The 72,089-nt window shown below is 35.2% G+C and overlaps 5 protein-coding genes across 7 annotated transcripts; 3 read left to right on the top strand and 2 right to left on the bottom strand.

The window, feature by feature from the left end:
• Positions 1–16,544: 16,544 nt before the first annotated feature.
• On the top strand, positions 16,545–17,948 carry LOC141659818 (uncharacterized). The gene has a single exon (XM_074466745.1). The coding sequence runs from the start codon at positions 16,545–16,547 to the stop codon at positions 17,946–17,948; it is 1,404 nt and encodes a 467-aa protein (XP_074322846.1).
• A 16,011-nt stretch (positions 17,949–33,959) lies between these two features.
• On the top strand, positions 33,960–35,424 carry LOC141661454 (EPIDERMAL PATTERNING FACTOR-like protein 2). Its single transcript, XM_074468466.1, has 3 exons — positions 33,960–34,570; positions 34,673–34,707; positions 34,800–35,424. The coding sequence occupies exons 1-3, from the start codon at positions 34,456–34,458 to the stop codon at positions 35,034–35,036; spliced, it is 387 nt and encodes a 128-aa protein (XP_074324567.1). The 5' UTR covers positions 33,960–34,455; the 3' UTR covers positions 35,037–35,424.
• A 6,863-nt stretch (positions 35,425–42,287) lies between these two features.
• Positions 42,288–45,992, top strand: LOC141723414 (uncharacterized). The gene is made up of 2 exons (XM_074525207.1): positions 42,288–42,510; positions 43,506–45,992. Exon 2 carries the CDS (start codon positions 43,588–43,590, stop codon positions 45,889–45,891), a length of 2,304 nt encoding a protein of 767 aa, XP_074381308.1. The 5' UTR covers positions 42,288–42,510; positions 43,506–43,587; the 3' UTR covers positions 45,892–45,992.
• Positions 45,993–50,505: 4,513 nt separating this feature from the next.
• On the bottom strand, positions 50,506–53,222 carry LOC141723412 (cytochrome c oxidase subunit 6a, mitochondrial). 2 transcript variants are annotated; one of them, XM_074525204.1, is made up of 4 exons: positions 53,038–53,219; positions 52,383–52,489; positions 52,186–52,228; positions 50,506–50,828 (listed from the first exon to the last, which is right to left on the bottom strand). In XM_074525204.1, the coding sequence occupies exons 1-4, from the start codon at positions 53,150–53,152 to the stop codon at positions 50,794–50,796; spliced, it is 300 nt and encodes a 99-aa protein (XP_074381305.1). In that variant the 5' UTR covers positions 53,153–53,219; the 3' UTR covers positions 50,506–50,793. The 2 variants fall into 2 exon arrangements, with proteins under 2 accessions (XP_074381305.1, XP_074381306.1); XM_074525205.1 differs by lacking the exon at positions 52,186–52,228 and having other exon boundaries at positions 53,038–53,222.
• Positions 53,223–61,617: 8,395 nt separating this feature from the next.
• On the bottom strand, positions 61,618–65,648 carry LOC141723408 (uncharacterized). 2 transcript variants are annotated; one of them, XM_074525200.1, is made up of 3 exons: positions 63,864–65,648; positions 62,910–63,533; positions 61,618–62,311 (listed from the first exon to the last, which is right to left on the bottom strand). In XM_074525200.1, exons 1-3 carry the CDS (start codon positions 65,482–65,484, stop codon positions 61,863–61,865), a joined length of 2,694 nt encoding a protein of 897 aa, XP_074381301.1. In that variant the 5' UTR covers positions 65,485–65,648; the 3' UTR covers positions 61,618–61,862. The 2 variants fall into 2 exon arrangements, with proteins under 2 accessions (XP_074381301.1, XP_074381300.1); XM_074525199.1 differs by having other exon boundaries at positions 62,910–65,648.
• Positions 65,649–72,089: the final 6,441 nt, after the last annotated feature.

Raw genomic sequence — 72,089 nt, 5'->3', positions numbered from 1 at the left:
CAAAGAAAGCTGCTCCCTCTGATGCTCCTCTTCCCTCTTCTTCTTCTGCCAATGCGGTTGCGACCACATTCGGCCGGCTCGCCCAAGGTCACATCAGCGAGCAGGATTTAAAGGATTGGTCTTCTTCTGCTCTCGAGGTTAACCAGGATGCACTCTCCCGAGCTGCGGCCAAAGTATACTATCGTCAGTTATCTAAGGCTCGAGAGATGCGAGCCCTCAGCCAGACCAACACAAAGCTCGAGGCTAAAGTCAAGTCCCTTCAGAGTAAGGTCGCTGAGCACGGGCAAGAGAAAGTTACGCTGGTGAACAACTATAATCAGAAGATAGTTAATCTGAACGCTGCTCACGACAAGGCCCTAAGGGAGCAGAAGGAGGCTCATGACCTGGCTGCTGAGGCATGTAAGAAGGAGAAGGATGCCCTCGAGGAGAGGGTGCTTGAGCTGGAGGGATCAGTTTCTGCCCTGACCGAGGGCCATGAGGCCGCCCTCGCTGATGCTAGGAACCTGGGGGCCAGGAATTTCATGAAGTCTTTATGAAGAAGGTTCCTGACTTCGATTGGGCGGCTCTGGGTGCGAGCACAGCGAGGCATGCTGACAAGTTGAAGCTGGAGAGGGAGAGGGATGCCCAAATTGCTGAGGAGGCTAGGCTCGCGGCCGAGAAGGCCCAGGTCGCTGGTGAAAATCGTGAGGGAGCAGAGGCTGATAACCCTTAATGTAATTTTGATTAGAACTAGACTTTTGACTGGGTAAGCGGGCACCCCTCTCGCCTCGCGCTTGTATTTGAAATATTCTGCCTCGGGGCATAACTTATTTAACTTTTGTTTGTATAAAATGTCTAAGTTTTTTGTGCCCGCGTATGTCTTTACGGTGCTAGCTGTTTTTTTTTTTTTTTTTTTACCATGCTTCTACTGACCAAAAAGTAATCATAACTCTGGCCGCTTATGGCGAGCGTTACCCCTTCACTACGAGCCCAATTTATTCAGCTCGTGTCATTTGTTCAATCAAACAACCATTGAAAGAGAATGCCAAGTGGAGCAAGCCCGCATCGACTCGCAGGTGTTGTAGGTGTGCTCGCACTAGGAGCTCGTATGTGTCTTCTCCTCGCATCATGCGACTTTGAGTATGTTTGATGGAGGGCTGGGCCCCCTGGGTCGCATTTATGGTTTTGAGGGCCAGGGTATGGGCTCGCATCGCGGGCCTATATCTCTATCCACATCTTTTATCTACTATGTGTTCGTATTTGCCTAAGCGGGCCGTGGCCCGGCTCGTTTCATGTTCTTGGCATCAAGCGGGTCGGGGCCCAGCTTGATTTAACATGTTAATAAAACAACTGTTCTGTCCTCGCATGGGTTCCCAAGGATGGGGTCCCCTGCTGGGTATTTAATCTATTAACAGAAGTTAAAATATCAAGTGCACAAATAGAGATCAATCGTTTATTCATAGATAATGGGAAGTGAAAGGAATACATGCTTGTGGTCTCAGGGAGGTACCTATATGGCACTACCCCCCGAGACTTAGGAATATTTGAAGATAATACTAAGTCTGAAAAGAATAATATTACTGATAATACTTGCGAAGGTGTTCCGCGTTCCAGGCTCTTGGGATCAGCTTGTCTTGCATATCATTGAGGTGGTAGGTTCCCTCCCAGAGCACCGATTTTATCTTATAAGGGCCTTCCCAATTTGCTCCCAAGACTCCGTGACTCACCACCTTGGTATTTGGCATGACCCGGCGCAGAACTAAATCTCCCACCTTGAAAGTTCGGGCTCGAACCTTACTGTTGTAATGCCTAGCTGTCCTCTGCTGATATGCCGCAATCCTGATCTGAGCCTCTTCTCGAGTTTCTTCGATCATATCCAAATAGAGCCGATGATTGACCTCGTTTGCCTCTGAGTCATAGTTGTCCCTTCGAAAAGATCCTGCTCCCACTTCAACGGGCACCATAGCTTCACACCCATACACCAGAGAGAAAGGGGTCTCTCCAGTTGTGGTTCGGGGTGTAGTGTTATAAGACCATAGGACCTGGGCGAGTTCTTCTGGCCATGCTCCTTTCTTCTCTTCAAGCTTTGCCTTTAAGGTATGCTTAATGATTTTATTAACAGCCTCTGTCTGCCCGTTACTCTGGGGGTGGCAGACTGCGCTAAAGCTCTTCTGAATCCCCAGCTGCTCACAAAACTCTCGCATCTCCTTGCTATCAAATTGTTTCCCATTGTCAGATATCAGCTTGTAAGGGATGCCATAGCGACATACAATAGCCCTGTATACAAACTCCCGGAGCTTTCTCGCTGTGATAGTGGCTAGGGGCTCGGCCTCTGCCCACTTAGTGAAATAGTCTACCGCAACTACCGCATACTTGACGCCTCCCCTGGCCTTCGGGAGTTCCCCAATCAGATCAATTCCCCACATGGAGAAGGGCCAGGGGCTCATGAGGGATGTGAGAGAGGCCACGGGGTTGTTGTAATAATTGGCATATCGCTGACACTTATCACAAGCTCGGGAGAATTCAAAGGCGTCTTTTTTCAGCGTTGGCCAGTAGTAGCCTTGACGGAGGATTTTCTGAGCTAGAGAGCTACCCCCCGAGTGATTGCCACAAATACCCTCGTGTACTTCCCTTAGGATGTAGTTGCATTCCTCCCCATGTATGCATTTCAGAAGAGGAACACTGAACCCCCTTCGGTATAGAATCTCGTCGTATATCACATAGCGGGCTGCTTTGTATTTTATTCTCCTTGCGTCGTTCTTTTCATCCGGAAGTGAACCTTCTCTTATGTATGCTAGAATAGATGTCATCCACATGGGGCCGAGCTCATTATTGAGGCTGCCCACCTCGTGCTCGGGCACACTAGGTTGCCTCTGTATATCAAGGGGCACGGTCCCTAGCAAAGTGCTCTCGCGGCGTGAACCGAGCTTAGCTAGCTCGTCCGCGCCTTCATTCTGCCCACGCGGGATTAGTTCCAGCCTCACCTCGTTGAATCTTGCGATTATCCTCTGTGCGCACTTCAGGTAAAGCTCTGTTCTCGGCCCCTTAGCTTGATACCCCCCATTTACCTGATAGACCACAATCATGGAGTCACTAAACACATTCAAATTCTCGACCTTCATTTCCAAAGCTAGCTTGAGACCGTTGATCAGGGCCTCATACTCGGCATCATTGTTGGTTGCATGAAAGGCCAGATGGGTCACATGTCTGATTTTGTGAGCCTCTGGGCTGATTAGCTCGATTCCAGCTCCTGCTCCATCACCGTTAGAGGCACCATCCACATATAGGCTCCACCATGGGGCACTATTTTGTCTCTCCAGTCCAACTTCTTCTGTGCTAGGTATAACAACAAGGGCTCCCGGCTCCATTTCTTGATGTGGGGGAAATTCTAGCACAAAGTCGGCCAGGGCTTGGCCTTTGATCGCAGTCCTTGGCTTATAATCCACCTCGAATTGGCCGAGCTCAACCGTCCACTTCAACATTCGACCAGAAGATTCTGGTCTATGCATCACTTGTCTGAGGGGGTAGAAGGTTCGCACTTCTATCTTATGTGCCTGAAAATATGGCCTGAGTTTTCGGGAGGCCAGAATCAGAGCATACGCTAGCTTTTCGAGGCTTGTGTATCGAGTCTCGGCATCGGCTAGCCTTTTACTCACATAATATACCGGGAGCTGGACACCATCCTCCTCTCGGACTAATACTGCACTTATTGCAAAGTCGGAGACGGCCAAGTATAGGATCAAAGTTTCTCCTGCTTTTGGGTTGGTCAACATGGGAGGGCTACTGAGATGCTTCTTTATGTTCTGAAAGGCTTCCTCACATTCTTCGGTCCACTTAAAGTTCCTCCCCACTCCTTTGATTGCTTTGAAGAACTCTTGGCATTTATCGGAGGATTTTGAGACGAAGCGGTTTAAGGCAGCCACTCGTCCTGTTAAGCTTTGAACATCCTTCACCCGTCGAGGGGATCTCATCTCAAGTAGTGCTTGTATCTTGGCTGGGTTGGCCTCAATGCCTCTATGGTTGACAATAAATCCCAAAAACTTCCCCGATTCAACCCCAAACACGCATTTTTGGGGGTTGAGTTTCATTTTGTACTCCCTTAGGATCTGGAACATTTCTGCCAGGTGGCGGACATGATCCCTCGCTTCTTTCGATTTCACCAGCATGTCGTCTACATAGGCCTCCATAGTCTTCCCCAATTGATGTTTGAACATCTTATTCACCAGCCTCTGATAGGTTGCCCCCGCATTAAGGAGCCCGAAGGGCATCCTGATGTAACAGTAAAGGCCCCGATCAGTAATAAAGGAGGTGTGCTCCTGATCTGGCCCATACATGGGGATTTGGTTATATCCCGAATAAGCATCCATAAAACTAAGCAGCGCGTGCCCAGCCGTGGAATCAACCAGCTGGTCGATTCGGGGTAGAGGAAAGCTGTCCTTCGGGCAAGCTTTGTTCAGGTCGGTGAAGTCTACACATGTCCTCCACTTGCCATTGGGCTTCTTGACAAGCACAGGGTTGGCCAGCCACACGGGGTAGAAGGCTTCTCTCACAAGTCCTGCCTCCATTAATCTATCCACTTCTTCTCTGAGGGCCTCTGCCCTCTCTCCACTAATCGGCCGTCTCTTTTGCCTAACCCCCTTCTTTTTCGGGTCCAAGTCGAGCCGGTGGCATATGTCATTTGGGTTTATCCCTATCATATCGGAGTGTGACCATGCAAAGACATCCAAATTCTCCCTTAGGAAGCGGGCTAGATCCTCTCTCAAGTCAGGACTTAGGTTAGAGCCTATTCTGAGTACCTTGGAGGGATTATTTGGGTCTACCAAGATCGGGATTGTGTCCTCTGCGGCCCCGGCCCTCTCGACCATTGAGGGCATTCTCGGGTCTAGATCTGCTCGAGCTTCGCTAGTTTTTTCCATTTCCGTGATTGCCAAACCTTCCGCATCCTTGAGCTCGGTTTGGTGAGCTTGGGTCGGGTTTATCAAGCGTTCAGAGGTCGCAGTTACAGTTCGAGTGATTCCGTCGGATGGGTCCATAGTGATTGTTGTTTCTTTGCGTGCCCACTTCCCTCTCCTAAGTGTTGCAGTGATTTGTTCTGGGCTCTCTTCTTCATCACTTGCTTCCTCTACAATCCCCTCTTGTATCAACATGATGGGCTGAGATGCTTCCATTAGTAAGGCCCCTGGGCGTGGTTCTACATGAATTCCCATGTGCTCGAAGTAGTTCTCGGGCAACTCCTCAATTGAAATCAAATTACAAGTCTCGTGGCCCTCAGGACGTATTCTTTTCCTGCCCTCTGCCTCTTCCATGGGGATGTCGCACTCACCTGCTTCAGCTACCTCCCTTGAGGCATTTCTTGACTCGGCCGCTTTGAGTGCCTGGTTGTAGCAGACCCTGGATTCGTATTGATAGCTCTTCAAGATGCCTACCCCCGTGGGGGTTGGGAATTTTATCGTCATATGATGGATCGAGGTCACCATCCTCATTGCCCTCATAAGGGTTCTGCCCACTATAACATTGTAGGCACAAGGCTGGTCTACGACTGTAAACATAGCGATCTGGGTGGCCACATGAGGCTCCTCTCCTATGGTCACCGGGAGCCGAATTGTCCCTTTCACTCCGATCGAGTCTCCCGTGAACCCGTACAGGTGCCCACCTGTTGAGGTTAATTCTCTATCCAATAATCCCAGTTTTTTGTAGGCATCATAAGTCAAAACATCAGCCGAGCTCCCGGTGTCCACCATTTCTCGGTGAACATTCACCGTCCCAATCTTCATTTTTATGACTAGGGCATCGGTATGAGGGTAATGCACCCATTTTGCATCATTCTCTTTAAATACGATATCATCGACCTCCCTTTCAAAGAGCTCCGGGGGCCTTTGGCTTAGATGATTGACGTTGGTGAGCGGCTTGTCCTTTGCTTCCCGGGCATATCTGTCCATCGCCTTCCGGCTGTCTCCACCAATGTGAGACCCGCCTAGAATAATATGAATACTACCAGCCCGAGGGACCCTTTCTTTGTCTTCTGGGGGTGGAGGAGGGACGGTATGATAATCCGTCCTGTGTCTTCGAACCTCCTTGACCACCCACTCCGTAAGCTTCCCTTGTCTAATCAAAGTCTCGATCTCATCCTTTATTTGTCTACAATCAGCTGTATCGTGTCCGGTGGCCTCATGGTATGCACAATACTTCGAAGTGTCTCTTTTATTGTAGTCTGTGAGAGGAGTTGCCTTCCTGAATACCCCCTTCCCCACATATGTAGCATATATGTGGTCGATAGAGGCTACCAGAGGGGTGTGTGTCTGCCATTTGCTTGTATAAGGCCTCCCCGAATCTTTTGTGGTCTCTTTACCACGGGCAGACTTTTTCGGGCTCGAACTACGCCGATATGTCTTCCTCCTTTCGTCAGGGCTTGAGGATCGGTCCCTCTTGTCTCGATAGCTTTCGCTGATTTTCAGCTCTCTCATCAATTTCTCTACCCACTTGAAGGGTTCGGCTTGCTCATAGAACTCGGCCAAGGTCCTCGGCTCACTCGCTTGGAGGCTCTTCCAAAATTTCGATCCTTCTTTCAGCCCTGCTATTAAGAAATTTTTGATGGTCTCCTCACTGGCTCCTCTCACCTTGGGGACCTCGGCGTTGAACCGACGAAAGTATTCTGCCAAGGGCTCCCCCTCCCTTTGCTTGATGTTGGCTAACGTGGCCACAGGAGGCGAATAGTGGAGGGTTGACTGAAATTGTCTGACGAACAAGTCCTCCAATTGCCTCCACGTTCTTATGCTAGCCGGTCCCAACTTGGAGAACCATTGTTGGGCACTACCTCTGAGTGATGCCGCGAAGAGTCTGCAACGGGTCATCTCCGGCACCTGATAGACTTCCATCTCAGTGTTAAATTGAATAAGGTACTCCGCCGGGTCGGCTTCGCCGTTGAATAGAAGGTCGGGGTTGTGCCTAAACACCCGAGGTAGGGGGGATGATCGGATAGCAGCCGTAAACGGAGAGGGGGCAGCCGAAGCAGGGGGCCCTCTCTTCTCTTGCTCCATCTCATCTAAGATCCTTCTCAGGTCCCTTACTCTAACAACTTCTCCTTCTCTGTCACCTCCCGCATTACTCGAATGATGTGAGCCCTGAGGTCGTTCGCGGCATTCCCCTCCTTCAGCTCGGTCCTGCGACTCCTCTTCACGATTGTATCTGCGTCTATGTCGCTCCTCCCTTCTGGGTGAGGTGTGTTGACGTCTTTCCGGAGGGGTCGTTGCCCGTTCCCTTTTCGAGCCTCTTTTATCCACGGGCTCTTTCTCTTCTCTCTCCTTCTTACTATTCTCCAATTTGAGCCTGAGGTCATGTTCGCTTAGTTTTCTACCCACTCGGTCTAGCACGCTAGTTGACCTTGCCTCAGATGAAGCTGGCTTCGGCCCCGATCTCGTAGAGATCTGGCTGCCCCGCTCATCATGGCCTCGGGGTATATCTTCCTTTTCGCGTGATGTTTCTTTCTTCTGTTTGGTCTCGGTTGCCACATCATCAAAATCATGGATCAGCTTCTTCTGAGGGCCTTTGCCCTTCCAGCTACGCTGTGAGACCTTGAGGCGGCGTGCCTTACGCTTGGCGTTCCGGACCGAGCTTCTTTCTACCTTTGACATTCGGGCGTTGATCTGATTCATCTGATCGGCCAGCCCTTCGAGATACGTCATCACAGCCTGCCCGTCCACGGTTGCAATTGGTGGAGGTGGTGCCTGATTCTCTGGGGGCGTGTGTTCGAAAGTAGGGTCCTTCTTGCCTCCGCTCCCTGGTGTCGTTGCTTGCTTGCTTTCTTTGGTCATCTTTCTCCCTAAGATGAACGCGACCCCTCCTTCTAGCGCCAAATGTTATAGGGAGAATTTCGTATAACAATGTTGTGGAGGTTAATGGGCGGAACAAAGATCAAGGACGGTGTTCGAGGGCGGAGGAAGGTTGTTTGGTGGTGGCTGAGCTTGTATGTGGACTCCTTAAGAAAGAATAGGGTTTGTTATTCTCTGTCAAGTGTCGACTCATCCCTCATACAAGTGCCTACGTACCCTATTTATAGGGATCAAGCCTCACGTAGTTCTTGGGGAACAAGTCACGTAGGCTAGGGTTAGGACTCTTCAGCCCGTGCAGCCCAAGCCCACGATAAAGTCAGGCCTTCAGCCAATTAGTCACGTAAATCTCGATCGGCTCCACACGCTTCCTACAATCTCGCGGCATCTCCGCAATCCTTCCCGTGATTGTAGGAACAACCCGTGTCGACCCCGAAATCTACGAGCAACTCAGTCATCTATGAGTCACTTTCCATGTTGCACACAAAGTCTTTCGATGCGGGCCGGCCCGGTCACCTCGGCCCGCACCGCCTTCAAACAATAAATATAATGTTACCTCTGTTTCTATAAAATGTGGGCTCATGAGCTCAGCCCGTGTGTGGGCAGCTAAGCCCACCTCGCATGAAGGCACCTGAGCCCACCTCGCGTGGGCACAACCGAGCTCAGCTCGCATATGAGAGCCCAAATGACAAATGTGAGCTCACCTTTCATGTGTGAGCCCAGCTCGCATGTCCTCATTTGAGCCCAGCTCGCGTGTTTGAGCCCATCTCTCATGTCATCACTTGAGCCCAGCTCGCATGTTTGAGCCCAGCTCGCATGTTACGGGCCCAGCCCGCATGTGCTGGCCCAAGTCATATAAATCCATGGTTCTAGCCCACACACGAGAGTCCAGCTATTTAGTACACCCACAGGGACCTGTTTAGGGCCCATGGCCGAAAGCGGGCATAACACTACCCATTATTTGCAACAAAATTATATGTTAATCGCATCCATACTTTTACACTAACATAACTCGAATTTAACACTAAATTTATCATTACAAATTCGAATTATAAATAAATTAAATTAACACTAAATTTATTTATAATTCGAATTTAACACTAAAATTATCACGAATAATCCTAAATTTATTCCTAAATATTCGAATTATCACTAAATTGTCACTAAATTTAACACTAAATTTAGCACTAATATTCGAATTTACAGATTTTTCATTACATTCAAATTCGAATTATAATATAAAAATCTAATTTTATACGCAATTATTAAAAATTTGAATTATAATTATAAATTCGAATTAATTCAAATTATAAATTCGATTATTAAAAATTCTAATTAAAATTGTAATTTCGAATTAAAATTATAAATTCGATTATTAAAATTTCGAATTAAAATTATAAATTCGAATTAAAATTGTAAATTTCAATTTTATACACTAAATTAATTCTAAATTAACACAAATTTATCCTAAAATCGATTTAAATCAAGTCCAAATTATGAACCCTAGAAATTATAAAAATTTGAATTTATTCATAGTACGATTCATATGTTAATTAATACATTAATTAACCCTAAATATCAAAATTATATACACAAATTCAGATTTATAACAAGAAAAAAACACTAGTTTATATGAATAAAAATGTAAATAACAATTAAGATATCGATTACATACCTTGATTAGTGAAAAAGAAGACTGATTTTGCTCAAAATATTCTTTGCTGTGGGTGTTGCTCCTGTTGCTGGCTGCTGCTGCGTTTGTGTCTGTGCTGCGGCTGTGTGTTTGTGTATATCTATTCTGAGAGTATGCGTTTGCCAAAAATTAGGTAAACAAAAAACACCACCAACCGCTGAAAATTTCCGCGGTCCGTGCAGAGGGGTATTTTGGTAATTACTCCGGACCGCTGAAAATTTCCGCGGTCCATTGGGTGCTGTTTTAATTATCAGCCGTTAGATCCACCATCCAACGGTGGAAAACCTGTTTGTTGTATACCGGTCTACAACAAACGTTTGTTGTAGACCGGCCCCCATCAAATAATAAAATAAATTGTAACATGAATCAACAATTACTTTTCCAAAAAACACGGGTTCGGAGTTGGCTGAGTATATTGAAAAGTTGCATTAAGTTGAATAATGTTGCAAATGTTTCATATTTTTTGCATTTTAATTAAAATTTCATATGTTTGAAACAAAACCATAAAATGTGTTGACTTGAAAATGTACAGATTCTGTAAACAAGACCTATTTATATATCAGAAGCCCACAAAATTTTTGAGAAACATTTATAAAATATGCAGAGAAGCTTCTCTATTCTAATATAGTTGGCCACTTTAGGGTTTTATAATTAATTTAGATCTATTTGATTAACACATCACGGAAGCGTAGGAGAAATAAGCGTTAATCTACTCTGACACGAAAAAATTCTTTAAAATTTTGAATTCACAATGCCTAACTTGAATTCACAAGAAAGATAAGAGATCTCTTATCCAAACTGCACCCTCACATATCCTTCTTCTAATGAAACACCATGAAGTATTGTATCATTCAGATCATTCCACAAGGTCCCTCGCCCAACATATCTACAACCGGGATCTAGGTACAGAAAGCAAGGATGTTTTCCCTGTAATTGCAAATATTATCAACAAAATATATAGTTAAGCTAAATTAGTAGAACCATATGTATAAAGGTGACCAAAAGCACATTGTAAGACTGTTAAAAGGGTATGGATATTATAATACTAAGTCGTTGTGTTACTTATATAGTCATACCATGCTTGTTTAATATTAACTATAAGGATAAATTTATACCTCGGGAAGGTCTTCACTTGCAACAGCTTCATCAGCATTATGATTGTCGTCATGATCACTAAAAACATCATCATCCATGTCAAAGTTATCTGTATGGCTACAAATAACCTTCAAAGAAATGGTGAAAAATTGGAAGAAGCAAGAATTATGAAAAATTCTTCATTCATTGGACTCCAAATTTGAGCATATTGTTGCCATCATTGAAGAGACAAAAGACTTGAAAAGTATGACAATGGAGCAACTTCTTGGTTCACTACAAGCTTACGAAGAAAAGAAAAAAGAAGAGATTATGAAATAACTACTCAAGGTGCAAGTTAATTCAAAGCAACAAGAAGGTGTTCAAATTCCACAAAGACAAAGTTATGGCCGAGGACAAAGTCGAGAACGAGGACAAAGTCGAGGTAGAGGCCGCAGTTATGGATATGGACGAGGTTGGAAGCCTAATGATGACAACAATAATCAAAGAGGAGAAATTTTAACAAGAGGACATGGGAGAGAAGATACGCAATCAAGGTATGATAAGTCACGCATCAAATGTTATAATTGTGAAAAATTTGGACATTATACTTCCGAATGTAGAGCACCAAGGAATAATAAAGTTCAAGAGAAGGCACACTATATTGAAGAAAGAAGTGATGAAGATGGCACCTTGCTATTGGCCTACAAAGATAATGAAAAAATTGAAGACACTCAATGGTACTTGAATAGTGGTGCAAGTAACCATATGTGTGGAAAAAGAAGCATGTTCGTGGAGTTTGATGAATCAATCAACGGCAATGTGGCGTTCAGAGATGAAACAAAGGTGGAGGTAAAGGGAAAAGGTAAAATTCTCATCCGACTAAAGAATGGAGAACATCAATTTATATCAAATGTTTATTATGTGCCTAACATGAAAAACAACATATTAAGTCTTGGGCAACTATTGGAGAAAGGTTATGATATTCATTTAAAAAATAATATTCTTTCGATAAGAGACAATTCAAGAAATCTTATTATTAAGGTGCCTATGACAAAAAATAGAATGTTTGTGCTTAACATTAAAAATGAAGTTGCAAAGTGTCTCAAGATGTGTTACAAAGATGCATCAAGCTGAAACGAATGGAACTCGGTTTCCGAATAATCCTCGTAGGGGGTAGTACACGAGGTATGGAGCAAAAATTGGGCATCTTCGTTTTGGACATCTCAATTTTGGTAAATTAAAGTTGATCTCAAAGAATGAAATGGTTAAGGGATTGCCTCATATTCAATATCCGGATCAAGTTTATGAAGGATATTTACTTGGAAAATAATTCAAAGCAAGTTTTCCCAAAGAGTCATACTCGAGAGCTCAAAAGCCATTGGACCTCATACACGCGGATGTCTGCGGCCCAATTAGGCCAAAATCCCTCGGTAAAAGTAATTATTTTCTTCTATTTATTGATTATTTTTCTAGAAAAATATGGGTGTATTTTCTGAAGGAAAAATCAGAGGTGTTCAACAATTTCAAGAAGTTTAAGGCCTACGTTGAGAAGGAGAAGGGACTTCCTATCAAATCCTTAAGATCCGATAATGGAGGAGAGCACATCAAAGGAATTTTAAAATTATTGTGAAGAAAATGGAATCCGAAGACAACTAACGGTGCCAAGATCCCCCCAACAAAACGGAGTTGCTGAAAGAAAAAATAGAACAATACTTGATATAGCGAGGAGTATGCTTAAAAGCAAGAAGCTACCCAAAGAGTTTTGGGCAGAAGCAGTATCATGTGCGGTGTACTTGTCAAATCGAAGTCCAACAAGAAGCGTGTGGGGGAAAAACACCACAAGAAGCATGGAATGGAAGAAAATCCGAGATCTCTCATCTTAGAGTCTGTGGAAGCATAGCTCATAAACATGTGCCAGATGAAAAGCTGAGCAAACTTGATGACAAAAGCGAGAAGTATGTCTTTATTGGCTACGATACCAATTCCAAGAATAATGTCAAAGGCTACAAGCTCTAATATCCTAATACACAAAAGACAACTATCGGTAGAGATGTCATATTTGAATAAGAAGGAGAATGGGACTGGAATCCACATAATGAAGAATACATGTTCTATCCACAATTTGAAGATGAAGATAAAGAAGAACAAAGAGAAGAGCTTATAACTCCACCAACTTCACCAAATGCAAGATTAGATGAAGGTGAAAGTTCAAGTGAAAGGCCCCAACGCTTTAGAAGTCTAAGGGATATTTATGAGGTCAACGAAAATAAAGACAATCTTACATTATTTTGTCTATTTGCGGATTGTGAACCCATGAACTTTCAAGAAGTTGCTGAAAAGAAGTGTTGGAGAAATGTTATGGATGAAGAAATAAAGGCGATAAAGAAGAATGACACGTGGTAGCTAACTTCACTTCCAAAAGGGCATAAGGTGATTGGCGTAAAATGGAAATACAAAGCAAAGAAAAATGCAAATGGAGAAATTGAAAGATACAAGGTAAGATTGGTAGCTAAAGGCTACAATCAAAAGGCAGGCATTGACTACGGTGAAGTATTTGCTCCCGTTGCCCGACTTGAAACTATAAGACTAATAATTTCTTTGGCAGCTCAAAATAATTGGAGGATACATCAAATGGATGTAAAATCAGCCTTTTTAAATGGAGTACTAGAAGAAGAGGTGTATATTGAGCAACCACAAGGCTATGAAGTTAAAAGACAAGAGGGGAAGGTTTTAAAGCTAAAGAAAGCACTATATAGGTTGAAACAAGCCCCAAGGGCTTGGTATGAACGGATTGACAAGTATTTTAAAATGAAGAATTTGAAAAAGTGTCCATATGAGCATGCACTCTACATCAAAATTCAAAAAAATGATATAATGATTGTCTGCTTATATGTAGATGACTTGATCTTTACAGAAAATAATCCAAACATGTTCAAAGAGTTCAAAAAGGAGATGACAAAGGAATTCGAGATGACTGATATCGGGCTCATGTCCTATTACCTTGGAATTGAAGTGAAATAAAAGGAAAAAGGCATCTTTATCACTCAAGAGGGATATGCAAAAGAAGTTCTTAAGAAGTTTGGGATGGAAGATTCCAATCCAGTTAGTACACCAATGGATTGTGGATCAAAGTTATCAAAACACAAAAAATGAGAAAGAGTGGATCCCACACTCTTTAAGAGTTTGGTTGGAAGATTGAGATACTTGACGTGCACAAGACCCGACATCTTATATGCAGTTGGAGTCATTAGCCTCTACATGGAAAATCCAACAACAACTCATTGGAAAACCGCAAAGAGGATTCTCCGATATATTAGAGGTACAATTAATTTTGGGATGTATTATTCTTGTTCTAATGATAAAAGGGTTGTTGGAAATAGTGATAGTGATTAGGGAGGAGATATTGATGATCGCAAGAGCACAACCGGTTTTGTATTCTACATGGGGGAATCGGCCTTCACATGGATGTCAAAGAAGCAATCAATTGTCACCTTGTCAACATGTGAAGCGGAGTATGTTGCTGCAACTTCCTGCGTTTGTCATGCTATTTGGTTGAGAAATATGTTGAAGGAGTTAAATATGCCGCAAAAGGAGCCGATCAACATTTTTGTGGACAATAAATCAGCAATTGCCTTGGCTAAAAATCCAGTTTTTCATGACCGGAGTAAGCACATTGAAACTCGTTATCACTATATTAGAGAGTGCATAGCAAAAAAGGATGTACACGTGGAGTACGTAAAAACACATGATCAAGTGGCGGATATATTTATTAAACCCCTCAAGAAAGACACATTCAAAAGGTTACGAAGCGCACTTGAAGTCACAAATCGAGTTTAGGGGGGGGGTTGAGAAAAATTAAAATAATAATAAACTTGATTTATATAGTAGTTTCTAGAATTATCTTGAAGTGTCTTTTAGAAATTCTAAAAGTCTTGTGCATGTACCTAGTAAATTGAAGTTCTAGAACTTATATATCTAGAAAAATGAAGAGTCTTGTATTAAATAGTGTATCTAGAATTATCCATAGAGGCCTATAAAAGGAGACCTCCATCCACCATTTTGTATCAAGCCAATCATTTGAGTTGATAATAAAAAGTATTATTTCTCCTCTAAAATATTATCTCTCTCATTTTTAAATACTTCACCCAACCTCCAAATTATTTTTTCCAACAATCTGTTCCAATATTTGTAAGCTCGTGTTCTTGAAACTGATTTGATATGGCAACCTAATAATATTTGATAAAATTTCAAATATATTATTAATTTGTACAAGTATAATAGAGGTCTATCAATAATTAGTGAAAAGGAGAGATAAAGTATATATTACCACATCCTTAAGAACTTGTTGTGCAACAGGATCATCCACTACACCACTAGAATTTCTCCTAGCATACTCCCATGCATCTAAATGAGTCACAATAGGGTCCTTCTCTCCGACTTTAATTTTTTCAGCAATCTGTACATAATTTTATTCCATGAACAAGGTAATGACAATCACAGTTGATGTTATACATCAGATTATAATGTTAATACTAAAGATATTCAAAAAAGGCTTCCAAGGTGAGCCTATTCATAAGTCACAAGGAATAGTATTCCGACCATCTTTAAATATCAAGTACTACATAACTGAATATGATTTAAAATTATTCACTATCTTACTATTTTTTATTAAGATCTTTATGCTACTAAAAAATAATGGAAATTGAAGGAATTAACTTGTAGAGATTTTTATTTCATATATATTTCTGCAAATTTTACAAAAAGGAAGAAAAACAACTCTAGAATAAAATGGTTTTAATAATAACATTTTTTTCCAATTACAAACAAAATACATGAATAAAGCATACTACCACTTTAAGTTAAGACTTATTAAGTTCAATAATAACAACCCACCATTTTACAGGAGAAGAATCAAAGAACAAGTTATGCATTCTACATTTTGTTTACTTTTTTCCTGCAATTAGATTGGTATTAAAATATATTACACAATCAAGTAAATAGTCGTTAGATCATGTATTGGGCATCAGATTATGTTACTATTTCTATCGCCTAAGATTTAAACTTTCATTCATTATAAATCATGATACAAACGTACAAGCTTATTATATTACATAATGACACCACTAATTTGAGAGAATAAGGTAAGTAACCAATGAGTAAAGAATATATTTACCACAAAACCTCCTATCATTGCGGTTGCCACAAACTCTTTCCAGTGAGGGGCCACCGAGGAAAAGTGTGCATATAGGGGAGGTGGCTCCACAGAGTAGTTAACATTTTTGCCTCTAGCTAGCTTTCTTAATCTAGTTCTGAATTGTCGATGGAAGGCACCTACACGAGAAATAATTTTTTCCTTATGTTCTTCTTCAACGCAGGGGTGGCCCTGACTATAGGCAGACTAGTCTTGTGTCTAGGGCCTCCAAAATACAAGGGCCCCCAAATATTTTATAGGCCTATATATATAAGTGTGTTTTTATTTATTTTATAATTATTTTTTATTTATTTGATTTATTTATTTTTTATTTTTTAATTTAGTTTTTGGTACTTGAAAAATTAGTATATAATATTCAATTATTAAACTTAATTTTTTTGACTAATATTCAATTTATTTTAGTATTTAATATTCATGCTTTTACTGTTTTAAACCTTTAATTTATTTAATTTTTCTTTCAAATTAAACATCCAATTAATTTTGTAAGTTAATATTTTTTATTTTAATAAACAAGTACTAATATGGTAAAGTTAAAAACAAAGAGACGGAGGGCCTGATACTCTGATTTACAAGAGACAAGTGGGAAAAACCTAGCGAGCATACTATTAGATTCATTTAATCAAAGCTTCTACGACTAAAGGCTGGATTAATAAGTAAAGAGGTAAATTTTCCTTTGGATTTCTTGTTTATAACAACAGATTGTATTAATATTGGAATATTTGACTCATTTCATATTCACAAATCTCATGAAAATAGATCAATGACTCCAATAAGAAAATACAAGTGTGGAGGTGAGAAGAGAAAGGAGAAGAGGCGCTCTTCAAAAGATTTTTTGGTTGAGAGGGGTCTGAAAAGAGTCAAAGATGTAACTTTTCCTAAGGATATTTCTGATAGGAGTTTTTCTTCTAGATATTACATTAGAGATTTGCCAAATGGGGAAAAGCAGGATAGAAAGTGGTTAATATATTCAGTTGCTTTAGATAAAGTATTTTACTTTTGTTATAAATTATTTGCCAAAAACAATTTGGTGGGTTGGTTAGGTGAAGAGGGCATTAATGATTGGCATAACATCTCACAACGTCATAGAAGTCATGAACGAAATCCACATCACATTAAATCAATTGCACGTTGGGCCGAATTGGAGAAAAGATTGAAGTTGAGTGTCACAATTGATTCAACTGTACAAGAAAAAATCACTCAAGAGAAGAAGCATTGGAAACAAGTATTAAAGAGAATTCTTGCTATTGTGAAAAGACTTGGGAGAAATAATTTGGCATTTCGGGGTAATAGTGAAAAAATATATGAAAATAATAATGGAATTTTTTTACAAATGATAGAACTACTTGCTGAGTTTAATCCTATTATGCAAGAACATACTCGTCGTATTTTACAAGGTGAGACACATTATCATTATTTGAGCCACAAAATTCAAAACGAGATGATACAACTACTGGCCCAGGAGGTCAAAGGTTTAATCATTGATAGAGTTAAAGATGCAAAATTATTTTCAGTTATATTATATTGTACCCCGGATGCAAGTAATGATGAACAAATGTCTCTGGTCTTAAGATGTCTGAATGTCTCAGAATGTCCAATCAGAGTTCAAGAATTTTTTATTAATTTTCTAAAGGTCTATGATACATCAGGACTTGGATTGTATAATGAACTCATAGAGGCGATAAATTTTCATGATCTTGATATTGATAATATTAGAGGGCATGGGTATGACAACGGGTCTAATATGAAGGGAAAGAATAAAGGTGTGCAAACTAGACTACTCGAGAAAAATTCGAGAGCCTTTTACACTCCTTGTGCTTGTCACTCTTTAAATCTAATACTATCTGATATGGCTCATTGTTGTTCCAAGGCTGTGTCTTTTTTTGGGGTGTTGCAGCGAATATACTCATTATTTTCAGCGTCTATGAAGAGATGGAAAGTTTTTACTGATCATGTGCAAGGTATAACTGTTAAGCCATTATCAGATACAAGTTGGGAAAGTCGTGTTGAGAATGTTAAAGCAATAAGATATCAAGCTCCGAAAATTAAAGAAGCTTTAAACTACTTGGTGAATAGTAGTGAAGATGCCAAAACAAGAAGTGATGCTGAAACTTTGGCAACCTATAATCTTCAAAATTTTGAATTCTTGTTAGGCATGGTGATTTGATATCAATTTTTATATGTAGTTAATCATGTTAGAAAAATTCTTTAAAGTGAAGACATGCAAATTGATGTTGCTATCAGAGAATTAAAAGGTCTCCTTTCATTTCTTCAAAATTATAGAGAAGTTGGATTTCAGGAAGCTATGGTTGAAGCTACTGAGATTGCCAATAAGATGGAAGTTGAACCGATATTTGTGGAAAAGTGTGTGGTTCACAGAAAAAAAGCAATTTGATGAGAGTACGGGTGAAGATGTGACACAATCAGCTGAGGAGAATTTTAAGAATAATTATTTTCTCTACATTATTGATCAAGCTATTTCATCATTTGGTACCAGGTACATATACATATGATTTATTATAAAATTATGAGATATATTAGTCATACATTTTTAATATATGTATTTTTTTAATTAGGTTTCAACAAATTATAAAGTTTTGAAGAAAATTTTGGAATTTTATGGAATTTTGAGAAGTTAAAGTCCATTGAGCCTGAAAAGTTGAGGATCTTTTGTGATAACCTTGCAAACATTACAAATTATGGTCAGAATTCAGATCTTAATGGTGATGATTTGTATGAAGACTTGTGTATGTTGCGGCAAAATTTTCCAGAAGGTACAAAGAGTGCTATAGATGTGTTGACATACATCAAATAGATGGAAGGTAGCTACCCAAATGCCCGGATTGCTTATAGGATTCTTCTTACGATACCGGTTACTGTTGCTTATGCATAACAAAGTTTTTCAAAGTTGAAGTTGATAAAATCCTACCTCCGTTCAACTATGTCTCAAAAAAGGTTAAATGGCTTAGCTATGTTTTCAATAGAAAGGATATGGTTGAAAAACTTGATTATGTAAATTTGATTGATATTTTTGCATCAAAAAATGCAAGACGTGTTATATTTAAGTAATATAATAAGATTAGTTTGCATAATATTTTGTTTTTCCTCTTATTAGTATATTTGTAGCTCTCGATATATATTTTGTACTTGATTTATTAATTTATAAGGGCCCCATAATTTGAGTTCGCCTAGGGCCCCTCAATTCTCAGGGTCAGCCCTGCTTCAATGCCATGAAAAGTTTCTTGCACACTACACAAATTCATATGTATCCAATTTTATAAAATGAATAAATTATAGAACATAAGTATGTAAAGAAATTTGCTGGAAAAAAATTCGATATGCAGAATTTAAACGTTACTATATGAGCAATCAGGATAGAATAAAATAACCAAATAAAATCTAATATGCAACCAAATTTATTGTTTTGTAACTTAATTTCATCCCACAATGCTTCTTCCATATTAATTAAATCTTTTTTCTCCAATCCTCACATATTATTGGAAAATTTTGTCATGCATAAGATCCATCATAATAAGACAGAGTTTTAGACTCTCTACTAATCGGTTGTCCCAACTCATTCCAGTTCACCTAATAATATAATGAGTGATAAGTAGTAGAAAAAGGCAGTATTGTGAAATTTATATAGCAATTTGCAACATCAATGACTTTAACTATCAAACATAATTTACAATTTGTCATGTACCTTTTGTATAATCCCTTTAGTCCTTACTTTCTTGACCTTGAGCATGTTTACTATCTCACGCCTCGCAAGTTTCTGTTTAACATCGGTATCATTTGTGCCATCGGTGCCATTTGTACCTTTGGATCCAGAAGCCATAACCCTAAACAAAAAACATTTAATAGAATACTAAGAAAATTGGACTAGTACCATAGAGTGATATAACAACAAATTCAATATTAATTTGACAGATTTTTTTAACTAGTGTAAATATTACCTAGTATATTTAAATAACACACAAAAGATTATTTAGACAGAAAAATTTATAGTAAATTTTGCACACATTTCTTAGCTTTACTTTTTCGCTTGCGTTTTTTAATAGGCTTTGATCTTTTGTGTCCATGCACATTAAGAAATTCTGGGTTCACATATTCTCTCTCATCATGATCAGTCCTAGAATAATAACAGTCATCATCTTCATCGTTCATGGATGTGGGAATATTGGCTCTAATAAAAAGATCATCCATGGCATCAACTTCATCGTCTACACCATCACTAACTTGATAGTTGTTGCTGAGCTTGTTAGATAACACAACAATTGACCACTTCTTATCAATTGGATCAGTAACATAGAAAACCTGTTGGGCTTGTGTTGCCATTATGAAAGAATCATCTTTACACCCAACCTTGGTAAGATCAACACGTATGAACCCTGACTCTTCAACATGTACACCATCAACATTGTTAACCCAATTGCAATAAAAAACTGGCACCCTAAAGCAAACATAATCTAGCTCCAAAATATTCTTAATTCTTCCGAAATAAGTGGTATCAGCCAAAACTGGATCTGTGGCATTACTTGACTGGTGTAGTGCCGTAGCTGTAATTGTAACTACACTATTCTGCATTGTGCTTGTTGCATCATGATCACTTGTGTAAAAAGTATATCCATTTATGAGATAATATTTGTAAGACTGCACAAATGAATTAGGACCTCTTGACAACCATTTAATCCTATCCGATATTGATTCACTATTTTTAAGTAACTTATTGGTGACATGATTCTTGAACTAATCAATGAATGTGCGATTGTTCTCAACTTCAATCCAATTAGCACCTCTCTCTGGATGTTCTAAGGTGATAGTCTTCTTATGCAGATCTACAAAGGGAACAACATCAACCGTGTTGTGTAGAACACAAAGATGCACCCGATGCCATTGTGCACGATTGATCTCTACTTGTTGACCTCCAGTTACACCTTCACCATCAATTCTACCACTGTGGTGATTAATTGGCAAACCAATAGCATCAACATTTGGGATAAATTCTGACCAAAACTCTATTGCTTCCTCTATTAGATTGCGTTCTGCTATGCAACCCTCTAGTCGAGACCTATTCATCACATATACTTTCAAAATTTTCAAATATCGCTCTACTGGGTACATCCATCTCATACATGCATGACCACACATCCTAGTCTCATAAATCAGGTGAATAGTCAAGTAAACCATGATATCAAAGAAAGATGGTGGGAAATACATCTCAACCTCACAAAGTGTCTCTACAATTTGTCATTGTAGATACGATAACCTTCTTGGATCAATACCTTGTTACTCATTGACTTGAAGAACCAACACAACTTTGTGATTGTTACCCTAAGCTTTTTCGGCAAGATGGGTCAAGGCAATCAGTAACAAATTCTCCATGATGACATGACATCTGGGATTTTAATCCCTTTAATTTCAATTCATTTAAATCCACAAGATTTTTTATGTTTTATGAGTAACCTTCAAGTACCTTCACAGAATGCAGTGTTTGTAATAAGATTTTTTCTCATTCCTCGATAGGGTATGGGCTGCAGGGGAAAATAAGGTTTTTTGCCTTCAACTTCTACGGGGGCTGATTCGCTTCTTATTCCCATGTCCATCATGTCCATTTTTGCACTCAAATCATCTTTTGTTTTACCCTGGACACCCAACAAAGTACCAATTAGGCTATCAAACATATTTTTTTTTACATGCATAAGATCAATAAAATGTTTGACATAAAGGTCTTTCCAATAAGACAATTCAAAGAAGATTGAACGCTTCTTCCAACCCTTAAAAGGAACATCCTTTGCGAATTTTTTTCCAAACTCTATGTTTGTATTTTCAACCTCTTTAAACACTTTAAGGCCCAACCGTATACGAGGAGGACCTCGTTTTTCAACTTCACCGTTTAATGCCATTGTCATATTTCTATATCTATTATTAGAGTCTAACCACCGCCTATGCCCCATATAAACACACTTCTTACAATTCTTTAGTCAGACATTATCCGTCTCATCACCACATAAAGGACATGCATCATAACCTTTCACACTATATCCAGATAGATTGCTATAAGCGGGAAAATCACTTATAGTTCCAGACAACATGGCCTTTAACCTAAAATGATCATTTCTATAACGATCTTCTACTTCAATACCGTCTTCCCATAGTACTTCAAATCCTCAATCAAAGGTGCCAAATATACATCAATGTCATTACCAGGTTGTATAGGACCAGATATCAAGGTAGACATCATCATATATTTACGCTTCACGCAGAGCCACGGTGCCAGGTTATAAATAATTAGATGACATGTCAAGTACTATGGGAACTATTTTAGAGACAGTGAGGATTCATTCCATCAATTGAAAGTGTTAAGCGAAGATTTCATGGTTCCTTCCCAAAGTCCTGATGTACATCATCAAATGTCTTCCACTGAGGTGAATCAACATGGTGTCTCAACATTCCATCTTTAATTCTCCCATTGTGATGACATGTTAAATGTTTTGAATCTTCAGGACTAGCGAACACCGCATCAGTCTAGGTATTATTGGGAAGTACCACATGACATTAGACGGGGAATTTCCATCCTTAAATCATTTTAAATGACACTTTGGACATTCATCCAACATTTCGTACTCTTTTCGATAACGAATGCAATTATTTGGGCACACATGAATTCGGTTGTGGACTAATCCAATGGATTTGAGCATTTGTTTAGCCTCATAAGCTCTACGTGGGAGGACATTACCATCCGGCAAAAGTTCACTAACAACTGTGAGCATCTCCGTGAAGAACGCATCAGAAATTTGATGACCAACTTTTAAGTTATATAGAGTCAACACAACTGATAATCTAGAAGCATTAGTGCACCTAGGCCACAAAGGTAAAGCAACATTGTTCTTTAACCCCTCATGCATATCGGGATGATCACGTAATTCATCATTAATAACGTCAGGGATATCCTTTTCAACACTAGAACTACCACCCTCAGCATCTTTCATGAAATCAGTATCAACTGTATATACAAATTAATAATCAAAGTTAAAGTTGCCAGAATTAATTTCTTATCTTTCTTCACCATGATATGTCCAACAGGTATAGGTTTTCTCAAAACCATGAAACATCAAGTGGTCATGCAACTCGTTTGGACCATTAACTTCAATAATATTCATACATTTCGTACATGGGCATAAGATGAAATTATGTTCTTAAAATTTTCTACCGCAAGCTTACAAAACTGTTTGATACCAGCTTTGTATTCTTCCGACATCCGATGCGCTTTTATCCATTTACGATCCATAAGAACACTAATAAATATACAACCTGAAGTTTTATGTTATACAATTTAGTATCAAATTAATTGTATAAAAGGCAAAGAAAAAATTGATACTAAGTACATGTATACTTTCATGAAATAAATAAACAAATTCTGACCAATTAACGCTGATATAGTCAGTATATCCATTTTTACATTTTACAATATTTTAGAAATCTATTGCTAGCCTAATTCCATATATGTATCTTTTCCTGAAATAAGTTTATTTAAGTTCAAATCTGATTACTAAGATCATGGTTGGAGTATGACTAGAGGATCGATTTTTTTGTCAAGATTTATATTTGTCCAATTATTACTCACAGTCGAGCAGTGTTTTAAATGTCAATATATGCAGGTGAACATATTAATATGTTAACAGTGGTAAAGAATTAAGAGAAAATGTGAAAATGTATTAGTGATTTACCTATTTCAAACTAGCACATGATATATTGACAACTTGTCAAACTAAGATGTTATAAGTATTTTAATCGTAGTTATTTGAGGCATTCACTAGTACTAACTTGCTATATTATGCATCTTATCGGTTGTAACAGGGAGTATCATATAATAATAACTGACCTAAGTATCATATAATGATAACTGACCTCTATAGTCATAGGAACTCAACCATTATTGAGAAATAATTTAGTCCAAAATGTTTAAATTCAACTGAATATACTTTCATAGCTATGATACTCTAGGTTTGCAACCAATAAAAACTCAAACATTTTCCTTCTAGCCTCCTTCCATATATTAAATGCAAAAACAAATCTTCATTAATGTTATTTTGGCGCCTGCACACACCGCTTGACCTATTTTGGTATAGGTATCTTGTAGTTAGATTATTTTCAATGGTATTTATCTGTACTCTTCATGAACACATTTGATAAATTAGACTAACATTTGAATTCTGACCCTTTCTTCTGATGAACTATAAGTACTATTCATAAAACCTTTATTTTTTGGATGACCCATAATTTTACTACAATTGTCATGAAATACATGTGTCAAGTTAGAACCATTTCAAATATCACGATTAATAAAATATTTAACATAAACTAGAACATACGATTTGTAAAAATATACAAGTAAAAACATTTAACCTTAAAATTACCTATACCACACTCAACCATAAACAAACATCAAATAAAATTACTAGCAAGTCTCTGTTAAATCTTATGTATCTTTAATTTCAAAAACAGGTAAGAAGAAGTTCTTCAAGAGTGGAGGTTTGTTGATAACCTTGTACCCATGAGAAAAACTGAAACCCATAAAGAATCTCGACTTTAGTATGTGAAGTAGCTACAAAATTAGAAAAATTGCTTATTAAAGAAAAAATTAATTGAAAATCCAATGGTGCATAAAATTAGAAACCCAAATTAATTTAGCCCTAGTATTGAAATTAGTGAAACAAGTGAAACTTTTGGGAAATTATTTCAATACCCTTAATCCCAAACCAAAATCTAGTATTGAACTCCAAGTGAAGCAATCCCAATTTGAAGAAGAAGCAACCAACCAGACCTGCAGCACGAGCAAATAAACCTAATCCCTGTGCGATTAGTCGAGTGAGAAGAATGACTTCTAAAGATATTGATGATTACGGGAAGAGAGATAGAGAGACGGCGCTTAAGCCATTGTTTGAGAGACAGAGAGATAATTTAGTTTGATGGTAGAGGAGAATTTGAGGAATTTTTTTAAAGTGTATTTATTTATTAAAATTAAGGGACTTTTAATATTAAACTAAGATTATGAAATAAATTACTTAAAATACATTTACTTACAAAATATTTATTTTAATGATATTCAAGCTTTACAAATGTTTTTAAATATATAAGAATAATGACTTAAAATACTTTAGCTTTCACAACACTTATGCAAACGGTCTATAAGAATTAAAAAATTAAAAAAAAAGAAAAGAAAATATTACTTAGAACACATATATTCCTATAGCCTGTTGAGAAAACGCTATTAAAGTAAATTCTTACACAGTGATTCCTTCCCATACGTAATCTTAGTCATTTTTAATTTAATTTATTTCTATTTAATTGTACTGCATAATAACTTGTATAGCATTACTTATATTAAGCGCTATAATAGTAATATACATGTAAAACACTTCATATAAAGCGCTACGCAAGTGATGTCTCCTAAGTTAAGATTTGTAGTAGTGAGACAAATTCTTAGCGTTTTGATTTCAATCAAAAATTGTTAATATATTGCATCATAAGATTGTTAATCAAAAGAGATACAAAATTCTAAAACGAAATAAAATATAAATCCTAATTAAAAATAAATAATTATTAAAGGTAGCGTGATCATGTAGTTTTGAGCATGAGCATGCGATATCTTTCATCTTTGCACCAAAAGGCTACAGTTGTTTTTTCCACTTTTGGCATGACCATGCAATCCAGCGGCATAAGCATGCCATCATATATCCTCAGCAGTGTGATCATGCAGTCATCAGCGTGATCATACATTTACTCTGATCGCAGTCGTCACACCCTCACTACAACAAAAATCACTAAAATCCACCGCCCGAAAATGGTGGAATTTAGCTATAATCGACCGTATTTGGTGGCTTTTAGTATACAATCGACCGCAACTAGTTGGTGGCTTTTAAGATGGTGGAATTTAAATTTTCCGGTGGAATTTATTTATAATCGACCGATTCTTCAGTGGCTTTTATTAAATTTTAAATTATAAAACTTTTAAATCAAAATTTTTGTGAAAATTCAAATCTCCCGCCCCCAAAATAAATTACACCAAATCCGATCGATTTTAGTATAACATAAGAAATTAAAAAAAAAAAAAAGAAAATCCTATAGCGCCTGAAGAACCTGGATTGCCCTTGCTGTTGTTCACTTGTTAGGGGACTGAGTTTGGTTGGTGGACTGAGTTAACTCATTTTGAGTTAAACCCAAGCTTTCAAATTTACAACACATACATATTTAATTACACAATATTAATATATGACTATCAAAGACAAATTAAAGATCTATAAAATTCATAATTCCAAATCTGATTATACAAATAATGACAATCTGTATATCAAAACAAACATCCCCAATATTCATAAATTCACAAACAACAAAGGAAAGAAATATTATACAACTTATAACTATGAGATATCTTGCACTGCATAATGTTTTCCTATCTGCCATCTTATAAAACTTTTTGACTTCTGAGCTGCCTTCCTTTGGGAGATTATATATTTGAGTGTGAAGACTGAATAATGGGAGTTTGCAGATTAAGTGAAAAGAGTCGAAGGGAGGAAATTTGGGATGAAGAATGAATAATGGAGGATGGAGGTAAAAATAAGACTAGGGTTTGGATATGTGCGTGGCGGTTTATAATTGGTTGTTTTAAATTCACATGGATTGATGAGCTGTTACTTTAACTCGCGTTGGATTATCCATTACTAACGGGCAGGATTATCAGGTTACTCGCTTACTTAATCATTATTTATGTGTTTCTTGTCCATTTACATGTTTATTTGTATACTGGAATGTACATCATGCTGTATAATTTTGGCCAACTTCGAGTAATTTAACAAATATATTATATCAACAAGGTAATTAAACAAGATAGAGACAACTTTTTGAGGATTGGTATTACTAAATTACAAAATAAAATAATAATAATAATAATAATAAGATACCAGAAATTAATAATCTTGTTTTTTTAATATGCTAAATATATGTATTCAACATTCTTATCATTTTTATATTTTTGATAAATATTTTTTTTAATAATATATAAAGAAAAACGACCGCAGTTGGTTCCTTTTGTTGTTCCAAATTTGGAGATGTTCGGCGCGAAATTTCCCGCCTACTTTTAAAGTAAGTAAAATCAACCGTACTTGAAATTTGGTTGCTTTTATTGTTAAATTCGACCGATTAAAATCGACCGACATTGAAAGCCACCAAAGAAAAGCGACCGATTTTAAATTCTGCCAATTTCGGTCGCTTTATTCTTCAGTTAGACAAAAATTTTATTGACCTTAAATTCCACCGAAATTGGTGGAATTTGAAGTTGGTCACTTTTATTTGGTGGCTTTTACACATTTTTCTTGTAGTGCCTTGAGAGTGGCGAAAATCCTCATAAATCAGACTCATCCACTTTAAAAGAAATCGACCTCGAGTTATCATTTAAAATAAGAATTGCGCCGACTTTCTGTATATCTCGCCATGGGGGTACTTCTAAAGGAAACGACCTTATTGGAACTTTGTACTTCACATCCTCCTCCAAGATTACCTTTAAGCATAAAGGTATTACTAAAACGAGCTTAAACTAGCCGTGATAAACCTTTGTGAGCACAAATTTGGAATCGGCATCATAAAACTTATGTAATATTGTACCAAAAAATATTACGCATTCATATGATGACTTCAAAACACCTTTATCCTCAAACGGAGACAGGACATATTCTATGTTATCAATTTTGAAGTCAATTGCCTCACAACAGCTTTTGTGACACCAATTCAAATCATTCAGATATGTTTTATCCAATACAAACTCACATGGATCCACATAAAAATTATCAACATCCTTGTACTTCAAACTAGCAATGTCAATAGAAAAATCTTTATTATCATGAGTGTCAACCAATAGATTATCCCCAACAACAATATATCGTGCTACGTGAATTTGTGGAGTCAACTTGATTTCACTAACCATATCTTTCAAACTAAAGTTATTGTGATATTGAAAATCCACCACAATTTCAAAAGTTTTGGGACTCACCTTGCTTAACTTATGCCAGTAAGTTTTGATGTTGCAAATCATCAACCAATTTGTATGTGTCAAAAAATAAATTATGCACGTCTTTAACATGTTAAACATCGTTCTTGTTCTCTTATTTATAAACAGTATTGGGACTTACTTTGTTGCTTTCTTTTCCTTACTCGTTATTGTCATGTTCTTTAATTGCACTAATTTCATCATAATCAATAAACATAAAATTTTCAGAATCCATTATCTCGCACCTATCTTCAACTATGTCCACGCCTTTCAAATCTTCCAAAAAAATTGTATTAAAATAACCAAACTTTTTTCCGTATATCACGTCTAACAAACTATCATGTTTTGGTTGAGGACATCCATCAGACACATTATTGACATGACATGGTTCATGACATTGAGCCGAATTATCCTTTTGTTTGCGATCAATATGTATCTTAGACTCATATCCCTTCGATAAAAACCTCTCTATCATCAATTCTTTAATTCGTCATCATGTTTTGATCGGTTCCTTTATTTGTCTCTTCCTCTGCATAACCAGCTTATCCCACCAAATCGCAATAACACACCTTAACCTGATAGCCACCATCTTCACCTGCTTACTCACATGAACATCCATAACATCAAAGAATTTATCAACATCTATACCAATTCAGAAACTCATCAACTCCAGGAGACCCATAAAATAATGGTATATCAGCCTTTACAATATCATTGAGCCGATAATATTCAAAATCAAACCAGAATTCTCACCAACATGATATTTTTCGTCTCGAGGTACCCGATCATGATATTCTCTTTCACCACTACGTTGCTTGTTATTGTTATTCACTTTGAATGTCAACGTATCCACTCGATCTGTGAATACCTACAGAGCCACGGTTAAAGTCGTTGTAACCTCTCGAAGATCTTCTTTGGTAATTGGTTTTCTTATAATGAATCAATTAACGAAAAGACAGGATATAGCCTGCTCTGATGCCAACTCACGCAGCACGGAAGCGTAGGTGAAGCAAGCGTTAATCCTCGTAAGGACTCTCACACGAGAAATCCTTTAAAATCTTGAATCCACAAGGCCTAACATAAATCCACAAGAAAGATAAGAGAAAACTATTAGTGTTTTGATTTCAATCAAAGATTGTTAATATGTTGCATCATAAGATTGTTTATATAGAGATATAAAACCCTAAAAATGAAATAAAAATAAATCCTAATTAAAAATAAATAGTAATTAAAGGTAGCGTGATCATGCAGTTTTGAGAATGAGCATGCAATGTCTTTCATCTTTGCACCAAAAAGCTGCTGTTGTTATTTTCACTTTTGGCATGATCATGCAATCTAGCGACGTGAGCATGCCATCATATATTCTCAACAGCGTGACCATGCAGTCATCAACGTGATCATACCTTTGCTCTTCTCGCACTTATCGCGCCCTTAATATGTTCCGAAAATCCTCCGATATCATTTATGATCATAAAAGATTATATTAGAGAAGAGGATACAGTATGTATACAAAAACTTCAAAAAATGGCTTAAAATACACGTTTAAATTTTACGGATAGATATGATATAATGTATAAATGAATAATAATATAATATAAGCTTTATATTCACATAAAAATAAATGAAATGGAAGAGGTAATTTAGTTTTATGGATAAAAGCATAAGGGGCTTTAATACTTCTTAGTACTAAAATCAACTGATCTTCCTGAGCTAAGTCGGGTCATTAATATCGTTTTCAATTTAACTAGAATTAGCTGACCTTCCTAAGCGTAACAATATTTTTTAGACGGGTCATTAAAATTGTTTTCAATTCAAAAAATATTTAGAGGAAGAAAATCCAAATACATTTATTACATCAGCCTCTGTCCATCCACAATTTCTAAATACAAACAAAATTTAATATGCAAGTAGGAGGACAAAAAAATAGTTGAATAGTTAGAGTGTAATACAAGGCTGTCCACAGCCATTGAGCCAGAGAACTGAGTTTGATATGTTTAGACTTACAGAGTAGAGTTTTGTTATCACCTTTACGACATGGACACTCTCTTCCTAATATATTTGTCGTCCATGTCAACATAATTATAAATGGGTTATTCTTTTACTTTCTGCGTTGCACAAGATAAGATGCAAGTTTAAGAAAAATTACGAGAAGTTGAAAATTTATGTACAAAATACAGAAGCAATTCGATTCTGAAAAATGAAATCAAACACATTAATTAAACGCATTAAAGATTAGGTTACGGGATAAAAAGACGTGATTTGCCGACAAGTATATCTGAAATTGAGAAAACGAAAGACTTTGAATGGTGAACCAATACAATTCTGCCAATGAAAAGTTGCCATGTGGCATCGGAGCCCACATTGGACTTGTCTAGACCCCATTTCCCATTTTTCTTGTATTTTGGCGCCCTAACAGCAATACCAACTCGCTATCATTCGCCAAGTGGACACAAACTATTGGCCAGTATTACGCAAATACTCTGCGAAGATGCTTCAATGGCGTGCTTTCTTAATCTTGGCATCCACAAATTTAAGCCAACTCAATTTGCGAAAATTATTTTTATCACTCTTGTACAAAATTTAGAGCCGAGTTTTGAAAAAGCCCAAGAAAAAGCCGAGTTTTGAAAATGCCCAAGAAAATGATGTTGTATGGAGGAGTAGAATCAGTAATTTAGTTTAAGGAGACCGAATAATGTTCGGGAGAGACCGAAATAAATTACTTCATATTTTTTTAAAAAAATTATATTAAAATCTTAAAAATTAACAAAAATTGGGGCCGAGCCTCCACTAATTCCTCCCCGGCTGTATGGAAAGCCAAAGGAGGATGAGGATGAGTTAATATGTAGTTTCAATTCTCAACTACTATATATATGGTACAGATTTGCCACTTTTAAGAGATCTCAACAATCTGCCAGTCAGCTGGGCTGTAATGTGATATCCCATAAAGTTTATATGTACCAAGTACTAGCCGTGGTCCAGTTTTATGGATTTTCAGCACGATTGGAAAGCACACCATCAAGCAATACGAGCCATGTCTCAACTGGATTTTTGTAGAGTTCTACTTCTAATGCATTTCTGAACATCACAGACATCCAATGAATGTTTCTATGGAGTCTGTTATTTCATCGGAATTCTTAGAGTCCATATATGTTCTGCAAGTAAAATATTGTCTAAATTATTGCAAAACATATTATTTTTTGAATAATATATCGCAAACATCGCTATTTTATTGAAAAACTTATGGATTGCATACATTTTACAAGTAAAACATTGCAAAATATATTATTCTAAAAAACATATTTAGTTTGCAGAATATAAATATTCATAGGGAATATTTTATTTGCAGAACGTAGATGGACTCTAAGAACTCCAATAAAGAGATGGACTTCATAGAACTTTACTCTCGAAAATGAAGTAATCATGTAAAGAGTTGATAAGTTTAAAATTAGGAATGAAATAATGTTTCTGTTAGATTGAAATTTTTGAGTAACATTTCATAGTCAGCTGTTGTTGTTCTAACCAGTTCCTACTTATCCAGTTATCTGCTTACCAAACTGATTGATGTTAGTATCTGGTCCACAAATCAATTCATTCATGTGGTATGTTTTGTTTCAAGTGGGAAGCTCTAGCAGTGTTAATTCACAGTACATCAATCAAACAACGGTTTGAAGAATGCGCATAGTACATCGGAGCAAGTCCCCCACTGCACAATGTCACTGCAAAACACACACAAGTGCAATTAGGAGCTACATTTATAGATGAAAATTGAAACTACTGATGTTCTTAAGTGATTTAATTACATTACCTTTTCATTCTGTTAACACAATTACACAATTAGCTCTCATCTGTGAATACCAACGGAATAATATACGACTTGCAGTCTTCCGGTAATCTTACATGCAGACTATTCAGTATAGTATAGTGAAGAAGCTCCATTACACATCTGCAACTCATGCTACCTAAAACAATGATCGTATATTATCGTTATAAACAAAATAAAAGTACACATATGGCAAGGCAGAAGCTCTATCAAAGATTGAAGTCTTCGTATAAAACAGATAAGGCTGCGGACAAAGAATTACCAACACATTGCAACTTGTCTATGTTCTGGATTTAGATTTAACAACTTGAACTATTTCTTATTCATGAAATGTGAGTTAATTCCTGGTTGAACAAATAGAAATAGTGCCAGTAGAATCATAGTCTCATTAAAATCCCATTTCAACAATAGCTACCCTGGCTTTCTCAATACCAGGCACCACAATCAAATCATTGCAGATACTACTACAATAACTACAATTTTAAATTTTTAAGCTTTTGTAGTAACAAAGTTGTTATTAGAAATGATGCATTGCCTAAAAATCTGGTGTGGGGGGCAAATATTGAATTGCAGATGAATGTGCTAGTAAATGTTATGTTCCAGAAATGGCAGCAAACTGTTGAAACTGTATTAAATTTGAAGTAACCGAAACACACAGCTATTCAAGCACATTTCACTTGTTATTGTTTGTCAGACTCAGGGCCGGAGTCAATGCAATTGTTTGTTGGAGTAACATACTGCCATGAAACGACCCTGCTTTCTATTTTTATACACCAAAGCCCAGGCACATTTCAAAATTTTGCTACTTTTTTGAGCAACCGCAAAAAAAAAAACTCAGGTAGTATACTACTAGCGAGACTTAGCTAGAGGCGATAAATAAATTGATGACGATGTTTTTTCACATTTTGGACTACGTCCCGGGTAGCTCGTCCCTTATCTGGTTGAGAAATAAATTTTAGGGCTTATCATCCCAAAAGATTTTAAATTAGATTTCAGGTTGATGCACAGATTTAAGTAGGGGACATAACAGTGAGAGTTTGTGCTAAGCTGACCCGGACAACTTTTTGTTATAAAAAAAAGGTTCATGCGACAACAGAGGCCCGAGGGCAAGAACATACTACAGAACATTAAAGAAACAGAACAGGGCAGATTCTAAGGGTAAATTGATCAGTAAAAAGTAAAGGAAAATTCTGAAAAAGGTCAATGCAATTTGTGGCAAAGTTCTGGTATCTTATCAGATGATTATGTAATATTGTTTGAGAAAGTCGTCATTAACATTATTAATGTAACAGAACATAATAAAAGAGTGAAATTATGGGATCAAAGTGACATATTACAGTAGTGGTAATAATAGTATGAGTAGTGAATAAAGTGAAAAGGACAACACTAGTTCATGTGATCGCCTTCATTGATTGACTCTCATGATTGAGAAGATTTGACACGTGTGCTCCGTACGAACCCCCCCACCATGCTTCTACAACCCCATACAAATAAATATATGCATACATATTACATTAGGAATGAGAGTGAAGAGATAGGGAGAGAGTGTCTGTCACTTTTTGGATATTTGGCGTGATCAGCTGGTGGTGCTGCCACAAAACCAACTGCTGCAAGAAACACCCATATTCCACAATTCCAAAACATCACATATCACATATTATAATACTACTCCCTTCCTCTCGTTTTTCTTGTCACTTTTTCGTATTTTTCGATCACATAATATAAATTAAAAATTACTAAATATAAGTTTCTACCTTTTTATTCAATCACATATATTATATCTTATTATTCTTTATAAAAATCAATACTTAGTTCAGTATTTGTTAAATATGGACAATTGAATAATTCAAGTGATTAATACTCTATCATTTCCGATCTTATATTCGACTCTTGCTCATCCGAAAATTTCTTAATACATATATTCAATTAAAAGTTTATAAATTATATGAGTCAAAAACGCGATGGGTGCAACACTGAGTGGTATCATTAAATAGTGTAATATGAATATTTGATACTCCATCGTATTTATAAGTACTTTAATATAATAAAGTTTTTATATTTAATACTAATATAAAATTAAAGATATTAACAATCAAAAGTGTGCATTGGCAAACGTGTTCAACACAAATAGGAAACATTTGTAGGTACGGAGTGGAGGGAGTACATAATAGTGGAGTACATTACGAAATCACATAATCAAAACAGATAATAGTGGAGTACATTAGGAAATCACATAATCAAAACAGCTGTGTATTGAGGTGTGCGTTAGTGAGTCGATCACCCATTCTCACACACAATCTCAGTTTTAAACCATATATAATACACATGTACATGGTGATCTGTAAATAAACACACATATAGACTCTGGAGGGCTGGCTGGCAGGGAGATTGGGTGGAGTGCTGTCCTACCTATTTTTGGCTCTTTTCTCTGGACTAAAAAACTTGTAACTCAGTTTTATCTCGTTAACACACAAATTTATTTCCAGCTCTTATCTTTACTGTTAACACAAGTTACACAACAGTACTAGCTTGTGCCTCCTCTTCCTTCTCTTATACTCCATTTCATCAGTATAACTGTATCACCATTTCATCATCCCTTTTTTTTAAAAAAATTGGGGGCTCAGAGAACGAGGTTGAGCTAGCTAGAGTCATTCAAAAGTAACCATTTTGCATCCTTTTCAACTCTCATTTCAATCACCACCATAGTCTACTCCTTGTTCATTTGTATCTTTTCTAGCTTAACTTCTTTGAGTTCTTGTTAACATTTCTTTACTATCTTTCATCTCCTCTGGTTTTATATTTTAGAAAATGGGCTGCAATCAAAATCTCATGATTCATGCCCATCACAAACTTATTCGTTTTACAATTTATCTACTCTTCCTTTTAGTTTCAACTTCAACTCATCACAGTTACACTGCTGCAGGTAAAAAAATTTAAGTTCTCATTTATCAAATTTAATCATAATTTCACTACTACTCTAGTAATGTGTACTAATGTAGTCGAATAATGGTTTAAATTAATGCAGGCAGAATACTGGGGGATCCACTAGCTAATTCTCAGGTAAGAATTACATTTACAGACACTTTACTGTGTTTCTTCCTCTGGTAAGATTCAAAACTAACAATGTGGTGCTTGTGGATCATACAATGTAGGAAGCAAAATCAATTTTGAGTGGGCAGATTGGGTCGAGGCCGCCGCGATGCGAGAGAAGGTGTGGTTCTTGTGGGCATTGCGAAGCCATTCAAGTCCCAACCAACCCTCAAATAAAATCAGGAAACAAGAACTCAACAACAGTTTTCAAGATTGCATATTCAAGAGGTGAAGATAATTCTAACTATAAGCCAATGAGTTGGAAGTGCAAATGTGGCAACTTCATCTTCAACCCCTGATTAATCATAAATCAAGATCATAATTTTCTATATCTCAGCCTAGTTAACTGATGAATTCATATTATAAAACTGATTAAAATTTGTGTATATGAATGAGATTACTACTTTGGAGAGTTATAAACAAGTAAAAGGGAAGTACATTGTTTCTTTTTTGATGAATATCTCAGTAAGTGCATGTAGTTGTTACTGGAGAATATTGATTCACATATATGTCCAACAGATATTTGATATCCTTGTTGTTTGATTCTCTTCAATACGAAAAGAATCTGCTGGACTAGTATCAATTAAACAGGACGTACCGCTGTGGCAGTATGTGAATGGATAGTGATACTACATGTCAAAAGCCTTCTTCACTGAATTGATGCATGCCGTAAAAATGTATGAATATCTCTATAATTTTTATCCTATGGGTCTGAAAGTTTTTAAGTTTCCGCAGAAGTAGTAGTGTTTTGAACATTTAAGTAGGAGTTTATAATCGCTAATATTCGTTCAAGTTTATATACGAAAGCCGACAACAATTAGGCAAAAACTGTCTGCTACAGATTATACGATAGCGGAGAACACATAGGCAAAAATTTAGATTAAAGACATTATCGTTATTTGATTTTGTACATCCATTTACCTCGTACCGCAACGACTCCAAACCACTTCAAGGAAAGAGTGTTTTTTTCGAACTAATGGGAGACTTGCATTTGAGGCACCAACTTCAAGGAAAGACCGTTTTCTTCAAACTAATGGGAGACTTGCATTTCCGAACCAATTTCAAGAAAAGACTGTTTTCTTCAAATTAACGGGAGACTTACATTTCCAGCACCATCTCTGCAATTTCACAAGAGTAAATGACTTATTCGACGTTCAATTAATTTTAACTGCATAAGACTAATTTATCAGTCAGAAATCTTACCTATTTTAGTATATTTCTAATTCAACTATAAAGTTATTGACATCCACTGTGCATAAGACACACTGAACCCCCGAAAAGCACCTAAGATGCTTGATTTGGCAACAAATTGCTAATGTAAAAACATAGTAATGCAGTATTTAGTTATACAACTGAGCACTGAAACTTCATAAGTACTCCATCTAATTCAGTAATTATAAACTAGCAGTGTTTATGCAGAAAATGCAGAGGCATCGAGTATTAAAGTGTTCAATACAATTGCAATCTTAATTTATTTTCAACATATATAGACATAAATTTAATATATAAATTTATAACAAAAACAGATAATTCAAAATAGATTGAAAAAATAAGAAACAGTACAAAATCCAGACATTATTCGGGGTCGTTACACTGATACACAGAGAGAGTTGCACCAACTGGCTACAACAGTGACGTTCCAACTTAAAAATACATTGATTGATAAGTAATATAACAGGCAAAGTGGGGGGGGACTTTACGCAATAACTCATACAGCTATCAAACTAGCTGAGCCTGAGCCTGAACCTGCCTGCATTGGAGTCACAAGTCATAAACATTGCCCACTCTCCTAATTTTCCGTTTCTATTCTGCAGCCTTTCCTTCTTTATTACTCCATGCTATTGCTACTGTCTTCAAGTCTGTAGCTTCTTCAAGTCTGTGGGGTTTCTAATGAAAACACACACACACACAAACCACACCTACATGGCTACATACCCTGATGCCCATCTACTCTCAAGTACAAGCAACACTACTAGCATTTACTTTCAAAGTACAGATTTTGTTAATGACCCAAGAAAGATCACAAAAAAATTACCAGAAACTTGAATAGTTGCATGATGTTGCCTAGAAGAAGAAGAAACAGTGGAGGATAGATTGTTAAGTGGGAATGGAGATGTGTAAACAAGTGATAAGACTGGAGAGAGATATCATGTATCAGTATCCATCATACAGTTGGAAGGGGGGTCTAGTTTAACAATGTGCAAATTAGTGTTACTGAAACATCTCATCAGTACTTGTTAACTGTTGAGGTCAAAAACACTACTAGTACTGCTGCTGCTTGGTAATGATTCCACTTTCACTTGTTTATGACTACTTCAACACAGGAAGGGTACATGATTAGACCAGGCCAAGGGAAGGGAAATGGGGGAATCTCATACCATATCTTTACAAATCCACAACTGCTTTTCACTTCAAATATCAACTCAGGCTCAAGCAATATCAAGTAGGCAAGCAGCAGTTTACAAGGAGATATCACTATATTTTTTCTCAAACCTTGTTTTTTGTATAATCAAATTGAATGGTCACCCTAATTGCATCAACTATCAGTTAAACTCCAATGGAATTTGCATATGCGGTTAGACTTTGGCATCTATAATAACGCTGAATCCAGGATTCCTCAATATTCTAGCATCAAGGTGTTGCAGGTTTAAATCATCAATGCCCCCTTTAGTTATACTTAATAAAACTACGTAAACTACCGCATTATTGATAATGAGGCTCACTTTCGTAAATTAAAACACTAACCTCAAACCAAACTCCACAAGGAACACAAATCATGATATTCTGGACACCTTCATACTTCCTGAAAGTCAGCATAAGCTGTGAGGTAAAAAACTAAAACTCCATTCCAACATATAAGCCTTAGTTCAAGCTCAAAATCACAATTTCCCAAAAGAAAATTAAATACAAAGAACACATCTTGCCAAAAAAACTGCACCACGTTTAAACCTATGAATGCTACTACAGAAACAGATTTCCCTAAAGAATATGAGCTTAATTTGTACCCAAGAAATTGGTCCTGCTTCCTAGCATCACAAGTTCGATACAGTTGAGAGTAAGTTGCGATAGTAAAAACAAGTACTACATTATAACAAAATTACAAGCCTAACTAACATGGAAGTAACAGCAAGACAGTATTACTGCAGTCCTTCCTCAAAGCCCTTCAGACTATGAAACTAACTTCTGTCTGTTTCAAGACCAATTTTTTTCATGGAGGATGAAAAATAAAAAAAGTAACTTTTGATAAATCAATTTATGTTCCTTTATGATTAAGTAATTAAAAGTCTAGTATCGAGTAATCCAGCATACACTAGGTGTAACTATCATGGGCTCATAGCTCAGTGCTCACCACCACCTTATTATCCAAGATAGACATCTGAAGAGGAGAGGGATTTTAATATTTTATGCTTTTCATTCCCAAGAGTCCATCACCCATCACTAAGTTTGAAAAGCATTGTCTCTCACACTTACAGTAGTCATATAAGAGACAGTAGGTAATTTATACATTCTGTTGTTCTGTAGTTCCAAAAAGGATTTAAAGTTTGAATGTCTTGTCTTTTCGAGATTTTCAGCAGTATGCCAGTATCCATATCCTTGGTGGTGCACATACATAACCACATATTACTAACAAATTGACTAAAGTAAACAACTAAACAAGTTCAGACTAGAAGTTATAAACTGGTGCTGTTGTGCGCGTACTATTAAGAGCTGTATATGACCAAGTTACTGGACACAGTAACACAGACAACAAAACCTCTATCAACTCAACATAACAACTTCAACGTTGAAGCATGGCTGTTAAGTAGGTGACTAATCACTGACTAATTTTAAAGTCTGAAAATTGTCAGTCCAGTGGCCAAATCAGTTGTCGGCGAGTCGACTGATCTTGTGCTTAACCCCCCTTGAATTATGTTTATATTTATACTTTTTGTAGAATTAAAAGAATCTATACAAGTCATGATTGAAATCTTTTGCAAAAAATCAGCAGTAGCTAATAAAATGTATATATTGCTCATTATTATTAGGTAGCAAGACATTAACTATTAAGTGTTTATATAGCTTATATCATTAATAGTCACTAGTTTGTAACTTCAGTACCTACCCCGTGCGCAGGGGATTTGAGTCTGAGTAATTTTACCTAATTTATCAAATGTTCTTAAATTTTCAAAGTTTATGTCATCAACCCTACGAATATATTCATTATATCTCATATTTGACTTGTTAATAAGTTGCTCTATCTGATCCCATTGACAAGCTTTGACTTATCGACATAACAACTTTGTATTTAAGCATTTAGTCCTAAAAACCTACTGTCAAATGGGTAATTCAAAGTGCATTGTCTTAGTCTACTAGCAGTTCAAGTGGGTTCAAGAATCCTTGAAGTCGCATGTTGCCATTACTGAAAGCAAATCACCGAGCTACTTCTCTAACAATAAAACCAATGAAAATTGAGTTTGAGGGTGTAGCCTCATGGGAGGGAAACTCTCCTCCATGACAAAGGTCCTAGGCTTCAATTCCTCACATCTAATAATGCAAATTTAGTATTTTTGGTTGACACAAGTATTAAAATCTAGAGTCTTTCACACTACAGCTAATTACAAAGATTTGTTAGCAGAAATCACATAAAGTCATAGATTCATACACCATCAGTGATTTCAATAGATCCACAAGACATCTTTTGTGGAAGAAAATGCCTTAGAACTTAGAAGGAGCTATTAAGCAAAAAAAGAACTTAGAAGGGGCTCTTATTGCCTTGTACTGAATTTGTATACGGAAAATATGTCAGATACTCAAGTTTGAATTACGAAAGCATTCTCTAGTACTAAAAGCAAGACAGGTTGATTTGCTAATACAAACACCTAGACATAAATCAAACTCTTCGTAACACTGAAAACTACCTGGGCTGGGGATGAACCTGATATTCTGATAGACATGTTAAGGCGCGAGCATATCAAATTCCAAAATGAAGCATTTGGAGAACTGATAATTGTGAAGTGTAAAAACCATATAACAGTTTATATTCCAGAACAACTTTCACGATTGTATTGTTTTTATCTCATTATATAAAATGAAAACAACTATGAGTTCAGGCTTGAGTTAAGACACAAGTTTGAGAAAATAGAAAAGTATGGATGGCCAATGGGTCTATCTAAATAATTAAGCAATAACACTGCCAACATAAATCATGCAAGGAACTGCTCTAAAATCTAGCAAAGAGGTTCACTCTGTGATTAAAATACCACACTAGATTTTCTCATAGATCAATAACACTAAGCATCAAGATACAAGTCTCCAAGCAGCTACAATATGATTACGGTTACCTTAAAAAAACAAAAAACAGAAAAAAGACAAAATGACTACCAGTTCTATTCCACCACCGGTGCAGTCATATATATTTCAAGTTCAGTGAGTACTGAAGGAACATAGAATATGCACCAATTTATGGCTAAATCATCTTCTAAACCTCTAATTTGGGGTCAGAGAGAAATTGAGACTCAAAGTTATAATTTGAAAGATTAAACTGTAAAGTACAGCTCTACAAATCAAACCATGGTGCAAGAAAAACGCTCCTAATCTTCATACATGAATGGTAAATTTAAAAAATGGTTATATCTAAAAAGACTGGGAAAGGAAGGATTGTATTTTTTCAATTTTACTGCATCTATGTTTGGTTTCTATATCTTGTAAATTTGAGGTTAGTTTGTACAAATTGAAACTTTAAACATTATATTCATAATTGACCCCAAAAGGTCTAAAAGATCATCTTGTAGATTATGGTTGCAACTCACGTTCAAGATTTCATGGATGAACTTCGTAAAATCCTTAAAAGGAGCTTAAAATTCTGTAATTTGACCTTTGAACAGATAGATAATGAGTTCCAGAAGGAATGATGTGTAACATTTTCACACAATTATAGTCTTTTATATAAGCATCAACTGTTGATACTTTCATATATGCATGTTTGCATTAACAACTATAGGCAAAAAAAAGAGTACGATCAGATTATTGAGAAATAGAATTATGGGGGTTTTGAATATTTTAGCTCATTCAAAACTTACAAGATATAAATTAATATCTTCACTAATCATTGTCCTTAGTAACTGATAAATTACATTAAATCCCATCACATTTAGGCATTTTCACTCAGCAAGACATATTTATTATAATAAGTTTTTCAACCACGATTCAGTTCAGAGAAACAGTTCTAAAAAAATGTAATATGAAGCAAAAGACTTAACACTTAAACTTTATCACCATTAATTCTACACACGAAACGAAATTGATAGATGAAAACTGAATTACAATATCATGCTTAGGCTAATCATAGCAAAAACCTTAGAGTACTAACCCGCAAGAGAAATCTTTCCCTTAGCTTCTCAAATCGCTTTGTAGTGAGCTTAACAACTCTGTTAATCTCCTCCAAAACTCCCAACCTGCAACCGAATTAAACTATAAGCCATATATCAACCTCCAAATCTCTCAATACATGCGATGGCTCCAAACTTTCATTTGTTCACCAAAAAACTCCACCCTCCGGCCCAAACATAATCAGAAGAAAAATTAAAATTCTCCACACACCTCTTCTCCTCACTATAATGCATGATCACCAATCATATATCGCCCTTCGCCTAAATTCCATCAAGCAAGTTTCCCTGCCACACGCGAATCCTCTTCTCATCATATTCCATCTCCTTCCGATCCACAAGAAGCCTCAATTTCAACAATCATTAGACTCGGCACATTCCCACTCATAGTCCCCCTCTACTCCCCCACCTCAATTCATCTGCAGCTTAAACCTAATTATTAACCAATGCCACATATACCAAGAATTCACACATCTCAAATTCAAACAGGACCGAAATCCCGGAAACCCTAACTGCCCTATCTTCCTTTGGCCCCCTAAACCATATCCCCACTCAAAAACATCACACCAACATTCCACTTATCCACACCAATCAGAATCTTCCCCAACCCCTCCACAGCATTCACATAAAAATTAAAACTTATTTCTTTTTAGCTAGTGTTACAAAACCCATCAAAACCCATCAAAATTTTACACAGATCTCTCCTACTTCATTAATATCTTAAATCACTCCCTTAGTGTAATATAATCTAATTTACAAAACCCATTAAAACCCTCATTTTAAAACTACACCAAGAATCAAGAACACAAATATGCTAAATTAAATATGCAATTACACAACTCTTTTTATCCTTAAAAAGGTACCTTTAACAGTAATTTCTTGGCTCCATCAGTAAAAAAAAAAAGTTTCTTTAACAGTAATTTCGCCGGACCAAAATGGCTGGCAGCATTGCAGCCATTTTCTCCGAATTAATTGATTTGGGTCATTTTCTTTTCCATTTTTACCTATTTTAAAAATTATAAATTATTATATTATTAACAAAAAATCAAAAAATGAGTGAAAAAAGTCGGTGGAATTTCAATTTGGGTCACTGAAATTGGAAGAAAAGATGGGGTTTTTAAATACATACACGTTGACATTTATACACACAAGCTACTACTTGTGTACTATTTTATGTCAAGATTCACATGGGGGGTCTTTTATTTTAATTATTTTTTTAGATCTATTTCTTAAAAAATTAGAGTAGAATAATAAAGGCCTTACCTTTCTTGATTAGCTGGTATTAACCTTTGTTCAACATCTAAGCTTCTCAATCACATTCATTTATGTATATGTAATAGACCCTCATTGTGATTTGCTTGAAGTTGTTTAGCTGGAGCTGCAAAAAGGGCTGTCAATTTTGTTCTTGGTTAGTTCTTTTTTATTGTTTTTGATTGAATTGTTATGTTATGTTTGGTTAAGTAAAGTTTTTAACTTTGATCTGTATTGTTAGACTGTCAATGTGTGTGTGTGTTTGTGTGTCTGTGTGTTCAATTTTGCTACTTGTTTGCTCCAGTGAAATGCTGAACTGTATTGAAAAGTTTATGATTTTGTGGTTCGGATGGTGGATTTAGCTCAAATTGTTAAAAAGATGGGGGGTTTCGAATAAATGTGAGAACTTTCGGAATTTTAAGTTTATGATTTTGTGTAGAATTATAGATTCTGTTCAGCATTTTTGTATTCAAAGTAACAATGTAGATTAGTCTTTTCGGGTTTTGTTGTATTTTTATGATGGAGGTTTAGGGTAGGTTGTATACAGTACAGTAAAGGAATACATTGGATTAGTCCTAAGAGTTAAGGCTGATCAGTCCTTAAAATAACTAACTATGTCTTGAGAAAAGATAGTTAGAAACAAATGATTGAATGGCAAGAACTTGAACTTGAAGCTTCTGTACTGCGTAATTCGGATAATTTATAACTTATCTGGAGGGATATTGTTCTGTTAGCTTCAGTGTAATGTATTGTTCTTTTCAGAGTTTTACTCTGATTTGCGATATTTAGGCACCAGTACATTTGTCTAAATAGTTACATTACAGAGTGTGTTTTGGAGAAAGTAAGTTTAGTTGGAAACTTTAGATGAAGTGCACGTGTTAGTTGATAAACATTTTCCGGGGAAGGGTGAACGCAGGATCAAGTCATTAAAGGGTTGTTGGGGGCGAGCTAGCAGATTTTTTTTCAAGTTAATGGTCACCTCCAAGAATAATAGAGTAGGTCTGTACATCTGTACCTGTTTTAAGAAGTGTATTCTTTGGTGTTTTAAATTTTATAATATCTACTAGAAGTTCAATTTTTCTTAAATGTTTGAGAAATAGTTACTCAATTTGAATTCAACTAACTATTATCTTTCTTGACTTGTAAATTAAGGACTCCAAGACTTGCGAAGGTTGGGACTATCACAGTCAGTTCAGTGTCATATTAAGGGTCTTGAGGACTTAAGGAAACCATCATGTTTAGGCAATCACCTCGAAGGAACCAGAGAAACAAAGGTTTTAAAGTCAAACATGCTCTCCAGATTTGTCTATTTCTAGCTGTTTCGATCTGGTTGCTCTATCAACTGCAGCACTCACGAAATAAGAAGGTTGCAACTGGTGATAGCACAAAAATCTCTGAAAGACTAGGTTATGGAAACGATAATATCAAGTTCGGGAGGAAAGATCTCCAACCCCAATCCAAGGGATCAGCAATCGAAGTTGAGAGGCAAAAGGAGGATCAAGATGTAGAAAACAACAGTGACGAGCATGAAGTTGATGAAGAGAGAGCAGAGGAAGAAACTGAGACTGAAGTACAGAAAGTGGAGACTGATGAGAGCAAAGATACGGATGTAAAAGAAGAGGAGATGGAAGAAGACAGGGAACAGGAAAACAAAGAGGCTGAAGATGAAATTAAGGAAAGTGCGGATGAGAGTAATGCTAATGAAATGGGAAAAGTTGAGAGAAATGATGAGACTGGATCTAACAAAGAAATTGAAAGTGAAGACATTCAAGAAAAGAGCAAAGAAGATAGTGACCCCACAGAAAATGGAGATAGCAAAGAGAATGCAAGTGAAGTGACTCTAGAAAAGATAAATGAAGAAGGTGATGCTACAAATAATGAAGATAGCAAAGAGAGTGAAAGTGAGGAGAAGCATGAACAAAGCAGTGAAGAAAATAACACCATGGGAAATGAAGATAGCAAAGAGAATGGAAGCGGAGAGAGCCAAGAAAAGAACAATGGAGAAAATGTTATCATAAATAATGAAGATAGCAAAGAGAATGGAAATGAAGAGACCCAAGAAAAGAGCAATGGAGAAAATGATAATGAAAATAATGAAGGTAGCAAAGAGAATGGAAGTGAAGAGACCCAAGAAAAGAGCAATGGAGAAAATGATAACACAAATAATGAAGATAGCAAAGAGAATGGAAGTGAAGAAACCCAACAAAAGAGCAGTGGAGAAAATGAAAAGGTCCAAGAAAAGAGCAGTGAAGAAAGCGACACGACAGGAAATGGAGATAGCAAAGAGAAAGGAAGTGAAGAGACTGAACAAAAGAGCAGTGAACAAACTGACACTGCAGAAATTAGAGATGGAAAAGAGAAAGAAAGTGAGGAGACCCGTAATAAGAACAATGAAGAGAAATTTTTTGCAGGAACTGGGGAGACCGAGGAAAACAAAGAAAAGGAAGGTGAAAGTAAGGGGAGTGAAGAAGAGAAATTTAGAAATGAGAAGTTGATTGAGAGCGAATCAAGAAATGAGGAACATGGAGGGTCAAACAATGATGAGAACAATACTGAAGTCAAGGAGGAGAAAGAAACCACACCAGAGGACTCAGGAGCAGCAGAGAATCAGGTGTCGGATGGAAATGAGGGTGAGGCTGTAAGAGAGGAAAATCACGAGGGAGGGGAGAATATATCTGGTGAACAGAAGACTCCAAATACTTCTGATACTCAGGAAGAAAATAAGAATTCCACCTCAGGGGGGCAGATACAGAACAGCGAAGGGAAGGAGCTTGAGGAGAAAACAAAGGACAAAACGGAAGCAACCGGTGGAAATCAGAAGGATTCAGGCTTAAATGTAATCGAAAGTGCATTATTTGCCAAGAATGATTCTGTTATTTTGCTTTTTGGCGAAGGAAATAATAGTACCAGTCTGCTGGAGACGGTTGATGATTCCAATCATACAACAAAAGCAACACAGTCTGATGATATCAATGGCAAGTCTGAAGATTCTTCTGGAGGCAACTCGGAGTCAGATCCAGTTTCTGACGATAGCCAAAATGAGAACAAAACGGTTGAAAACATTATTCCTTCCGAGAATAGCACACAATCAACTTTAAAGAACAATGAGAATCCTGAAGAAACAACTAATGGTGAAAGTACAGGGTCGAACTCATCTCCTGTATTAACTGAGAATCAAAACCCTGTGAATGGAGTATCCACGGAGTCGATGAACAATAGTGAATCTGTTGTGGATGGACAGAGCACCAACTCTAGTACAACTAACACCGAAGAGAGCTCTGAAAATTCAACTGGGAATGAAAATAGTAATACAGAGCAAAACCAAAAATCTGATACTGAAAAACAACCTGAAGAACAGCAGGGACCATCAGAAGAGAATGCCAATGAAGTTTCAAATCCAAATGACAGATCCGATGCTGGCAATCAAGATGAAGTTAATTCGATCCCCCAAGATGAGAAACAGGCTCAGACAGATACGAACACTCTGACAGATGGTGGAACAGAAGTAAACAATGATAAAATTGCAGCTGAAAAGTAATATTTTGAAATCAGGTTTCTTTTGTTATTATAGTTAAATTCTTAACTTTTTCATTAAAAAAACATTCTATATAATCAATTGCCAAAGTGAATTGTCATGTTTGAACTTTTGTTACATATGCTGAGTAATATTATTTGTTGTAGAACAAGAAGTTTTTTAACCATGCACAATTGGATGACCGCACAATTTTTTCAATAACATGCATGAACATAGTATTAATCAATCATTACTAAATTTTTATACTTTTCTCTTGTGTAACAAGCAGTTGTAAGATTCACAATACACAAAATAAATTTGCGAGTACAGCTTGTCCGCTCTTCTGTTTAATATTTGCATAGACATAAATGAGCCACTACAAAAATCAGTTTGTATCCGGCCATTTGTTAAACTTCCAAAGAATGTAGATCCGAACTGGATTTTACTTTTGCACAGATATAAGAAGAGCCAGTGTACAAATTAGTAACTGGCTGTTTGTAATTAAAAGAAAACTGGCATAATAAGTTACAAGTCATTTTCTAGATTTTTTTTATACTTCCATACAATTATATTAGCAACATTCTTGATTATTTTCTTCTTGATAAATATTTTGTAACGTATAAGATATATCAAATATATGTTGAGTTTTATTAATGTATATGATTTGTATGTAATATATTAACAACGTACCTAACGTTTATAATATAACTCATTAGTTAAATTATATATTTTCTTATCTATGTTGTGTAATTTATATCTACTGAACAAGTACAAATGGTGTACGTTTAAATGAAAAGGATTTAAAGTTAATTCATAGAATTTTTCAGTATGTTCATAAAAAATAAACTAAAAAGTAACATGTATGTTTAATTCAGAGTCAAATTAATTTTTTGAGTTTTGATTAAATAAATCATGAGTAATAAAATATTTTATTAATAAAATTAATACTAATTTATAAATACCTTACTTAATTTAAAAGGATTAGTAGTGTACAATTAAAGTCATCAAGAACTGCAATCGTATATTCAACAAAATAGAATTTACACTACCGTTATTAAGTTGATTTTTGATGGAAAATGTTATTTTTTTTAGATTTAACATCTATGTTGATGTTATGTATTAATTCATTAACTAAAGTTGACACGACCCAATTTTAAATATATTGTACAAAGTTATTTTATAAGATGTCATATTAGTGTCAATGCCATAATTTTTCCATTCAAAATTGGCATAATTCACCTAGTTATCAACACATTGAAAAAAACTAAGATTTAATTATTATCATTTTCACAACATAAAATACTTTTGGTAGTGAGATAAAGCCTACGATAAAAAAAATACTTTTGGTATTATGAATACATTATTTACATTGAATCTTCTAAAATTAGTAAAGATAAAGCCATGTGTTTGTGTGTTTATATGTAAATTATTGTTTGTTATATTTTTGAGTAGATAATGCTATCCTCATTTATTTTTATGCTAGATATCTTAATCATGCATTTGTCTAATCATAGTCAATAAAATACTCGAATAATATACATTTATACTTATTCAAAAAATATAATTAATAATAAGTAAATTGCAATTATTTATATATAGTAAACTGATAATAAATTCATATGTAATTTTACTCAACAGAACATCGGTCATTGTTGCTAAAAATAATTCATATATCATAAAGACTGACTAATGATATTCACATGTTTTTTTTTCAAGAATTCGAAGAGAAATTTGTGCTAATATCATTATTGAAATTGTTTTCAAGTTTCTTTCGTATATGATTCTAATATTTTTTATAATAACTTGATACCATTGTATATTATTTTTCTAAAATTTAATATTTTTTAACTTGTTGTTTTTTTAAATATTAGTTGAACTCGTGGCAAAAAAGAAAAAAATATTAGTTGAATTGTTAATCCTTTTAAATTATCGACTAATTTGTTTTTCTTAGATAGCATGTTAAATCAAGTGGTACAATGCATTATAGTTTTAACTTTTTTCTAATAATTCAAAATATTAAAGTAATTCCAAATAGTTGTACGATGTTTTCCAACATTAAATATTGTTTTTGTTAAATTGTTATTGTTCTTCTTAATTTTTTTCGAAAGATTATATTTTATAATTTTTTAAGTTTCTTATAAGAATATATGTGAGTTAAGTTCTATTGAATCCTTATTTTTGTCGAGTACGGGAGTACACATATGTTCTGCAATTAAATAGTACATAAAATATTGTGAAACGCGTTATAATGTGGATCATATTTTACAAACATCACTATTTTAATGAAAGTCTTGCAAATCTAATACATTTGTCAAGTTAAACATTGCAGGAACATATAATTCCATAAAACATGATTAGTTTGTAGAACATACATCTTCACATTGTAGAACACATACATGTTCAACTTGTTTAACATAAATGATACAACACCTTGATACACGTTCATATCCTGGAGTTTATTATTTTAGTTTTTAAATTAATAAATTAAAAAATAAACCATTAGATTGGATTGTAATATTAAGTTAGGGTTTTGGACTCGAGACTCTAAAAAAAAGAGCCATGAATAAGATTACTTATAACAGCTATATCAAATTTAAAAATTTAAAATTAAAATCTCTTTTACAAATATCTGAATATAAATGTAATTTTAATTAAATAATGCAATAAATAATCTATATTTTTGATGAAGTAACATCATATGTGTTATCATTTTTCAAATAACATGTTAATGTAAAATCTAATTTTACTATTTAGTTGTGTAATTTAATTTTTTTAAAAGATAATGAAAAAAGTAGGACTTTAGTATCAACTTTTTATAAATTTACCATTGTTGAATAATTTCATAAACATGATTCTTTTTTATGTAAAATGTTAAAAAATAAATCGATTTAGTAAACATTGTAATTTTAACAGATCTTGTGACATATAATGTCAAATACCGAAAATATTTAAATATTGGGTGAAGTCCTAAAAATAATTCAAATTTACCAAACCTAGACAATACCGATGTATTTTCGACCGGCCGGGTCATGTAGTCAAATTTCAAGTATTTTTTGAAAATGAGTAAAATAATTTTTTATAAATATTATCAATTGGCTTAATTCGATAAAAACCTCAAAAATATAATTTTATTGAGATAAGACATTACAAAATTTTTCCTTATTAGTAAGATTTTCTCGTCCGGCTCATAATAAAATTTAAATCTAGATAGTAACGTTATATTTTCGACCGGTTCATGTAGGCATAAGGGGTGAAGTTCTGATTTCGAATTCAAAATAAACCAAAATATACTGATTATTTATGACCCTAACTTATCTAAATATGTGATATACATATATATTCTTTATATATAAGTGTAACTATTTTAAAAAAAAATTAAAAAATAATTATATGTACAATTTATTTATTTTATTAAAAAATATATACTAAATGTATATGGCATACTTTTTAAACTAAAAATTATTTAATAAATAAGGTAATGATCCGTTTATATATTATGCTTAACTTTATATCTTAAATTCAATTTTTTAAAAGTAACTATACAAATAATTATGTTTTAAAACAAAATCAGTGATTATGTTTAAAGTTAAATAGATTGTCATTATTTACGACATATGTGTATGAATTAAAATACAAATAATAATATGGTGTAGTGCTAAGAAGATGTGCAGCTGAATAAAAAGACTCAGGTACGGGATGTTTTCTTTTAGCTTTTAAAATCAATACGCTTTTTTCTCCTCAAATTGAGATCTGCACCAAAACATCGGTTTTCAATTTCAAGGGACAAAGTGTATATGATGAGGACGGATCAAGAAGTTGGTTTTACTCTGATCAACAAGCAGCAACTGTATCCACAATGACCATTAACTTTACTTTCATAGAACCAAGTGCATGGACAAAAAGGCTAAGAATGTGATGCAGCACTGAAGTATCATGTATGGGCTTAGAGAGTTAGAGTACCTATAGATGAGCAAGAAAACTCTTAATTCGCATAAACGATGCACGGTGAATATGTCAATGACGCACTATAACTAAAGTACGTGTAAAATGATGCAACTTGAATTTGTTAGCGGGCGCTATGACTAAAGTACGTGTATATTATTAGATCGCTTGTTAAAATCAACTGCATAATTTATCAACGGAGTTTATATTTGCACATCTTATGACCAAATTATCATCATTGAACATGAAAATAGACTCAAGTTAAATATAAATACATGATATGTTAGTCTTAATATCAACAAAGTGCACCTATAAACATTGCGTTCACATATCAGCTCCCTTTATCAAATATATATAATAAATAAGTGCTCACTCCCAGCTCTCAATTATATTGAACCCAATGTATAATTCACCATTTGGTTTGGCTCTCAATTAATTTTATCCAGTGTATAATGCAGTAATGCACCATTTGGAGGCAACAAATTGAAATTTGTGTCTTGTTGGGAGCTGATTGAACACATCCTGAACAATTGCTTATTTTGTTTGAAAGAGATATTTACTTAATTTACAGTTCACATATATTTGGATGGTAAGAACTTTATCCATGACAAATAATTCAATTCTATATTTAATTATCTTGATGAATGACAATTCGTGATAACTGCTGTTACAACAGGCACTTCATAGGCACAAAAATGAAACAACAATATTAAACTACCACGCTTTAATAACAAAGAAATTCATTTGAAGCTTTAAACCAAAATATGACTGCAAATTAAACAATTCAGCAGGGTCTGTCTTCTATCCCAGCACATTATTTTTAAGCAAAGTCAAATTGAAACCATGACAAGGATTGGTAACCCCCACAATGACAATAAAAGCAAGTTTGTACTAAAATCATATCATCTTTCAGGACACTTATGAAGGAACTGGAAGTATTTAACGAACAATCATCTACTGCAGCTGTGTATGGCAGCTCAAGGATCAGTGATGCTTAACCTCAAAGAGGCCATCAGGACCTGCATGCCACGAACATAATTGATCATGGTAATTAATGATAAATGAAACAGAAATTATGGCATAGTAGAGAAAAATATTTCGTCAAAAAACAATGAGAAAAATATAATTTTTTTATTATAAAACCAAATGTCAACTTTCACTCACATAGTTGAACAAAATAATAAAATTCAATAACTAAACAAGTAGTCAACAAAGGTCAGCATAACTAAATAAATTTAATTTCCACTACCGTTATATTAAATTTAACAACCAAACATATCCTCATAGACTGTAAGACCAGGCCGGGGTTGATTTATCGTACCTAGGTGTTTCTTTCCCCAAACCGAATATAATGTTCGGTAACTTCACAAATGGTAGTAAGATTGTTTACAAATGCAGATAGGAGTACTTATAAGAAACTGGACAAAGGAGGAATCTTCATTTTTGACAATGTGAAAAAAAAAATCATATATCAAAGATGGCTCCACTAATGGTCTAAGCAAAAAGCTAGTGTGAGAAAATGTGGACATAGTGTATTTTTATCGAGACTTGAGAGCTTCGTCTATAAATGAACAGCGTCTTGACGTTCATCGGATTGACGGAGCTCTTGGCATTGCTTTGTTTTTCTTTCCTTTCCTAGATGTCAAACATCAAGCGTGATGAAACTCTGGAACAAGTCTGAGCTACATGCATAGTCTCAGCCATAAAACAGAGTTGCTGTAGTAGATGAGTCTCTGCAAGCACTTGCAGCAGACTAAAATAGTCCACAAGATTTTATTGAGAAAAGCAGCGTCTAATCTGGACTTTCTGTTGAGGTTGACTCACTCAAAGACTCATACTAGCTAAACAGAAATAGAAAATAGAATAAATTTTTTTCTCCAGAAGATAATAGTAAAACAAAATAAAAATTATGTGTGATTAATTGCTTATAACTTAAACCAGATGCATCCCACCCTTCGGTCCTCTCCTCAAAATGTACTTAAGGTGCTAATACAGATCACAATGTTTAGAACAGTCCATCGAAATCAATAAATTTCTAGTATGGTTATACCTATATAATACACAGCTGTTTATGAATTTGTAAATTAGCTACCATGTTAATCAAAATTTTATACAGATGTCACGTTCAAGAAAATTTACACTTCACCCCCACATCCTCCCATTCTCATAGATGATATAACTAAAAATAAATACATAATTATATAGTCCAGGCACAACATTCATCAGATGTCACAAACAGACAGCTTATACACACATAACAAACAAACATGTCAAGAGAAAAACAGTCTATTCACAACACCAAGCATTTACAGGGTTGATTGTATTTAATAAAAAAAAGGATTCTCTCTAAACAGTTATAATATTTTCATGACATACCCCATGGAAACTCCTTGTTGCGGATGTGCAAATAAGGGTAAGCCTGCAAACACAATTTTCGGACATTTGCATTAGCACTTGCATAAATTTCAACTAGGAACAAGCTTTTAAAGTTCTCCAACAATTCAAAATTGCAATTTAGCATTCAAAATGTCAAATACTATCAAAACATTAATAAAACAAAATAAAAATCTTACAGGGGGATCTTCACTGTGGGGATGACCCTTTGAGAGATTAATAGCACCTAAAATAGTACAACCCACAATACCCGCATAGGTAATCTTCTCCCACTTTGCGGTCTCATCTACAATCCAAAAAATCCAACCAATAAAAATCGAAACTTTACCTCAAAACACAACTAAATAAACCCAAATCAAGAATCAACACTATATATACACACAAACAATTCTTAAATCCCACCTAATTTAACAAACAATCTAAAACCCTACAATTAAGTCCTCCCCAAATCATTTCTAACAAGAATCACTGAAAATAACCTAAATTAACATCCAATTTACACCCAAAAAATAAATCAACACATATCAAATAAACATTAACACAAAAAGGTAAAAGTCAAGAACCCAAATCAAGAACCAATAAAAAATCGAAACTTTACCTCAAAACACAACTAAACAAACCCAAATCAAGAATCAACAATACATTTACACACAAACAATTCTTAAATTCCAACAAATTTAATAGAACAGTCTAAAACCCTAGAATCAAGTACCCTACAAATCATTTCTAACAAGAATCACTGTAAATTAACCTAAATCAATATATATCAAATAAATATGAACACAAAAAAAGTAGAAATAAACAATAGATACAAATGTATAATAATAAACATACAAGCATCATCGTGGCCGGCAGATGAAGAAAAGGTTCTTTTTGAAGCCGCCGGAGAATTTTTAGGAGCGCGTCGCAGAGCTGCAAATACGCCAGATCTCACCATCGCCGACGCCATTTCTTGTTTGATTGCTTCTTTTTTTCTTGATTTTTGTTGTTTCAATTGGACTGGTTATTGCTGGGTAGAATTAAAAATGTATATAAAGTATGGGTTGACTTGGATTATTTATTGGGCCTCTAGCATAATTTGCTCTTGCCCAATGGGCTTTTTAATATCAACAATTGGAGACCTAATTATTGGCTCAATTTAAGCCCGCTATCTGGACTTATCATATTTTCAAGCCATTATTGGGTCTGGATTTTGGGCCTGGCTTTTAGAATACCACTTTTTCCAACTGATCCTATTCGCCTACCACTTATTCAAAAAGCTTCCGAATCCTTTTTTTAGTTAAAAATTGCTTCGTAAAATTCGAGACCCCCCTGTTAGTTGGAAAAAAGTGCTTTTCAACTTTTACAAAAAGCATATGATGATTTAATCATCAAATATCACCAAAATTATTATTACTTTCAATTTTTTATCTCAAAACATAAATATATCAAAAATATTAACAAACAATCATATACTTTTTATAATTTTTATAACAACATTTTCTTTAAAATCACTTTTTTCCAACTAACACCGCATTTTTTAACAAATTGTTAACGTCAATACAAAACAAAGCCTTAATCTCTTTGTTTAGTTTCGTTTTTATCATATCCTGAGTTTCTCATTTTAATCTTCACATGATTAATTTGCATTTTTTAGATTTAATTGAAAAAACTTCAATAGTTTATTTAGAAGAGCCTCACTTGTCCACTTGATAAATTATCAAAAAAATAAACTTTAATGGAATGTATAAGCTAATGATTTGAACCTTAATGGATAAAAATTGAGTACCTAAAGTTTAACAACCCAATTAATAAAATTTCTCAAGATAATACTTATTTAAATCCAAACTCCATTAAAATCCGATAAAACTTTACAACTTCTCAAAAATACAATAAAATTACAATTCTTGAATTAAAATACAACTAAATTACAACCATGCCAACAAACTCTCATAGAAATCTAAGAAAGGCCAAACTACTCAAAGTTCCATAACCCGCACAATAATACCTTTCGGAGGAATACAAAGAGAACAAATGACCAGCAGTGAGCGAAAGGCTCATATACGGATATAAAATAAAGCATAACTGAACAAAGATTAAAAGATGACGATGCTAAGAACACAACTAAATATATAAATGAAGGACAATAATAATAGTGAATGAGACAATATAAAAAAAATGAATAATCAACTGATCACAAAATAAAAGTAAATGCTTACCACCCAAAACTTATCATACTCTTACACATATCCTTATCAATTTTACATAATAATCACAAATAAAATAATCGAAAGAATAATGATAAAATAAAATCATACCCTTACACATACTCTTACACATATTCTCACACTTACAAGATAATACACAAAATAGCTTACATACGAACATGGGAGATAATCTTACACTGTACTTACAGGATGTCCTACATTTTCGGTAATCCAGAATTATGTAGTCATCAAAACTTACAGGGGCTTGCACAGCACAAAGTAAATACTACCTAATATCTTACGGGGGCTTGCACGACAATAAGCACGTGCTACCCAAAAGGCCAAATCATGCACATACTAGCCATAGCTACACGTGTCCCACAACTTCGGCGACACGCCCATACAATTTAAGTACACCGCATAGGAGGTGCCAAGCACGAGATTATCCACTTGCGACGGATGTCTTACAACTTCCCAAGTCATACAAATAACATAAATAACTCAAAATAAATACTCAAAGATTACACACTCAAATATCTTACATCTCCAAAATCATATATAAATTTATCAAATAACCTTAAAATACTATAACCCAACATCACGAAACAAAATAACATAACAAACCACTAATTATTGATAAGCTCAAATCTGATCAGTTTCAAAGAATGTCAAATTACTGCATAAAGATGAAGTCAACTGAAAAAGTACGAAACACGAAAGTCGTAGGAAATTCCGAGACCTTTCCGGAATGGTAAGGCTCGTCAAAAACGAATAAGTAACGAATTCAGAAAACAAATAAATGCGGACTGCAGAACAGAATCAGCCCCTGATTACAGTTGTATTTTGATGTTTAAGACATCAAAATCACAGAATTTAGCAGCAGGATGTAAACGCAAATTGTAGATATCGAAAAGAACTTTCCAAAATGGTATTGCTCATAATATTTGAACAAATATTCAATTTATAATGAATTTATGAAGTTAGGCCGGACAAAAAGAAATTTCAGCAATAAATTACACAAACAACAGATTTTGACATATTTACAAGCAGAATTTCAGAAAATACAAAGAACGAAAAACGAAGATAATCAAATTAACTTTCCAACGAGAATAAAATCACAATCATACAATAAACAACGAATCGGATGCGAATTTAACAAGATTCAGAATATGCAATATACATACACGAATTCGAATACGAAAAGAAAGAATACAAGAAAGATATCCGTACATCGAGATCTTAGTAACCGAGAATATTAATAACGATTTCAGAACCACAAATCACAAGAACCCCAATTCCACAAACGCCAAATTCAAAACCCTCCAAAAGGTTCTTGATGTTAATCTCTATCTCCATCTATTTTCTCTTTCTCTCTCCCTATCTCCTCTCTTCTCCGATCACAGTAACGCAAACCCTTATTTTAGCAAACCCTGACTCTTGTCTTCCTTCTTTCTCTTTTTTTTATTAAAACCCTCACTCTTTTTTAATAAAGCCTTACTATTTTTTTAAAACTAATACTCTTAAAATAATATTCTGATTATAAATAAAAAAATAAACTTACACAAACTAATTTAATTACAACACATTAACATTAATAAATAATTAAATCAAATAATCCAACTAAAAATAATTATAAAATATCGGATGTTACATAAAAGCATCTCTGCAGTATTTGTCTTGGATTCTTTTGAATGGAGGTGGGGGGATATAAACAGGGTGTGTACTCAATAATGGGGGGATAGTCTGATATTTTTGCATGCATGCTTTGAATCATACGGAGAACACGAAAACAGGACATGAATCGTGTCTGTACTCCCTTCATAAGCTTTAAACCATAATTGAATGTGTTTCACTTTTATGTACTACTATATATTATGTGCCTGTGTTCTGATTAATTTACTGAGTGCGAGTCTATAGTTAAAAGGTGAAAGAATGATACTGAGAGAGAACCTTACTCCTATGACATGATTAAAGCATCAATGCAAGCACGGCCATCATCATCAATCTTGCTGCTCCTCTCTAGTACATTTTATTCTCCTAACTTATTAACCTAAATAACGACTGTGTGTATGGATGAGTCTAGGTGCGCGTAAACTGGTTCAGACACCTGGTTATCAAAAAAACAATAATGGAAAACAGTCTGGATACGCAACGTTATGTCTGGAATTATTTCATAATTTCAAAGATACAGGTCTAATCAGGACATTGCTGCTAAATCCTCTACGATGGACTAGAAACGTATGTACAGTACGATATATGTACGTATACGTCGAATCGTCTACGATGCGAGATAATAATGAAGAATCTGGAACCCAATGCATGCCGGTATCATAAAACTGGCTGAGTCCCTACTACATTGCAGCAATGTGCATGATTCAGTTTCCTAATTAGTAGCAGTAGAAGTAGTAATTAGTCTTGTTTCCTTTAGCACTATAGTCCATCTTATCTATCCATGGCCTACTACTACTACTTTATATTTTGCAGATTTGAAATTGTCGAAATTTTTGAAGTTGAGCACATTCATCCATTGCAGCATCGTTTACTTTATGGCTTTTCTCATATCAACTCAATGTCAAATATATAGATTGATTAGCAATATGCTGGACAAAACACCGGCCCGGCCCACTATCCTTTTCAGAATTTTGTAGTCGGATATTCTGTTCACTCACTATGATAAATCATTGTAGTACCATTTTCCTAATGGGCCCTTGTCTGTCCATAAAATATTGGTTCTCCCACCCGTTTGTTGCTTTTTTTATTTTCTTCCAAAATTTTGTAAGTTGTAAGTTCACAAATTACAACTTAACATAAGTTACATAACTAGTACAATTATTTTCTTTGACAAATGATCAATCGATGATTAATAATCAAATATACGTGGAGAAACGTGGGTGATTAAGGTGAAACACGAAACAAAACAGCTAACACTTAAAATGAAACTAATAAAGAATTGGACTGAAACAGTTGTTGGGATCTTGTTTTTCTAAGAGAGGTCGAGAATTGTGCGTGAATGACACTATAAATAAAATCAAAAATGAAATAAAAAAACAAATTTTTTGTCGTTAAAGAAGGTGATATAATAATGATAATTTATTTCAATATGTATTTGTTAATACCTCTACAATTCTGAATGTCTGATTTCATCAAAATTGTAAGTAAAAAAAAACATGAATTTCGAAAAGAAAAGATGGCAGGAAAGACACACTCTGCAACTGCAAGTGAGAAAACAGAAGATAGTGGTAAAAAATGAACTACACAGTGTGCACACTTCTACTTTAAACATTTTCACAAACATGAAAAGTTTCTTTCAGTTTAACTCTACGCACGTCTAGCTCCTACACTCCTACTTAAAGCATCATCCCGTGATCACATCAATACTATTTTCATTAACTTTTCTTATGTTCATTGCTTGCCTCATTATCCTGGAATCTCGATCTCTTTTCATTTTTTAATTATTTGTATAGTCTGCTTAACTTGCTTGATAAACAAGAGCTACGATTTACGATATTTAGTTTGCTTAATTTGCTTGATAAGCAAGAGTTCCGATTTACAATAAATCATTTCTCATAAAATTTGAAAAATCTAAGAGTGTTTTTCGAAAATTTGTCTCAGAACATCTCCAATGGCTACAAAACCCTTACGTAAATAATCTAGCTGAAATCTAGGTGTCAAGTATGTGACATATTTGGATAATATGTAAAAAAAATTACACTCCAACCATATATCCCCTTGGCAAAAATCATAGACAATCATTTTTAGTTGGCTATATTTGGCCAATCAAGAAAACCCTTATGTATAATTTTACATAACCAATATAGATATTATCATTGAAGTGTATATCAAACCCCTTAGCTAAAATTTTACAAAACGGTGATAATCATCCATTATAGCCAAACATTTTGCATTTTATCATTGAAAATATTCTTATCGGGTTACCTTACATTCTTACTGCACTTAATAATTACTATCGATAGAAAATATGTTACAGCCAACATATTTGAGAAGGTGAGCAGCTAGCCTAAATGAACACACATGTGTTGATGGAAGGTTATGATTGTGAAAAACAGGTGAGATTGTGAACGATCCCAATCAAAACGAATACTCCAGAGTTAAGTTTGGATAAATAGTTCGTAGCACGCAATTGCACAGCAGATAAAAGGGGGTTTGTATTACGTCCGCCACTGATTAATACCACACAAATTTGTATCCCCATTCTTACGTAAATAAATATTAGCACTGAAAGGACGAAATACTGACTGGCAAGTACTGACTGATCTGAGCGAGACTGAGCATAAGCAATGTCACCAAATCAAATGCATTGAAATTTGAAAACCCTACAAAATATTCCCCCCCTCGTTCTGGCATTCAGGCAATTAAATTAGGTACTAGCCAAACAGGTCCCTCTTACGTGCTATTTAGTTTCCATAATAAGCTTACAGGTTTCAACCAGACATGATCCTTTCCAGTTCCAAACCCCATTCAACTCGCCGTGACATAGAATACACATCACCTTTAAACATGTTTACACTCAAATAATAAGAGTATTTAAATTGCTATAAAGTGCTTTTCTTGGGGTAAAAAAATCAATGTGTTTAAAGGGCATGTATTAAATTTTCGATTTGGAGGGAAATGCAGTTGACATAGGAAAATGGTAATGATGAATTGATTCATTTCATCATTTGCCTTTATCTCATGCAAGCCTTTATGGTATCATATATATAAATTTAATATCTGCTTCATGAATATTGAATAATTTGTGTAATATTAGTATAGTATTCTCTTTGTGTGTAACAGAGATCATTGCTTTTACAGCATGTCGTTGGTATGATTCTGACAAATTATAATGCATCTCTCTCACATAATGGCCTCATGGTATTAGAGTCAAAAAAAAAAGTGCATAACAGAGTCATGACGGTGATATGTTGTGCTAGGTTTCTTTAATATTAATTATTTAATATGCATGTAAGTTGACCCGAACACCTGATTATAAGAAAACCCAGTTCTATTTGATTGTGTCTTTCAAATTTGAACTCGTCCAAGTTTTTAGTACTTGTTGTGTAATAACATTCGAAGTATTTGTTTATATCCTTTCAAGTAAACATTCATTTTTCACAAAAGTGATGATGATATACAAGAAAGCCTAAACATTTGGTTACAGATTACCAGGGGTCATGAAACAAATCAGGAATTTTTTGTAGTTGGTTCGTTACTGTAAAGGTTACACAGTAGCAGCCCTCTACATTTAACCTTATCTTTTTGATCTCTACTATCATCATAATTCTTACAGATAGTTTATTCAAATTTGAATTGAAGGTAAAAACTTCTACTACCTTGTTGGAGTTATTCGTTATCTTCTAGGCCAATCCTGAATCAGGAAAGTCACACAGAGTCCATCAATCACACGCTGTAAATGTGTTATGCTCGAACTATTCTACTGTGCTACTGCATGTAAAACAACTCATCCTGGAAAAAACTGTGGGAGTATTAACAATTGTCAAATCCCATCCTCTTGTCATTCACATGCATGAATATTCACAACATTATTACTGTAATTTATAGCTGTAGCTAGGCTTAGGTCATTGTCTTTTCAATGGTCACTTGTGTGAGGAGTGTCAACAGAACCTGACCACGACTTCCATCACTTCCTCCATGCAAATAAGCGTTTTAATATTAAATAAATACCACTCACTCCGTTCCAACCATTTCTATATAAATGATTTGGACGCAGAGGACAAGAAAAATTCTTTAAAATAATATTAGTTTCGGTAAGGTAGTGAGATGAGTGAGAAAGAAAAAATGTAATTTAGTGAAAAAAAGTATAAAGTTGGGTAAAGTGATGAGACCGATCAATATTTAATGAATAAAGTGAGTGTAGTGGAAGAAAGTAGTGGATGTGTTTGATTTTTATTTTATTAAATTTTTACTATTTTTGATAAATTTGAAATGTATAGAATTGAATGGACATTCAAAAAAGAAAAGTGTATAGAAATAAATAGGACGGGGGGAGTAATACCTTATTTTTCCTATCTCCTATGCAAGAATGTATAATCCTTTAACGGAATGTAAACTGATTGAGATCGGGACTTTAGAGGCTTACCCGATTACCTTCCTAACTACTGAATAGCATAGTTCTGGAATTTCCTGTGTTAATTACAAAAGCAATTGTATGTCGGTTCATTCGCCATCTGTTAATTGTAAGGTAAGTCCTTGATTCTGTAAAACAGAATAGTACGTATAAAACAGATTGCAAATGCGTACCGAATTGGCAAATTATTGAAATGGTACACACCCAATCAATCAAGTGCATTTTTTTTTTACCCTGAATTTTAAAAAAATACTAAATGAAATGAATTTAGAGTGATTTGGTCAAAAGTTGAACAACCCATTAGGCAATCTCACTTACTACTAGTACTTGACAACCACCCCCATAACCTGTGTTTCTTTTATTGAATATCATGCAAATCAGACTGATGCATCTCACATCTCAGTGTCCATTTGCCATGTCCTTTGATTCTAAATGTAATAAAAGACATCAATAAAGGCCAAAAAACACAGAGGGCACAAAAGTTAAAATTTCTCAGGTTAAAAATTATTTGAATTTAATTGCAGTGCAGGACTTGTTACACAGTAAACCTTCTCCTGAGTCCAGAGTCATAGGCCAATGCCATCCACTTAATCTCGAAAATGTTAAGCAATCTGATGTTGTATAACTAGAATCTGGATTATCCTTTCGTAGCATGTAGCAAAACCATTTTAACAAAAAAAAAATGAAGAAATAAACAGCTGGTATGTTAATGTCACATTTATATTGGAGATTCAGCAGCACCTAAATTCACCAGAAACGCCGCTGCGTTAAATAGTTGTGGTGGGAAGAGTCAGAAGGGAAAGTGAGATTTCAATATCTGTGCTCTATCACAATCACACTTAAACCCCACAAGCCCTCGGTAATTGAAAGCCACTGCACTTCACTAGTTCTGTTTGATAAGAGTAGAGCAGTTATCTTCTTCCCCTGCTACTGGATCAAACAACAATCTACACTCTGGACTCTTCTCTTCTCATTTATGAACACAACTATCTATATATCTAACTCTCCATAAGAGCACTTATTAGTTGCTGCTGCTGCTACTATCTTGGTTGACGATATTGATGGTATCATATTTAATACTATATAGTTTCCCTGGTAAAGAGGGCTATCTTAGGGCCATATTTATAACACAGCAACTCCACATGGCTATTGCAAAAACATAAATTTCATATAATTAAAGTTCCCCACCAAACCCCCTACTGTACACCATTGTAACACTTCCATTTAACACTAATAATACCTTAAACAAAGCTAAAGAGTAACCCCCTTCCTCCCAATTGAAAACCCCAAAAAAAGAAGAAAATCACAATACTGAATTACTAGTTAACAACTTAACAAACACAGACATTAAACTTAAGGAATTCACCCCACCCTAACAGTACATTTCTTCATATGCTGAGAAGGTCAGACGGTGGCGATTGTGGTGGTAGCTGAGGTTGGTCTTTGGTGTCTTTAAGAGTCTCCAAGGCAGCTGCTGGAGGGGGAGAGTCGGTGATGTTTGCATCTCCCTGTTTTGAGTTAGGTGGCTTTGGGAGCTCTGTTAGAATTTGAACTACTTCGCGCATTGTTGGACGTTCCACAGCCTGCTCTTCAACACACAGCATTGCTACGTAGAATACATGCATCACTTCATGAATGGGAACTGTGGGAAGTCTCTTGTCTAGGATCTCCAGCACTCCTTCCTTGTTTCCGTTGGTCATCATTCTAACCCATTGGACAATGTCAACACCATCTCCGAACTCCCCAACTGGTTTTTTGCCACTAACAAGTTCTAAAAGAACTACACCAAAGCTGTAAACATCACTCTTCTCGTCAACCTTGAGTGTGTAGGCATATTCTGTAATTTTCAAAGTTCAACAACAAACTAAAAATTAGTTTACCATTGCATTATGTGGAAATTAAAATTAATTTGATCCACTAATAATAAATTAATACGAGAACAATCTACATAATTTAATTACTGTAACGTACACAGCCCCTGCAACAGTACATAGGTGGTAATTTGTCATCTTCAATCCAAGGTCATATTTGAAAATACAAATTCAGTTCATTGTTAAACATTAGTATCAGCAAGGAAATTAAGCCAAACTCACCAAACCTACTGCAAAGAATAGCCAAGCCAAACACCACGAGTAGCCATGCTAAACATAGTAAAAGGGTAATGTAACAGTGTTAAAGTTTTCGGCAGATTTGCATTATGCTACTTTATCCGTCCATTTATAAAAATTAAGTTCAAACTTATGCTAGTAGTAGAAGCAAAATTGGTATGGTTTAGCTGACAATCTTTGACATTTTGACAATTAACAATAAATGACTTCTACTTCTAGAATACAAAATGACTCGACAAGAATTCAACTAGCATGGCAGAAATTATTATTGACTTAAGATTCATAACGGTCTGCAAATTTCATTAGCAAAACACAATTGAATTGTACCTGGCGCGATGTATCCATATGAACCGGCAATAGCAGACATGCACTCTGAGGTCCCCGAATCTTGCAAGAATTTGGCAAGCCCAAAATCAGCTACATGAGCTTCAAAGTTTGAGTCCAGAAGGATGTTGTTTGATTTCACATCACGGTGCAGAATTAATGGTGAGCAATCATGGTGAAGATAACACAGTCCCTTTGCAGACTCTATTGCAATCTTGTACCTATTATCCCAATGTAAATGCCCCCCTTTCTTGCCATGGAGCATCTCCCCCAGACTGCCATTAGGCATATACTCATAGACCAATAGATTAGTCTCATGGTTAGAACAGAAACCCAACAACCTAACAATGTGCCTGTGCCTAATCCTCCCAAGAGTTTTTATCTCAGCATTAAAACCATGATCATGGGAAGATCCACGACTCATCACAGGCAACCTTTTCACTGCAACAGGTTCATTGTTTGGCATAACCCCCTTGTAAACAATACCAGCACCTCCTTTCCCTATGATGTTATCCTCCTTTAAGCTATCAAGAACATCATCACATGTGAAGTCCAAGCGTTGGAAAGCAGTAAGCTTCCATGCACGAGCATCACTTGCTTTCTTTAATGATCTGGCCTTAATAATAGCTGCAACAGCGAATGCAATAGAGCAAACAAGTAGTCCAATAACAAGTAAAAGCTTCATAGAAGCCGAGAGTGGCCCCTTGAAATGAGGCTGATGTGTGCCATTAGCAGCTATATCTTTGCAAGGTCCCAAATAAGGGCCACAAAGCTTAGGATTACCAAGAAACGAAGTGTAATTAAAGTAGCTAAACTGACCAGTACCAGGAACTAAACCAGAGAGATTATTATATGAAAAATCAACTGAGGTTAAGCTCTGCATTGTAGCTATAGGTGCTGGAATACTTCCTACTAAATGATTTCTCGACAAATTCAAGTAGTTAAGTATCCTCATACCTGTAATCTCAGTTGGAATCTGTCCGGAAAGCTCGTTCCTACTCAGATCAACAAATGTCAATAAACCACATTGACTGATCTCTTTCGCAATCTCTCCCGAGAAAGTATTATGACTCAAATCAATCTTGGATAACTGCTGCAGCTTCCCAATCTCAGCAGGAATCTGACCCGAAAACCTGTTACCATCCAACAAAAGCTTCTGAACCCCAGAAAAATTACCAATACTAGCCGGTAAAGCTCCAGTGAGATGATTATTCGACAAGCTAATCTGTCCAAGACTAGCCGAAATGGAATTAGTCTCCGGAAATCCACCAGACAAAAGATTGTCCTGAAGCTCAACTTGCGAAAGCTGAGGCAAACTCAAAAGCCCTTTCGGAATAGAACCATTGAGGTAATTCTCACCCATTCTAATCCTACTCAACGACTCGCATTCACCCAGTGATTCCGGAATAGGCCCAAACAAGAAGTTACCAAGAGTAATCAATGTCTCCAACTTATTACCAGAACACATCAATGGTGGAAGTGTTCCAGTCAATTTATTCGAAGACAAATCGAGAATTTGAAGTCTCGAATTCTTCCCCAAACTCTGTGGTATACTTCCAGTAAAATTATTCTCCCACAACTGTAAAACTTCTAGTTCAGGTAACTCTCCGATAAAATCCGGAATCGAACCGTGAAGCTTGTTTCGAAACAAATTCAACAGCGTCAAGTTCTTCAAATTCGAAAATGTGGCTGGTATTTCACCAGTAAACATATTATTCGATAGATCCATGGACTTGAGATTTTTAAGGCCACCAAGCTCAGCTGTTAAACTGCCCGAAAGCTCGTTAACTTGAAGAAACAATGTGTCTAAGTTCTGAAGCCTTCCGATCTCCGGAGGTACTTCGCCGGAAAGTCCACAGTTTGCTGCATCGAATCTGATGAGTTTTGACAAGTTTCCGATTTCCGGCGGCAAACCACCGGAATAGTTGTTGTAGTAGCCGATGTAAAGATGTTGGAGCGTGGAAATGTTTCCGATTTCCGGCGTGATAGCTCCGGTGAGCTCATTTCCCGAGACGGCTAAGTATTCGAGAAACGGAAACTGGCCGTATTCCGGCGGGATTGTGCCGGAAAAGAAGTTTCCACCGAGATGTAGATGTCGGAGATTAGACAGTAAGTAAACATCAACTGGGAGATCACCAGTTAAGTTGTTGTTATACAAGTCGAGAATCTCAAGAAACTGTAGAGTTTTACAAATCTGTGTCGGAAACGAGTCATTAAACACGTTGTTAGAGAGATTAAGTAGTTTAAGATTTGTAAGAAGCGAAATGTTTGTCGGGATGGGACCGGAGAGTTGGTTGGCGGCGACGGTGAGATTAACTAGGTTTTTGAGATAACCTATGTCGGAAGATAGAGTTCCTGTTAGATTAAAGTTGGAAATGTCTAGAGAGATGACGTGGCGACGAGAGTCACAAGTGACGCCAGACCAAGTGCAGTGAGAAGTGGAGATATTCCAGGATGAGAGAGAGGCTTGTGGGTCGTCTGAAATGGATGATTTTAGAGAGAGAAGTGCTTTGTATTCCGGTAGTGGCTTTCCGGTGACGGAGTGGAGGAGGAAGAAGAGGAGGAGAAAGAATGGCATGGTGGGTTTGTGGTGGTTTTAGAGAGAGAAAGTGGGGTTTAGAGAGAGAGTGAGAGTGAAGGGAGGGCTAAATGGGTGAAAGTATTTCTTGGTTAGGTCTCCATTTTTGTGTGTTTATAGGGTTTATACACGCATTATAGTGCACTAGTAGTAGGTTACTACACCTTGTATTAATCTACTTCGAACTTATTTGTAACAAAGATAATGAATAGTGCGGTACATGTACAGTTGTATGTTTTATTTTAAAACTGTCTATATGGTTTTGAAATTGCCAGGTTTAATGCGTGTATTCGAGTTTCGCACAAAATACTTGTTAAAATTGTTGCACTTTTGGCGCTTAAATTTTTATCAACTATTTTGGGATTAAAATTTTTGGTTACCGGAGTCTTTTTCTAAGGAGTAAATTTTTTGACTAAAATGCTACTCTCTATCCCCTCCGATTTGTTTTTACTTTTTTTTTTTGTGATATCTTTTTCAATTATTTACATTTTAAAAAAAAATAAAAATAGGTAAAAAATTTATAATATAAAAATAAATTACATCCACTACTTCTCTCCGCTATACTCATTTTATACATATAATATTAATCGATCTCACTATTTTACTTACTTTTTTTAACTTTTCTTCACTATTTTATCATTTTTCTTAATTTTCGTGACCAATTCAAATATAAACAATACAAGAGATGGATGGGGTAGTATTCTCTTGCCAAGGAGAATTTTTTTTTACTGAAGTGGCTTAGTGTTAATATGTATTTCAAGTATTATGATCTTTCTATGTTTTGAAGTGTGTACAAATATTGGGTGTGCTGTGACTAACTAAATTAAACTATGAATTTTTTTATTTCTAGAGCAAGAATCATTAAAAAGACAAAATACCCACATGTTAGCATAATAATAAGTAAATTAAAAACAAGATGAGGGTAATATTGTCTTTTTAATAATTCGCTCTGAAAATAACACTACCCTTAAACTAATAAGTAACTAAAACGAATATTTATCAATAAGGGAAAGCGAATCGAGAACTAGGGTCCTTCAATAGATTCAATGAATAATAATCTCCCAATTTATCAATCAATGATTAAATTATTTTTGTCATACCATGCAAGAACTGTGACTATTTTCTCACTTCATCACAACTCCCAAATATAAAATTAAAAATTCATGACTCCCCTAATTTGGTCATGATAGATTACCAAATCAGAGAATTCGCTTTACAATTAAACAAATAAATATCACCAACGAATAATACATAATTCTCATATTAGAGAATTAATTACTCATGATAAAGGAAGAAAATAAACATACATGTATATCTAAAATCATGACTATAAGAGTATAAAATTAAGAAGGATACAATTTGATGAAATCTCTCAAACTTACGAAAAATCCCTTCAATTCTTTCTCAACTTCTCTACAAGTCTCTCTTTCTCTCAAAATCATACACCATCCATTAAAATCATCGTAATTATGTTTATATACATAAATGGGTTATAATAAGCGTTTTATAATATTTAGGAAGGTGTTACAAGGCCAATAAGAATAGTTTTAAAACTAAATTTTCCGTCAAATTTCAAGACTTTGACATATTGATAAAGGCCTTGGGTTTTCCAATTTTACTCCTGTAAAGGCCTTGAGCGGTGAAGTAAAGGGTTTGAGATGCCCACCGTTTATGTAAAGGCCTTAGATGCAAGTCAAGATCTTGAGATCTAAAATGAAGCTTTTTATATGTCTTTTTTTCCCTTTAGCAACACATCCTTTTTTTGTGATTTCTCTTCCCAAGATCATTCCTATCAATTAAATGCTATAATCATGAACAAAAGCATAAACTTAGTATCATTCGACTAAACAACCACAATAATATTACTCCGGGACACGTTCATCAAAAAACAATGATAAAGGAAGTTAAATTCGACATAAAAATTGTATATATTTTGTGGGTATCACTTTGTACTAAAAATTAGATTATCTTCATTTTTTTTGTCAAATAAATTCTCGTATAATAACAAAATGACTTCTAAGTTTCGATCTTTTGCGAGGCATCGACTTTTGTACACATTAATTTACTTGAACAAAAAATATGTTTAATACTAGTATTAAAATATAACTTTTCAAATATTAATAAAGAAAATGCTAGATATCTCAAATTTTTCCAAAAATTATCTCATATGTAACATAGGTGGCTAATAAGTATACTAATATATTATGAGATATCAAGTGCATAAATAACACAAAAAATCTTAATTAATATCAATTTTATTGAATTAAAATATTTTTTTCTTCCATTATTTCAAGAACAGTACATTCGTAATGAATTCACTAATAAAAAATAAAAGTGCACAATTTTTTAGATTTAAACCTTAGCGAGAACAATATTATAATAAAAACATAACATCTTTGATTTAAGGTATGATATGCACTTGACGGGTTCAACAGATAACTTGTTTATACAAGAGATTAATGTTGGTCCATTTATGGAGGTTAGAAAAATTGCACTTGTTCTTTAGAGAGTTTGGTACAGAGGGTGTGAGAGGACAAGTTGAAATCGCCTCCCCTGAAAATGGACTAAAGTTACAAAGTGGTTACGGATTGGGAACATGTTACGAAAGACATGGCTGAACGAAACAAAAGGACCGCATAAGAATTTCAGGGAAATATGTAAAATGACGACTACTAGATAAAGGATGATTTAAAGTAAATATTGATGCCTCGTTGTTCGATAAGGCAGAGTCTTGTTCGATAGGCATGGTCATTATAGACCATATTAGGAGGTTTATTGAAGGTAAGAACATGTGATTTGAAGATCCTTGTTCCATTTTTTGTAGCAGAATCGATATGTGCGTATGAAGCTCCGAAGTGGGTTGCATGTAAGTGAATATAAAATGTCATAATAAAGACCGATTTATTCCTTATAGTGCAAGCATTGCATCATGGTATGGTGAATGAATTGGAGGTGGGTCATGTGCTTCAAGATAGCAAGATGTGTTTAAAAGTGAACCCAAGTTTTCCAGTGTCATTTATTCGAAGGCAAGCAAACAAGCAAGGTTGCCCATCAGTTGGCTATATTTCCTTGTTTAATTGATCACTACAATTTATTCACGTCTCCTCCAGAAGTACTGTTGGAGACTATTATGTATGATTCTTCATTTCATTAAATTAATTTTTCCTCAAAAAAAGGACATCATCCTTGATCGAATTTATAATTTTAATATTAAATTTAACATCATAGTTTATTTTTCATTTTTAAATAGGTAACGAAGTTAGCATGAGCAATCATCCAAAATCACTGACCAGTATACATGAGTTAGCATAAACTGAGGTTGAGTACAATTATGATATTAAAATTGCAAGTATCTACTAATAATCCAAAATCACTGACCAGTATAACCCAAAAAACTTGTACTCAACCTCAGTTTATGAATTATTAGTAGATACTTGCAATTTTAATATCATAATTGTTCAAATTTGACTCTAGTACCATTTGTAACGTCCCAATCGATTGCAAGTTATTCTTAAAATATCAATCAACAACAGGTCATCTCAAGATATATTTTGCATTACATAAAACATTATTTAAAAAAATATTTACAAACATTGTTTCATATGTTAACCACACAACACAAGTTTATAATATAACTTTAAAAGATAAGCCAATTAGATAAAAACTCTACTATAGTTTACAAGCTTTCTTCAAACAACCACACTCTATAAAATGGTGCCTTTACTTTTTCAGAAGATTCTCCTTTAAAATTCTTAGATATTAGAAAAAACTCGAATATGATTCTAGATTCTTTAACACTCTCATTTAATCATATTATACGTTTCGCTATGATTTACAACAAAAAATAATCAATATCAATACTCATATCAATAAGAAATGTTTTAAATAAATAAATTGGGTAGGTTGACTCAAACCCGAGTCACTACCTAAACTGAGCCATAATATCATATTAAGTTACCCGCCCCTCTAAAATCTTAAAGTGTCATAAAAATCACTTCTATGTATCTTTTTCACCTTTTGTTTTTTTCATCTGGTGTGATAGGCACATTGTCTTTATAAGGGATTATTTTAGTTTGTTTGTTGATCTAGGCACATTGGTCCTTCGTGGTATTGTTTTAGCTAATTGGGTGCTCTATGCACATTAGCCCTCCGCGAGATTGTTTTAGTTTACTAGATACTCTATGCACATTGGCCCTTCGTTGTATTGTTTTGGTTTATTAGATGCTCTAGGCACATTGACCATTTATTTTAGTATATTTGGTTCAATAGGCACGTTGGCCCTTCATAGTATTCAGTTTTGGATTTGATTTTTGTTAGATATTGAATACAACACAGAGGGGGTGAATGTGTTTTGGATATTTTTAAGCCTTTTGAAATTTGTTTGGTTGTGTAAACAAAGCTGATAAGAAATGCAGTTATATTTTGTTAGCAGAAATGAAACAGCAAACACAATATTTCAAAACTCGCTTAATTTTGTATTAAAATAAACTTATGTCTTGCTACAAATCCTAGGTTCTTTGTAAGTAAAGAACTCAGCTTCTATCTTGAGAGAGTACAAGAAAATCTAGATCTGTTTGTTACTTTTAAAAACAGAGGACCAGTGTTTACTTTATAGATTCGTAAACACGGGTTTACACAACATACAATAAGATGTACTAAACCCTACTTTAAGTTATCTCTAAAGCTTTCCATTTTTGGCTTAGTAAATCCTTGCAAAACTTGTAGGTTTGTGACCTTCCTCTGTCAGTTAATCTCGGCACTTGATCTTGCACTCTTCAAGCTACTTTTGAAGACTTTTCGATCTAAGTGATTAGATCATTTGTTGATTGATGACCTTGAATCTTTAACTACTCTGCATTCGGTACTTGAGGTTCATATCGAGATCTCCAGTTTGTTCTATAGAGAGCTGACATCTCGATAAGTATAATGGCTTATGGAGATCTCTGAGTTCTCTAAAAGCGAACTTGACTTGTCGAGGACTCTGAGTTCTCCATAAGTGAATTTGGCTTGTCGAGGTCTCTAAATCTCTGCATGTAGAAATGACTTGTCGATATCTCTGAGATCTCTATATGCATTTTAAGTTGTCGATATCTCTGAGATCTCTAATGAGAATTTGACTTATCGGTATCTCCAATCTTCATGTCTTCATTTTACCTTGTTGATATCTCCGAGTTCTCTATATGCAGAAATGACTTATCGATATCTCTGGGATCTCTATATACATTTTGACTTGTAGATATCTTGAGATCTCTAATGAAAAATTGACTTGTCGATATCTCCAATCTTCATATCTTATTTGACTTGTCGATATCTCTGAGACTTCTCTATAAGCCATTTTGTATTTCTCGATAAGTCATTCTGGAGTTCTCGAATGACTTATCTATATGACTTGATCCGTGACTTGTAGAGTTCTTGACTTAGAATATTTTTCTTAAAACAGATTTATTCAACTCCAAGCTTCTTCACATTTTCTCTGAGGCATGATCTTGTTGATCTTCTTATAGAGTTTATTCTTAGGCTTGAGACTGTTCACAGAAATATACTCTAGTCTGATCTTTAGCAACTTTACAGACTCAAGTAATACAATACAAAATACAGATTTAGATTATCATACAACTTATTCTTAGGGCTGTCAATTTGACTAAGTCTTGTTATAATGTAGACATGTCTTGTACAACAATCTCCCCCAATTTGTGAGAATAATGTTTATCACAAATTCATGCCTGATAACAAAACTAACCCCAAGTTACAAAAAAAATGATTACATAAAATTGACAGAATACTAAATACGGCTTTTATACACCGAGTGATTACATGAGTTTAATAAGTACAATCATCACATGAATTTCTCATAATTTGGTTGTTGTCTAATGAGGTCCTTTAGATTTACATGTACTTGAAGTTCCTCTATGATTTCAATCCCTCTTTGAGATTCCACAAGCTTGTTCCAATCATCTAATGAGTAACTATTCAAGTAACCAACTCTGAATCTTGAAAATTTGTCAGGTTGTATGTTTAGAAAATGTTCATCCTTGGATATTCTGCTCAGCCCTTTTGCCTTGAGTTCATTAGATCTCTGCTCAAACATTTCTATTTCTTTCGCATACTTCCTTTCCTTTTCCTCTTTTTCAGCCTTTGCTTTTGCAATTCTATCATCCCTTTCTCTCAACCATACACACATCACAACCTTCAATGCCCTATTACTTATGTCCTTATCCTTCATCAAGCTAATCACCCTCTTGAATTATGTTATTGAAAGTAGATTCATTAAATTCTTTCCAAGTAGAGTAAAAGAGCCTTCCTAGTAATAGATTCTGACTTCTTTATATGATACAACCCAAACTTTGACCATTTCTTCAGATAATTGTTGAAAGCATTCATCATCTAAGATGCACCAATTTATAGGTAGAAAGTTAGTTTGATTAAAACAATTCTAGATAACTCTATTTCCAACTTGCAGCTTCTTTGATTTTCTCCCAACATTTTTAAAATGAGTCTTGATTGGTGGCTTAAATGAAGGTAGGTCTGTGATCTTCTTTAGGGCGGTTTGGCTAGAAGTGATAGGTATTTTGAGTAAGGTGTTTGCAGTTTGTTTGTACAAAAAT

This window comes from Apium graveolens, chromosome 5 (genome assembly GCF_009905375.1).
Source record: "Apium graveolens cultivar Ventura chromosome 5, ASM990537v1, whole genome shotgun sequence".
In the NCBI taxonomy this organism is placed as follows: domain Eukaryota; kingdom Viridiplantae; phylum Streptophyta; class Magnoliopsida; order Apiales; family Apiaceae; genus Apium; species Apium graveolens.
This window is presented reverse-complemented; position numbering and strand designations above follow the sequence as displayed.

Coding starts and splice junctions, on each gene's coding strand:
- LOC141723414 (XM_074525207.1), top strand. CDS start 43,588: ATGTTTAGGCAATCACCTCGAAGGAACCAGAGAAACAAAGGTTTTAAA.
- LOC141723412 (XM_074525204.1), bottom strand. CDS start 53,152: ATGGCGTCGGCGATGGTGAGATCTGGCGTATTTGCAGCTCTGCGACGC. Junction 52,229..52,382: donor CCCACAGTGAAGATCCCCCT/GTAAGATTTTTA, acceptor TTGTGTTTGCAG/GCTTACCCTTATTTGCACAT. Junction 50,829..52,185: donor CAACAAGGAGTTTCCATGGG/GTATGTCATGAA, acceptor CGTGGCATGCAG/GTCCTGATGGCCTCTTTGAG.
- LOC141723408 (XM_074525199.1), bottom strand. CDS start 65,484: ATGCCATTCTTTCTCCTCCTCTTCTTCCTCCTCCACTCCGTCACCGGA. Junction 62,312..62,909: donor ATATGGATACATCGCGCCAG/GTACAATTCAAT, acceptor TGAAAATTACAG/AATATGCCTACACACTCAAG.
- LOC141659818 (XM_074466745.1), top strand. CDS start 16,545: ATGACTCCAATAAGAAAATACAAGTGTGGAGGTGAGAAGAGAAAGGAG.
- LOC141661454 (XM_074468466.1), top strand. CDS start 34,456: ATGGGCTGCAATCAAAATCTCATGATTCATGCCCATCACAAACTTATT. Junction 34,571..34,672: donor TCACAGTTACACTGCTGCAG/GTAAAAAAATTT, acceptor AAATTAATGCAG/GCAGAATACTGGGGGATCCA. Junction 34,708..34,799: donor ATCCACTAGCTAATTCTCAG/GTAAGAATTACA, acceptor CATACAATGTAG/GAAGCAAAATCAATTTTGAG.